The sequence below is a fragment of the Mustela nigripes genome, chromosome 2, assembly GCF_022355385.1.
Source record: "Mustela nigripes isolate SB6536 chromosome 2, MUSNIG.SB6536, whole genome shotgun sequence".
Taxonomy (NCBI): domain Eukaryota; kingdom Metazoa; phylum Chordata; class Mammalia; order Carnivora; family Mustelidae; genus Mustela; species Mustela nigripes.
In genome coordinates this window covers 159,322,467-159,383,414 of record NC_081558.1, presented here as the reverse complement: position 1 = coordinate 159,383,414, position 60,948 = coordinate 159,322,467, and the positions used below count along the sequence as shown (strand labels likewise).

Here is a 60,948-nt window from a genome sequence, read left to right as displayed (position 1 = left end):
AACTTTGGGTTTATCATTTCCTTAATTTGTGATTTTTCTCGTATCTGTAGGCATCCCTGAGCAATAAATTGTTTGATTTATAGGCATTTAATCTTATGTCACTTTATGCTGTTCAAACTCCCCTGCAACTAGTTTTTCCCTTCAAACTTCAGGCTTGTAAGCAGGCAGGTCTGCTTGTCCCTCTCCTGCTCCTTCTCCTCTCTTCCTCCTCCTGCTCCCATGAGCTCTCTCTCTAATAAATAAAATCTTCAAAAAAACATGTAACCAAGCTGATGTGGGTAGCTGTAATGAAAGACCCATTTTTTGTTCCAAAGTTCTGTGCCTCAGTTTCCTCCACTATAAATACACGAGGAGGAGCTTAGCTTCATCATCTGTCAGTACTCTTCCAGATCTGAAAGTCCTGTTTTACTTTTAACAGTAGGTACAGACGTGTATAGTTTGCCCTAACAGTATGGTGCTGGTCATAATTAATAATAATTTACAAATAAATTATTATTTGAGGTTGACTCTTTGATCAGGAATACGGTTCCCATGAGAAATGTGTCATGGTATCATTTTCAGACATTTCAGCAAAATTGGAAGATTACTTTAGTAGAAAACTTTGGTATGCAAGACAAGTCATTTTAATACCAGGTTTGATGCAGCACATGCAATGGTCAGAAAAGACAGAATTCACAATGCAAAAATGCAAAGTTTATTTTCTTAAATAAAATACTATATTCATATCTATACAAATAATTATTACAACCATTAAAATGTTACATTTACCAATAAAAATTTCAAAACTTTAAACAAGAGCATGGTTCAGAATATTCACACCCTAATACAATGCATTTGTAAAAAGATGTCAAAATAAACAGGACCTATTCTTATTTACAACTGTAGGACAATCCTGATCGTATTATACATATCTTCTCTGGATTCCATTACAAAACAAATTAGTTCCCATTAGAATTATAAACCAGGTGATTTACAGTAATAGGACACAGTACACAGCAGACATTGCTGGCATGGGAATAGATACAAATATTACACTATTGAAAAACTACAGTTAGGTTTTTTTTTCTGGTGACTGCCCTACAGTAAGCCTCTCACCCAGTGTATCTTTAAATAATTTGTGAAGGTAATTATGTTCTCAGATTTTTCCATCTATTTTACCAAAATGTGTGTGCATGTGTGTGTGTGCATGTATGTGTGTGTGGGTGTGTGTATATGGCCTGCTGAACATGGAAGTGAATCTTTTCTTCACAGTAACACAACTGCAGCATTTTAAGCAACACTGTCTGGTCCCTTTCTTCTTGGAAGATCAACAGTTCAACTCCCTTAAAGGTTACCAATATAGTCAAGTCCAGTGGCCTCGATGACCCCACAAATGAGAATGGTTTTAAGACTTAAGGGATGGGGATAAAGAGATCCAGAGAAGTGAGGAAGAAGTGAGATGGAGGAAACTCTTAAGTTTCTGTAACAGAGTATGGTGTAGAGCTGTACACACAACTGAGCCAAAAAAAAAAAAAAAAAAAAGCCCAAAAGCAAAAACCCCACAACTTATGATCATCATTTTTAAAAGTGTTAAATTACAAGATATTCTATGTCTCATGAGATCTCCGGTGACAGATGATGCAGACTATCATCCAAAATAACACCAATTTGAATATTTTATCCAATACTTTCAACCCAAGTTGGCTCGTGTTTATGAAGCATCTGAAAGCATGCCTGCACCCAAGCCATACAGTTGATAGGGTTTGTGCCGATATGGAAATAATGGTGTTGAATGACCACCACCTACAAGCTCAGACTTTAAAAAGAGTTTTGCTTCTAAATAGTGTATTTTTTACAAGATCGGCATCAAAGATGGCTCAGAGAATGATAAGGCAACAGTGAGAAACAGCTGTTCTTGTCTTCTGGGTGTTTGATTACACAGCACGTACCATTCTGGATGGTCCTTTGCTATGTAGCAGAGGAGTGGGTGAGTAGTATGTTCCAATGGCTGGTCTTTGGACCAGAGGCACAGTTTCAAGTAAAGTGCAGTACCAGGATAGAGGCATGTGGGCAGAACTAGAAGCTCCATGTCCAAGAAGGTCCTCATGCTGGACTGCCTCCCTCTAAACTCGGTGCTCCCCCACAGACTCTGGTAAAAACACTGTCTGGCTCATATAGGAAGGGTAGAATGCAGAGAGAATACGGTTAAGCCAAAAAAAAAAAAAGAGAGAGAGAGAGAGAGAGACCTTTTTCTGTTGGGAGCATTTAGCCCAAAATGTACTTCAAGAAGAAATGAATTTCTGGCCTTTAATTTGCATATAGGTATCATAAAATCATCACTCACAGATTAACTTCATACTAGTTTATTTGGCTATTATTATTGCCCTCTGGATGTATACAACCATAAGCAACGATCTCTGGACAAAGGGAGAATTTATACAGACAACAGTACTATGACTTCCAGATTCCTAAAGATATCAATCCAATGCCATCTGATCTTAGTTTCAGAAAGTGCAAAGGTGGTACTTTGCGCTTTCTGAAACTCCTCCATGGGAAGAAAGGAAATTCATCAAAACAAGGAACAGAACTGTATGGTTTATTCAAAATTTTAAATTAATTCTAATTTTGTTTCAAGAAATTCTTGTTGCCTCTTGATAGAACAGGAGATACAGTGGTTCCTGAAGCCAGGAATTGGGAATCAGGTATAGGAGCACGACTCATTATATCAAACAATGATCCAAGAGATGGATGGGCACAATAAACCTTTCAAGGCAGAGGAGTAATCATCCTAAGGAAATAAACAGGCTCCCTGCCATCTGTCTGACACGGAGCAGATGGAAGACAAAAGGAGTATAGGTACCTACAGATCAGAGGAAGGGTAAAGCCACGAAGAGGCTGGTTAGTAAGTCTTTACTTTTTCTCAAATTTTAAAAACTTTACTCCCATTAAAATGTGTTCGCACATTTTTTTTTTTTGGAATATAAATTTTAGCCTTTCCATGACATGGATAATGTTAGAAGGCAAGAGCAAGGCAAATAAATTTTCTTTAAAGCATTTAAATAATTTTATATTTTAAGAAGGCTGATTAGGAAAACAAACCCCAAAAAAGGCTGATTTTTAAAAATTGATCTTTATTGCAGTTCACCCTGATATGTAACTGGAAATTGCTGCAAAGGAATATTCCCTCCTCATTCTTCTCCTTCCACAGTTCTATTATGTTAAATTTTAAAAAGCATGATCACTATGGAATATCACTCCTTACTTAGAAAAAAGGTACCATCCCTGGTCCCTCCGAAAGGACTTCCAATATAAACAAAAATAAACTTCCTTAAATGGTATAAAATATCCCCCAAACAACCGGTATGTACCAAAAAAAAAAAAAAAAAAAAAAAAGACATCAAACTTGCTTTTATCCATAATTGACACATCAGAAATTTATACATGAGAAATCTGAAATTTTTCACCTCATTAGAAGTTACTATGTTAAATCTTTAGAGAAATCACTTTCTCTAATTGATTTATATGATCAACAACACTAAAAAAGATAGAAATAATTTAATTAATGATTCTCACTTTGATTTATACGTTTGTGTATTTAAGAAATCAAAAATTATGGAAATTGTTTTTACATTCTATAGACCCAGTTCTATATTAGCAAGCCAAGCCAAAAATAACGATAAATTTACTATAACCAAAATGGACTGTTTTCCTGTCACGCTTTTGCCAAAAATTATATCCAGAGACTGCTAGATATTAAATAAAGAATTTCCTCCCCAAAATCATGTAGCTCTGATTACCAAATACTTAATATACAGCTGGTAAATCTCATACACTCATGATTTTCAATCAAATAAGATTACTATGCTCTGAACACTTTCAGAATTGATATACGATGATCTCTTACATACACATGCACATCTGTAAGATAACTAGAGCTACACGGAAGCAGAGGCCAAACCATTTGCAGATGGTCACATCTTTCTTTGGACGGTCAAATAAGCTTTCCTGAAGGGCAGAGGCTGATTTGGGATCAAAGTATTATGTGCTTGGAATGAAAGCTCTGAAAAACGGAAATGCTATCTCTGAACTGGGCTGAGCGGAAAAAGAAAATCAATCCAACAGAGGGCAGCTGACAGTACCAGCCTTTCAGGCCTTTCTACTGCGAAGTTCAAATTGATCTTCTCCTTAGCCTGTTACTGTTGTTCTAATTACATCGAACAGTGCCCAGTTCTTCAGAACTCAACAGCCGCCATGCTGTGCGTGTGTGCACGTGTATGTGTCTGTGAAAGGCAGAGAGAGTGACAGGGGGAGGGAGGGAGGAGGAAGAGCCCGACAGAGTGAACACTACCCTTCTTGAAATTGGCAGGTTGGACCTTTCAAGTACAGAGAAAAACCCAAATGTCATAACTTAAAACTCAGTTAAGGTAATTAGTTTAAAAACAAGCCACGAATCTCACTTTTTTCCCAATGACAAGTTCTAACTACTGTGTTTATCTGCTGTCTTATTTAAGTAACTCCTATTCTTCACCATGACCATTTTGAAAGTGAAAAGTGAAAATACAGCTTTTCTTGTTTACAACTCTTTTTTTTTCTTTTTTTGCCCCCAGGAGGCTGCTTCAGTGGGCAGCAGGAAGAGAGAGGAAGGTTTGGTAAATATAGTTCAAGAGGCACACATGACCCTTTTACTGAGTCTTCACTAGAGGTATTCGCCAGAGTTAACTGCTCTGACCCAGCCTGAGGAGGCATTTTTAAGGAGGAAAAAAATAAAATAAAATGCTGGTCCTTGGGTTGCCTTTATTAACAGAGCAGACGGAACCATTTATACGTCTCTCTCCCACTCCATCCCCTATTTGGCAGAATATAACAACAACAACAACAAATAATAGGTTTGAGAATATGAGTATTTATGGTTGTTTTCATAGGCTTTAAGTTTTCTAAATTCAATATATTAGTGTGCGCGCGCGCGCGTGTGTGTGTGTGCACACGCACATGTGTGTACAAAATTAACTTCTAAGGGGCTTTTAAAAACCCTGACATCAAGTTTTCCAATACTTCAGCAAGTCTTAGGTCACAATTTCCATTTCCAGATGGCAGGACAATTTTTGAAGGACCAGCTTATACTTTAAAATCTATGTCTGTGCACACACACGCACACACACACATGCACATACATACACACACCTGGACATATACAAAGACAATTTTCTGAAGCACCATTTCACATCTGCCATCAGGAAAAATAATGAACAAATTCATCTTTTCATTATAAGTCTACTATGAAGGGTAATAATGTAACATACAACGCCATATTTTAAATATAAATATCAGTAAGTGAAAATACTGACAGAGCTTAAGACTCTGCTCAGAAATATTTAAAAAGTAAGGCTCAAATAATCGTGTAGATTCCAAACACTATTTACTGAGCAGTCCCCAATGATTAAACAAATATAAAAGAAATTACTTCAGGATCAAATGAACAGAATGAATAGAGAATACTGAAACAAAATTTAACTGATGAAACAACAATCTTTTACTGAACACAAACAAAACTCCGCAATACAACTGCTTTTACCGTTATGACCTGATGCAAAATGCAAGCGCAAAATGGAGAATGTCTATGTACTTTGCTTTTTAGATTGCTATTTTTAAGGCTAAGTAAGGAAGACCTTTGTGTTCTAGGATCTTGGCACATTAAAAGATAAAATGGCTCTCTAATGTGAAGAAAAGACATTAAATTCAGATAACTGATGAATTGTTATAATTAAGAAGGAAGCCTCTACCTAAACCAGACCTTGGGAGTAAAGGCTGATTAAACAACTCATTTACCTGCTAACTGCTTGACTTTAACCATGGACATTCATTCCATAGTAATTCAACATCTGCCATGGGTAAGAAACTGTTCTAGATGCGGATATCAGCCAAGCATTTGGTGATGTACCACTGCATTGCATCGAAGTGTCTGGATTTTTGGAAAGCAATTCAATTATCTCAAGTACCTATTTTACAATTGATCAACAATCAAGTTTAAAATCTGGGTTCTTTCCTACTACTCAGCACATGCCAAGAGGATCTCCTCCAACTTCCAGCTGATTAGCATTTAGGGAATATAAGATTCCAGATCAAACTTGAAAATCTAACTCCGTTCAGAAAATTTAAAAAGCACACCGTGCAGTTAAAAATGAAAAGATAATTTGTTTTTGACAACCCATGATTCGCATCATTTCTGACGTGACTTCCCTACATTCAGAAGGTAACGGGAAATTGATCATACAAACACAGATACACACACACACACACACGATCTCCCTCTCCATGTGTATTAAGTGTGCACACGCACACAAACACATCTGTAGTCTCAGCCGATACACGTACATTTAGTCTATCAATATTCAGACAGCTGAACTGCAGTCATGACCTAAAATATGGCTTATGTTGTGGGCAGGTCTGTTTGAGGACTGCTTGGAAGAGTCGGAGGCAGAGGAGTTCGCTATGGTTAGCAAAGGTGACATTGCCGAGCCATCCGGAAGAGCTGTAGCTATTTCTGGAAACAAAGATGTCATGTTAAAGTTGGACAAGTGAGAGTTGGTCATGTGCATTGGCGGCATATCAGGGAGCAGAGGAAAACTTGGTTGAGCAAAACCAACAGGTCTGGGAGGAGACAGAATTGATCCAAATCGGTTATTTAGGCTTCCACTGTTGACTTTCTCAGTGCTAGGATTTGAAAACATCTGATTGGAAAAATACGGGATGGAAATATCATTGGACAGTGTAGGATGAGCAGGAGAGTATGGGGGATAGAAGGAGGGTAGAGTATTCTGGGGGTCTACAGGGATGAGAGCTGGCGTTCGAGTGGCACTAGGCTGAGTTACCTGTGGAATGAAAGAAGTATTAGCATTTATTGGTGGATTCATGCCACCCTCAGGAATAAAAGGAAAACCGAAATTTTGTGATAGTGTATGCTGGTCAGGTGCCGAATTATCGTTAGGTATTTGTGGGCTATCGGGCATGAAACGAACAATACTTCCTCTCTTCTCTGTAGTGGGCTGCTGGCGTCCAAGAATCATACTGCCACTAGTAGAGAGAGGAAGATGGGGAAGACTCGGATCAAAGACATTACTGTGTCTTTGGTTTCCAGAACGATTCCTTTCAGGCTGACGGATTTTGGAACCACTGCTGTCTTGCAAGGGATGCCTTGATCGCTGGGGAACTGAAGAGTTAGTTGGACGTACAGGAGGCCCTTGCTCAGCATTTCCATGAGACACAGACGGATGGGGTAGAGCTGGCCTTGCAACCCCATGCATGTTGGTTGTGACTGGAGGGTTCATGTGGCCCTTGGTCCCATGACTGTCAGTTATCCTCATGGGATTAGACTTCTGCACAGAAACATTGGGACTTGTGTTTCGACCTTGAATATCTCCTGAAGAAGAAGAACTGGAGAAAGGAATATTCAAGGTGCTGTTCCTGGTGTTAATTGCACCTAGGGACATGTCACAGCTTTCCCTGTTCTGACTCTCACTCTCTCTTCTAATATGTACACTTTCATGAGCTGGGGGACAATTATATTCAATGGCAGAGGATGGACCACACTGTGTGTTCCTCTGATGTTCCGAGAGTGGTCTCTGCGTTCCAAGGACCTGATCACCAAGGTGAGGGGCAAGTAAGCTCTGCATGAAACTCTGGTGGCATGTGTTTTCACTGTCCCTTGGTGGGATAGCATTTCCTGCTGGGATACTCTGAACTGGTGGATAAGGTAATCTCTTTTGGCGGTCGACTGGTGGTGGACCAGGGTTTTGACTGATTCGAAAAGCCTGGGACTGCATAGTCCTCAGGGATGATACAGGGTTACCTATTTCATTATTTCTTGAGGACTGTACTTCAAAATTACTCGGGGGCTGTTGACTGGCTCCACTTGGTTTAAACGTCTGACAGTCAGAAAGGCGGATCTCCGGGGCAACAGGATGGTCCACGCGACCCTGCATATTGTGAAGGGCCAAGCTCTTATTCCTGGGAACATCAAGATAGCTTCTCATTTCAAGCTGATCTGAAACTCTGGAACCCTGAATTGATATGCCCATTCTCTGCTCGGAATTAGAAGACGTCTTTCCAATGAGTGCCTCAGCAGAATAACTTGAAACCCTATTTCTCTCTGGCCTGTGTGGAGCACAGGTCATGTCTGAAGGTCTCGTCACAATACTTGGCTGGGACACCATTTGCTGCTCCATGCCTCTTGATGTCAGAAGCCTCTGCATTGGGTTATGCCCGGATACGTGTTCCGAAGAAACCCCTGAACCTTGCTGCCTGCTCCCAACATCCGGCTGCTGGTGCAGAAGATCTTGACTGAGATGGCTCTGGGGATGGCTATGGTGGTTCCGGCTGGCCGAAGGGTTTTCACAACTCTTCTCTGGCTGCGAACTTCCGAAGTGCTGCTGCATCTGTTGCTGCATCTGCTGATGGTGGGGGTGTGGCTGACCGCTCTTGGGCCGGGGCTGATCAGTTCCAGGGTGCTTTGGTTGCAAGGCAAGCTGAGAGGCCTGAGTGCCCTGAACAAGATTCCGCTTTTTCTGCATCTGAACTTCCTGCTGTAGAGTCCTCTGTTGGTGGACGTTATGGGGCTGAGAGTGGACAGAGCTCTCTGCATGAGGTATGTGATGCTGCAGCTGATACAGGTGATGCCTCTCTCGCACCGCTTGCTGCTGCTGCTGCTGCTGCTGTTGCTGCTGCTGCTGCTGCTTTAAGTAGAGGTGGTTACTGTGCAGGTGGGACACCCCCTGGGCCGGAACATGCTGCTGCAGGGCCTGGAGATGTTGACTTGCCTGGGTCTGCTGCTGCTCGGCGACCGAGTTCTGAGAGCTGCACTGCACTTCCGTTTGTCTCAATGCGGGAGCCACAAAATTGTTACTAGGTGGAAACAGTCGGGTGAGGCCGTCCCCGTGTGCTGGGTTGCTGATGGGCACCACGGAGTTCGCAGAGTTGGGAGGGAGCTGACTGACCATCATCTGAGCCTGATCAGAAATGCTGTCTGGAGTTCGGCTCATCAGGGACATTGCCTCAAGCCTCAGCGGGGCTGGCTGGCAATGCTTCTGACGTTTAGCCGAAGACAATAAAAGGTCATCTTGGACAGCACGCTTAGCAGAGTCTTTGCGGCTTTCCTGGCTTGTCTTTAAGAGGGGCTCTTGGATCTGTGGATTTGGTATGGTGCCAGTTATGGTGCTGAGCTGTTCCTGGGGATATTCGGTCATCAGAGCTGGTCCAGGAGGCTGACTGGTGTAGGAGCTAGATGCCACCGTCAGAGTAACCGTTGCAGGAACAGTTGTTTGCTCTGAAGTTTGGGACAAACCAGCACAGCTGACCAGAGGATGGCTGCTGCTGCTCTGGTGGATAAGATTATTCACACTCAAACTGGTGATGCTTGGTGGCTGAGAGGTTGAAACCTGTAAAGAGGCACTGGATGTTTTCATTCCCACAGAACAACTTGGTTTCCCAAGAGGCTGATCCACTGTGGCTTCAATCGAATCCTGAGAAGTAAATTCATTTGGTGTTGCTTCTGCCTGTCCAGCACCACTCTCTTTAGATACCTGTGTTTTGAAAGGCTGGTCCCCCTCTAGAGGCGATGCTTCGGCAGGCTTCGAAGTGACGTCCCTCACGTCAGCCTGACTGCCAGCTCTTCCCTTCTCAAGGCTGTCCTGGTCAAAAATAGCTCTTGCCGCAAGAGCGACGATGTCAGTTTGCTCTACAAAGGTACAGCTGTCACACGTGTTGGTCGTTGTACTGCTGCTGACATCCTCTCTAGTCGTTTCAGGAAGCATGGACGCTACTGAGAAACTACGGCTGCTGCCAGAGCTGGTTGACATGGGAGAGTCCGCCTGTCTGCTGACCAGCAAGGAGCCACCGATGCCCTCCGGATCAGGGACGCACGAGTGAGGCGGCCCCGGGTCTCTATCGTCACTGCTCATCAGTAAGAGCTCCTGTTTGGGATGTAAATCGACACCTGCATCAACCAGTTTAGAGTTTTCTGAAGAAAAGTCAGGATGGTCCACCTGGACTGAGAGAGAGAGTTTCTGAGGGTCTTTCTCTTTCTCGAGACCACAAAGCAGTGCAGTCAAACCAGGCCCTTTTAAGAGACCCGTCGCTTGCAACGTATCAGGTGAATCTTGCTCTACCCTGCAAGGTTCCACAGTGACCTCTACCTCGGAAACACAGTCCGTACCGGCAGTGCTGGCGGTAGATGACAGACTAGAAACCTGAGAAACCAAAACGTGGGGATCATTTGTAGATGGAATCAACACATTAGCCGAAGCGCAGGATTTGGCAGCATCCGACAACGCCAAACTAGTTGGTGGCTTATCCTGAGGGGTCTCTCGTTGCAAAATGGGGGCAGAATCTTTGGATTTTGCTGGAGTCATGACAAAATGTTCACTCGGTACAGATTCTTGGGAGGGCGAACTAGTTTCTTCTGCTGACTTAGATTTGGGTAGAGATTCAGGTATCACTGACTCGGAATTCAGAATGTCCACAGAATGTGCACCAGAAACTCTTACACTGTTTGCCTGGGACCCGGCGACAGACGGTAACCCAACAGGGAGGCTTTCCAGCAGTCCGTCATTATTACATGATGGTTCCGCTGTGGCGTCAGTGCTGGCACAGTCAAACTTGCCCGCGTCTCTGACTGGATTCAGGGGGCACGCCGACTTGTTAGCTGCTAAGTGTTTCTTGGCACCTGGCTTCTTATTCAACCTTTTCGACTTCATGTTAGGTAAACAAGCTACAGCGTTCACTGAGGGCGTAGTTACTAGACTGTAAGCACTGGGTAGTGTGGCCGAATTATCAGTTGTCACAGGAGATGCTACAGTTGTTGTTAACGAAACACAGTTAACTGGGGTGGTCTGACTATTTGCAGCGGTCGGAGGATTGGCAGGCTGGCTAATAGACAACTGTACACAGCTTTGCCCAGCCATCTGCGATATGCTTTGATTGAGGCTGGCCAAAGCTCCAAACGTATTCAGGGCAACGTTGGTATTTGGATCTTCGCTGGTGGTGGGTTGGATAATTTGCATAGGGGTTTGATTTGTAGTTCCTGATGAGGACATCACAGGCTGCAAAGCAAAGAGCTGTCCATTTAAAGAAATGGTTTGAGGCTGCTGTTGGTTTGACATGGTAACAGAAAAAGTTTGTGTTGAACTAGATGTTGCTAAAGATGAAGGTCTTGGTAAAATATGGACGAGATGCTTTCCTCCAAAAGTCTGTGGGGTCGAAACATTCTGCACTGAATTATTAGACCCTATTAGAGCACTGGCTCCATTGACAGGGAGTCGAACAGAACCAGGAGGTGGAGCCGAGAGGAGCGGCAAGGGGTTCTGATTAGCTGCCTGTATGATTACTATCTGTTGACCCACGGTTTGGTTGGGAACCTCTGCTCTCATCACCGCTGGGCAAGGGGTCGTGCTGGGAGGCTGGAGAATGATAACGTTTTGATTACCTGGAGCTGTGTTAACAGCCGACCCAACAGGCTGAGCCATCTGAATAACCTGCATTGCTGAATTCAAAGGAAGGATATTTTTTGGAGGCTGAGATTTAACTTGTGGTTGGGCAATCAGCGGCTGCATAGGTAAAGATGGGCAAGAAGGCAATGTTACAACCACTTGCTCAATTGCCTGCCCATCTGCTGGAAAGGAATTACTCAAGTTAACACCTGTAGCGACGGGTCTCCCGTGGTTGGCTGTGGTAGGGCTGGGACCAGACTCATTTACTACTGGAGTCACAGCAGAAGACGGTGTCTGGCTCAAGGGTTGAATAGTGTTTCCCGCCAGTTGCAGAGTAGTCCACGTTGTCTGTGTGTTTCCAGCGGAGGAGATTCGAGTAAGGCTATTCATGTTTTTTAAATCTGAAGCGCTAACACTTGAAGAAGGCAAAGAACAAGAAAGTGTCCAACTACTGTCCAAAGGGCTTGCAGAGAGAGTACTTACGGGAGTGGCGGTCTTCCCTCCTCCGGGGGCAGAGGGGGCCACCACCGCGGTAACAGCTGCAGAGTCTGCGCCCTTGCTAATGCTCACTGGACAGGAATCACCTGCAGACCTGGGGGGCTGGGAGCAGACTGTGGTGGTAACTGAAACGACGAAGGTGGTTTGAAAATCATTTCTGAAATCCTGTATGCTCAGGCAGGACTTGCTTCCATGGTGCACTTTCGCAGCAGTCGCCGAGGAAGTGGTAGAGATGCTTGTGGCACAAGGGACTGTTTTCCTCACTAATTTGGGGCTCTCTTGCCCATTCTTATTTTCAGGAGAATTCCGATCATTCAGACATGTGTGCAAGGGACGATGTTGGTGGGCTTCAGGCCCAATGGGAACAGCGATCAGTGAGCCACTGGTGGCACCAAGCACACTCGATTCACTTTCAGAGGTGGAAAGCTCGACAATGTTTTGAGCAGAAATGGTAGCAGGAAGACAAAGAGGAACAGGCTGGTTGGCAGCCAATGCAGAAACTGTGGTCTGATGCCATGGCTTGTTTTCAGGAGGGTAAACTCCAGAAATAGACACAGGAGTCACCAGATTGCAAGCCCTCTGTACCGGCGCCACATTGGCGGTCTGCTTTTGTAAATTATGACCAACATTAAAGGTTATCCCCTGAACAGCTGTTCCCTGGCTATTTCCACCAGGCTGACTCCCACTGGAATAAACAATGATATTTTTTTGAACCTGATCACTGGGAATAACAACAGAGACCTTTGAGTTTTTAAGATTTCCTTTCCAGTGGATTGTGGGGTCATCATATAGGCATATGTCATTTGCTTTCAGTAATTCGATATATCGGCCATTTTCTTTTTGAATTTCTTCCAGTTGTTTACGTAGCTTTTTAATTTCTTCAGCTACAATATTAAAAATAAAAATGAAACAATTACCTGTTAATGCCAGTATTTACGGTAACGTAAGAAAAAGCTGTGTGCCAACTACTCAGTTCTAATTCTAGTCTTTCTAAATAGCTTAACTGAGAAGCTTCAGTCCTCTTCTAAAGCAAATTCTTTCTCCTTTTTACAGTGGTATATCAAGCCTCCATTCTATCCTTTTTAAAAAAATGTATCGTTGAGGGTCAACGACCCAAAGGTCCAAAATTACTCATAATGTAGAAATCTCAAAATTCCCAATTCAAAAATTCCCAATAGGGCAGCTCCAAAGGCAAAAGGAGGAAAGATATACTGTTATCATGGTAATGTGCCAGGAAAATAGCACTGAGTATCAATATGATAGGCTGCAACAGCAAACATTATTTGTGGTAGTAGTGGGGAGTCCCCTTTATAAATGGCTTTAAACTCCTATTTCACTCGGAAACAACAGAGCCCAAGTGAAACGCGTCAAAGTCAAGTAGTAGAGTACCAACGAGAGCATCAATAATGGAACTTGAATTTTCCTTGGGAGCGCCAAGATACATACACTGCTGTCACAACCCACTCTTTCCAAGGGGGAAGAACTTCCCCCACATCCTAGGACTGGGGCAGCCTTGGCTGCTGGTGTTTCTGCTCTGTGACCCCACACATCCCACCTGTCTTGCCACTCTCCCTCCACCAAGGGCGGCCAATCTTCAAAGCCAATGCCCTCTGAGGGGGCCTGAAATAAAAAGTTCCATTATGATGAGGATAAGCTGCGACTAGCAGATTATTCTTCTCAGACTTTTAAACTAAGAGACAAAGAAGAAAGATGCCAGTGTGCCATGGACATCAGAAACAACTGGACAATTATGATGGACCAAATAATAATGATGACGGTTCTCACTTACTACACACTTACTATAAGCACTTTTCATTCATCGCCTCGTTTAATAACAATAATAACAATGACCACAGCAATGGGTAACATTTACTATATGCCAGCTTGACTCTAAGTACTATACCTGCATTATCTCTTTTAATCCTCATAACAACCATGAGATGGGAACGACCTATTGTCATCAATATTTTGAGATGTGAGAAACAGACTCAGGGTAATCACATAAATTTGTCTAAAAATCAACCACATACATGCTAGGATTATCTTCATTTTAAGAAAAGGAAACGGAGACTGGGAGAGGCGAAGTAATAAGCACAGGTACTGAGTGCGTAAGTGAAGAGGAGACTCAGCCCAGGTGGGCCTGACGCCCAGGGCCGCAGCTCAGACCACTGCGCAGCCTGTCATGTGGGCAGTGAGCATGTGGGGAAGCTGCTGGGGGAAGAAAAGAGAAAAGAGCAGAGGCACCAAAAAGAACCAAAGAAAGGGTGGTGACTTAAGCTGCCTCAAGCCAGGGCCAACCTGTTCAGTGTTTCCTGAGCCCCAGGCAACTTGTATTCTTCCAACAGGCTCCCTTTTCCCTGAGTTATCTTTACAGCCTCAGCCTCTAGGCTGTGAAACCAAAGGAGCTCTCCTGAGAAAAGTCCACACAGCATTCTGGCCTTGACAACCCTTCTGTGGGGTGCCTCAGAACGGTTACCAAATGAGTATTATGAAACTACCTACCAGCATCATAAAACAAGGCCTGAGTTGTAAAAGACAGCTGACGTGGGGTGGGGGTGGGTAAGTGGACAACTAACTTAAAGTAAGCAATGAGAATTCAGAAGGCTGACCTTCTGAACACAGCCCAACGCTGCCCCCACCTCAGCAAATTCTACCTTTGTTCCTCTCCTTTTAAGGTGACCTACTGAATTGTCACAGGAAATTCTTTCTCTGCTCTAGTCAGAGCCATAAATAAAGGACAATTCAAACTGCCTACCGCTCTGAGCTTTACCCTTGCTTGGGATATTTTTCTTTTCAGCTGTTATAAAAAACTGAAAATTTTTTAACAATGTGATTATCTAAAAAATAATGACTAATAAAAACCAAATTCCATTAAATGATCAGGTAGTCTGAAACACACATTACATGCAATATAAACAATTATGAATGGAATGTTTTGACCTTTTGAGTTAATTCACAGCTAAGTCTTGGCCCGAGCGTATCTTTATTTTATTTTTAAGTTACACTGAGCAGGACTCTCCCCTACATCCCCTAGCTGGAAGATCCAAGCGGAATAAAAGAGATCCACCATTATTTGTCTCATGAGTTAAGCAAACAAAAAGTACACAGAAGAGTCCAAAATCAAAATTCTGTATGGCTGAAAGATTAGAGTTGTTCAAGGAGCGGGTGGGTAGGTAAACTACAATGAATTTATTTTACAACACTATTCTCTCAGACCCACTGAAGATACAATCTTAACAATGTTTCTGGTCAAAAAAAGCCTTCTGTATCCACTATAAGTTGCCCTATGACACAAAGACCTGAACACTGAACAAAAAGAATCTTCAAATCTTTACCTTGTTCATTGTTTCCTCCATTAAGCAGGAGTTCATCATTTTGCCTTTTCAATTCTGTTATATATTTAAAGGCTTGGTCCAGGATCATATTCTTGCTCTGCCAAAGAGAATTAACCATTTAAAAGTTTCACTGAAGAGTAAGAACTTGCCAGAAGAAACTTAGAGCTTTGGTTTTATCACATATATGTGATATGCATCTTTTCAAAATTAAACAGGCACCATATTCAAATGCTTCTACTGTTCATTTTTCATTTACTAAGTATTTATTGCACATCTACTATGTGTCAGGTTCTGTTCTAAGCACTGGGGATATAATAAACAAAACAGACAAAATTCCTGACCTGCAGGAATATACAAGTTTTATATATATATTTATACACACACACACACACATATATTTATATCTTTATATATCTGTATATTTATATAAAATCAGGTAGTGCCAAGTGCTATGAAGAAAAAATAAAGCAGGGTAAAGAGGAGGCCAGAGATGGCAGAGGTCACTCTGTCCTATGGATTGAATGTTTATGTCCCCCTGTAACTCATGTTGAAACCCTGATCCCTGATATGATGGTATCTGCAGGTGGGCCTTTGGGAGGTAGTTAGGTCATGAGGGTAGATCCCTCATGAATGAGATCAGTGCCCTTAGAAGAAAAGACATGAGAGAGGTGATCGCACTCTTTGTCATGCGAGGACATAGCCAGGAAAAGAGCGTACACCAGGAACTGATGTATGCTTACACTTCACAGCCTCCAGAACTGTGAGAAGTAAATTTCTGTTGTGTAAACCACCCAGGCTATGTTATTTTTCTTATAAAAGCCCAAACTAAGATACTGTACTATAATCTATTTTGCATGGATAGGCCGGAGAAGGCCTCTCTTGTAAGACAAAGCAAAAACCTGAAGGAAGTACCAGGAAGTATGCCCCATGGATACCTGGAGGAAAAGACTCCAGGTATTAGGATCAACAAGGACAAAGGCCCCAAAGCAGGGCTGTGTTCACACACTGGAGGAATCATGGTGAAGTGAGAGGAACTAGAGTGAAGTATATAGGGGAAGAGAGGTAGGAGGAAGAGGCCAGAGAGGCCATTCAAATGTGAAGATTTTAGACTTCCTTACTCTATGAACAATTATTAAAAATAAAACATAATAAATGACATTCCTTTTGGTTTTAGTTCTCTAGACCTTATTCCAGAGGCAACTGCCATAAAGTTACTTATATATCCTTCCAGAAACATTCTATGCTGATACATGGATTTTTTATCTATCAAAACAAAACAAAACAAAACAAAACAAAACCAACAACAACACAGAACAGATAAACAGTATGCTACATTGTTCTTTTTTATTTAAAAATATATCTTGGAGGGGTACCTGGGTGTCTCAGTGGGTTAAAGCCTCTGCTCAGGTCATGATCCCAGGGTCTTGGGATCGAGCCCCACATCGGGCTCTCTGCTCAGTGGGGAGCCTGCTTCCCCCTCTCTCTCTGCCTGCCTCTCTGCCTACTTGTGATCTCTGTCAAATAAATAAATAAAATTTAAAAATAAAAATAAGGGGCGCCTGGGTGGCTCAGTGGGTTAAGCCACTGCCTTCGGCTCAGGTCATGATCTCAGGGTCCTGGGATCGAGTCCCGCATCGGGCTCTCTGCTCAGCAGGGAGTCTGCTTCCTCCTCTCTCTCTCTCTGCCTGCCTCTCTGCCTACTTGTGATCTTTCTCTGTCAAATAAATAAATAAAATCTTTAAAAAATAAAAATAAAAAATAAAAATATATCTTGGAGATATTTCATTGTAGAGTTTAGATATCTATGTTATACTTTCTAAAGGCTGAATTTATTTTATTTTTGAGTCCATTACTGACAACTATTTAATCTGTATAAGAGGCATTTTGTTTTTTTATTATTCAGCTATTAAAAATGTTGCAGTGAATGTTTAATTTCTATTCCAGTATGTATATTATTAAATATCCCCAGTACTTTCTCAGATAGCTCTTTTCAGGTGGAATCGGTGATTCAGGGCTTTGGTTCACAAAGTTACAATTCTGGGTTTCTTAGATTGAGTCCCAACAGAGATCCAATATAATCTAGGAAATATTTTACTCTAGAGAGAAAAGATAGATAAAAATTATCCTTTCTTAAAGCAAGAGTTGAGACAAAGGCAGAACATGATAATGCCCATCTATTTGCCTCTCTACTGAAGACGGGGCTGAGGACGTGTAGCAACAGTGAAGAAAATCTTAATCTACTTGGCTTCTGGGAGCCAAACACTGACTTCCATTGCACATTCTAGGACAGCAAGGAAGTTGAATGACTATGGTTTCCTTTCAGAGAAACTTGTAGGAATGAAAACCAAGAGCAGGAAAATAAGATATTACTGGGAAAACACCAAAATTTCCTGAGAAACTCCTGTACATTGACATGTGGAGAAAGAAAAACAATCAGAAGACAGTTCCTGCCCTTAAATTTGCTATCATGTTAAGGAAGCTCAAAGTACATTAAACACACACACACACAAATAAAAAAATACACGTATGCAAGACTAAGTACAACCCTGTAGAAGAGAATGAAAAGAAAGTGAAGTATAAGACCTTGCCAAGGGAGATGGTGTTGAGAAGCAAGCAAATTGATCTGGCCCTCTGAAAGCCTGAGGAGGTACAGGATGGACTGGGAAGCTCCAGCTACCACAAAAGTTGTGGTGACGTATGGGGTTAAACTGAAGAGAGTGGTGGAAAGACTCTTCTTATGCAGTAATAAAAACCCCCTCTCTCCCACACACACATCCTACGCAGCTGTACCAATGCAGGAGACAAGTTCTGTAAAATCTGAACTAGAGAATTCTGGCCTCAGGGATGGTTGGCACAGAAGTGGACAAGATGAGGCAACTCAATGAAGACAGGAGAGTAAAGTAAAATTCTGCCTCCTAAAGCATGAGACTCTCCAGCACCCTTTCCCCAACCAGCTCCCAGAATGTGGCAACCAGCCTTATACTCTTCTTCCCACCCTTCCCCCTCCTAGATAGGGTGCTGAAGGATTCTTCTCTGGAAAATAAAAGTTATAGCTAGTCCCAAAAGTAAACAAGCTACCAATATTGATATTTTTTAGTGCCACAAAAACAATACTAGCTTACCACTTAATCACTCCACAGTTAAGAGCACCAAAAGTCAAGCCTATTCAATCAGCTTTTTAATGCCTCATTCTCAAATATGAGAAAACAGCTAAGTATCCCTAAAATTTAAGCAAAGTCCCCAAAATGAAAGACAAAACAACGAAACAAAGGGGAAAAAAAGAACATTAGAAGAAACAAAAACAAGAAAAAAATTTTAAAAACCTATATAACATTCTCAGAGATGATATAATGTTGTATTCATGAACCAAACATACAATATGAAAAAAAAAAAAAAACAAAGAGAATAAGAAAAAGACTCTTGAAAGTATTAAATTAAAATTAAAAGTATGAGAGCTGAAATTTAAAAACAGAAGAGTTGGAAAAGACCAGTTGAGACTGAAGAGCGGCAGAAGGTTCTAGAAGTAAAGTCTCAAAGGAAAAAGAGAAAACAAATTATGTGATACACTTGACTATGCAGTAACCCTAAAGAGACAGTTGGAAGTGTGGAAAGAATTAAAGAGAGGTATAGAGAGAGGTGCCTAAGAGGCTCAGTTAGTAGAGCATGGGACCCTTGATCTCAGGGTTGTGAGTTCAAGCCCCACATTGGGTATAGAGCTTACTTAAAAATAAAAAATAAAATTTTAAAAATTTAAATAAATAAATATCAAGATTGGCATATAAACAGGTAAGCAAATGAAAAGTGAGGCAATTATTAACCCCCCAAAACACAAAAGTTACATACAAGACAAAACATAGTAATAGTATTCCCTCCTACAATTAACCATATTTTCAGTCTAAAAAACAAAAAACTGAATACCAATTTAACCAAAAGTTTGAGTAGAATTATATTGGGAGGATTAGACAAGGTGAAGCCAAAGGAAAAGAATAAGAAGACAATAGATAAAATCTAAAATAGAAATATTAAGATATAGTAATATAAGCTTATTATTTCAAAATATAAAGGTTATTTCAGAAGAAAGAGTTGAGAATGGATGCCTTTAAGTTGTTGTACTAGACTTGGGAAGCAAGAAGTCCAGAGGCTCATATTGTTGTTGTAAGGTTTTTAGTGCTATTTGTTATGTTTATATATTAATTTTCACATATATTAATTTAATTAAAAACTAACCAAAAGGCTAAGACAAATTATGAAATCCCATTATAATGAAACACTACATAACCATGAAAAAGAAAGGAGATCATATGAGGAAGGGTATCTGTAACTAAAAGTCTAGTATATACCAGTGAATGAAAATGACAAGGCAGGTTATAAAGCAGCACTTGGTGTCTAGATATAGATACAGATATATAAAATCATGAAGCAATGTGTAGCAGCATGTGTAAGATGTATAACAACAATAGTTATAATAATATAATAGTCATAATAGTAGCTATAACTTGGAAGTAGCATGTCAATTTATTTTTCAAACTTTTTTATGCCTTCCATATTGTTTCCATTTTGTTTTATTTTGTTTTGTTTTCAGTAAGTACATTTTATCCTCGTTATCACAGGAAACAAAAAGCTTTATTCATGAAGGAATACTGTCCTGTTTAAAAGCTGAGATTTATGTACCACTGGATGTTGATAGGGCACAGAGAATAAAATAGAGATCTTTGGAAGATTCTAGGTAAGAATTTAAGACAAAAAATATGATTGACAGAAAATAAAAGAAATGCCTGGTAAATACAATAGCACATAAATAAAGGTAATCATAGGACTGAATAATTCAAGATCTTAAAGATCTAAAAATTATGTGGTCCATCTGACTATGCAGAATGCTCTGCTATAAGACTGCTATAAGTATGGGGAAATTAAAGATAGGTATATAGAAAATTAAGCAAATGAAAAACAATGAGGCAAGTAACTATATACCATAAACAACAGGAAACAAAAATAATCATTCTGAGCAAAGAAACAACTTAGAGAATTATATCTTCACAAGTAAGGAATGAAAATATGAGTGGACTTCTTACCTGCTTCAGGGCAGGGGAACACGGGATCAGCTCTCCTATTCTATTTATTCCGGCATTGATTTTCTTCTTTCTATGCCTCTCCACTAGACAGGGAGGAAAATCCATTTATCAAACCTTATGGTACCAATGCCAAAGTTTGTTATTCTCCCTGGGTAAAGAAATTTTAGGTAAAGAAATCCCTAACAAAATTTTATCAAACAGTATCTATTGGAGACAAATAACTACAATTAGATTTCTAAGAATGTCATATTTTAAGTCTAGTATTATAGGAACTGATAAAAGTAATACTTCTATTAACATTTTAAAATGTGATCTATAATAATTAAATTCAAATTATAAACAGAAGTTGCTAACTATGTTTCAAGTAATTACTAGAGATTTTAGTGATAACTGAAATTTAAGAACCTACAAACAAGCTAAGTTACTAAACAGCTGCATTTTCATATGGGCAAAGGAGACCTACTTAGATTATAGAACCTTAAAACACCTTTTACAATGACTAGAAGGCTGTAGCCCCTGAAAAATAAAGTGTTATAAAATGTACCAAATTGTAAAAGTACATACAATTACTTCTATAAATGTTTATCTGGCTTTGGCCTAGAATTTTGATATTTTGAGATAAAATCAAATATGTATTTTCTATATTTCTCTGTAATTGAGGACTCCATAACTTCATTAAGACTCTTCACATTTCTAGGACCTTTAAGGTCTACAGCCTGCTGCTCATCTCTCCCCTACTCCTGTAGGCAGCCAGCCCCCTCTAGAATTTCTGCAAAGACACATACTCTTTATTCCATTTGGCAGAGGTAGAGCTGGACCTCCTCAGTGAGTGAAACCACTTAAACCTCTAGTTCCAGGGATACATATTAATCCTTAAATTATTTAAATTGACAATGAATCAGCAGATAAACAAACCACCTTCGTGAGCCTGGGGGCTTTTTGTCAATTAAACAATAAAGAAATAAAAAAGTAAGGAACAGGGGCACCTGGGTGGTTTAATCAGCTGAGCATCTGCCTTCAGCATGATCTTGGGGTCCTGGGATGGAGCCCCATTTAGGGCTCCCTGCTCAGAAGGGAGTCTGCTTCTCCCTCTGACCCTCCTCCTCACTCATGCTTTCTCTCTCAAAGAAATAAATAAAATCTTAAAAAAAAAAAAAAAAAAGTAAGGGACATTTCCCCAAAACATAATGAATAATGATGCTATGCTTACAACACAAAAACTTAAAATCAACTACAGTATAATTTCATTTTGAATGTAAAAAGTGCTAACAAATATAATTGAAATTGTTGTTTCTACCTGCGTTGTGTGTCTCCCGGTTTTTCTTTCTGAAACAAAAAGATAAAAGGAACATGAAAATAATGGGAAAACATTTTTAACACTTTATATTTTGAGAACTGTAAGAATAAATTTTATGAATTTGTATTTGTTGTATCAACAGGAAACCACCCAAAGAAACATTTTCTTAATAAATATTATGGTATGGAAAACATTTAACTGTAGGTACGTCAATGTAAATTTAGAATCCACGATTTCTAGAAGTAACTACAATTCTCTATTCTTCCATACCCAGAAGTCACTGGTTGGGAAGTAAATTAATCACTGAAAAAACCTTAACTATTTGAAAAATGTAATTAAAGAGCTAGTCAACTCTCAGAGAGATATCCCAAGTAGGTGACCTCTGATGTTTGCCCTGGTGGCGGGGAAGGGGTGCTGTGAATGTGTAAGGGATACAAGAACAGGAGGAAACTTCTAATCACAGGGAGAAAAAAGGCAGCCAACAGCACCCAGGCACAGATTACTGGCATTTGAGCCATGTTTTGCATTTGTGTACCTAAAAGCTAATTTCCTAAAACCACTGATTTTCCCTTTTATGTACAAACATTAGCATTCCCTAATAGCTATTTGGTAAAGAAAGAGAATGGGGATTTTAATATTAATGAAAGCACCAGGCATGCAATTCTAAGCAGAAACACTGCCCCAAATGCTGGAAATTCAGAAAGGGGCTTATACAAAGAACCAGAAGTAATATACTGCTGTGCATATTGTAATGTTAGAAAATTATAATGTCAGAAAATTGTAATGTCACAAAACGTCTATTTAAATTGACTTCAGTCTAAATGAATTTATGATTTATAAAGACTATAATACTGTGTGCAAGTAAAATTTTCAGGAGAAGGTAAACATTTAACACAGATTTGGTATTATACAATTTTAATTACTTCCTACCATTCTTACTTGTTACAGTGTTAATAAAATGAGGAGGACAGGTAAATTTTAACTCTATACTCCTTTTGGTACATCTGTATTTATTTATCCACACATATTCTGAAGAGCAATGGTTTTCCAGGCACCCAAATGAAAGTTCCCTGAGGACTGCCTTTTTAGCAAAGTAGGGACTAATTCTGCTTTTTATCTGCCCAAACTATATGTTATTTTTGGACCGGGGCTACGTACCTGTGCTGCTTTTTTGTAGGAGTCTCATTCTCTGTCATTTCTGGCATGATTACAGTGATAGGAAACTACAAGGCAAAGAAAGACACACCAGAAAGTTTAAAGTCAGTATGTCAGAGAAATTGATTAATAGCAATTTGGTTTGAATACCAAAATGCTAAAAAAACAAAAGTGATGTCATGAAAAAAGCGCTAGCTTAGCTGTCGTGGATAGAGAAAGGTATAAGAAAACAGGACAAAAAACATCGTGACTAGCAAATGGAGGGCATGGTGAATGTCAAATGGGAGACACAGCCAGGAAGCGCTTGAGAAGACTGGAATAGAGAAAGATCATCATGGGCTTGAAAATCTAGAAAGGCTTAATGGTGGTGTGGATTTGAGCAAGACCTAGAACAACAGGTAAAACGTATTTGATTTGGGAGAGTATGTTATTTGTTCACGGTACTGTTTAAAGTGTTCTACAAAATTTAAACTAAAACAATAGTCCTCCCCTCTGAACACAGAAAATCAAAAGCGACAAGTGCACAGACACATAATATTCCATACACGGAATCAACTCATTCACTTATTTGCTAGCCTTCTCTCAAACTGCTAGAAGTCTTACGTTATCACTCGAGTCATGAAAATCTAGGAGTATGGAAATTCTACTTATACTTAAAATATCAGATACTAAAGAATATACATACTATAAGGAAATATATTCATATGCCCCAAAAAGCCTGAAAGCAAATACATGAAGATACTAGTTAATTGTAGTTATGTAAGGCCAGCCATATTATAGGTGTTTTCTCTCCCTTCTCTGATTTTCAAAAATTTCATAATGAAAACCTTAATGCTTTTAAGTCTCAGGGACTGACGGCCTTTCAAAAGCGGTCTGTCCAGCTGGGATACTTGTTCCTGCACACTGAAGGAGGTGCAAGGGCAGTTTCCCATTTTCTGAGTTTGGAATTAGAAGTCAGAAAGCAGGAGTTCAGGAGTGCCTGGGTGGTTAAAGTGTCCAACTCTTGATTTTAGCTCAGGCTATGATCCCAGAGTCGTGAGATGGAGCCTGAGTGGGCCCCAAGGTAGGCAAGGAGCCTGCTTGGGATTCTCGCTCTCCCTCTCTCTCTTCCCTCCCCCCCTACCGTGTATGTCTGTACATGCAAGTGCTCTAAGAGAAGGAAGGTAGGGAAGAAGGAAGAAAGGAAGTAAAGAGGGAGAGAGGGAAGGAAGAGAAAGCAAGCAAGCATGAGTTTAAAATCTGGTTCTACCATTCCCTAGCCATAAGGTCCTGGGCAAGCTAGATTAGCCTTTTGGAACCTCAGGTGCTTCGTCTTCAAAATGGACAATAATCAAAGCATCTAGACCCTTATTTTGAGAAAGAAATAAAAAATGCACAGCAGCAGGGTGCGCAGCAAAAAATAATTCAACCAATGTTAGCCATGAATAATAATGAAGGTATTTCAGGTTCCACTCTAGCCCTGGAAAGGTGGAAGAAGGGTCCAGGGAAATAAGTAGAAGTGAATGCTGACAAGGTCATGACAGGAAGTATTGGCCGAAGCAGCCTATGAAGAAATGTGCACTCAAGACCCATTTCCAGCAGCTGATTCCACCCTCTCCCTAATATCATTGATGGCACACATCAGCCTAAAAGCAACACACTCACATTAGATAGCCACGTAACAACAATGTGAGGTGTGTGAGTAAATAAATAAATCCCTGTCACCTTTCTCACCCAAGGGCTTGCAGAATTTCTTCACTTTTGATTCCTGGCTTCCAACGCCTCCCGTTTCTGATCCAAATCTATCATCTTCTGCCAGAAGATGGTCTATAGGTTATGTCTTCTTCTTACTACACAAGAGAAAAATCAATGTATGTTTATAGTTGCTGGGTTTCCATTAACAGCATGTAAAATGACTGGCAACCCGTGGCATGTAGACAAATTTTTAGTGGCATACAGAATTACCCTGAATTCTCCCCACCACTTGAAAGCTAATGAACGTAGTTGCTTTAAAAAGTCACTCTCCAGTGGGTTGCCATGTCCCCCGGCCCTCCCCTACCAAAAAATGGTAGCAAGGACTACAGCCATTGGATGGTTCCCAGGAGATTCTTTCCTTCCTCTCAGACAAGCTCACTGTCCTTCAAGTTCTTACCTTCCTCCACCTAGGTCTTACGCTAAGATCTGCCCTCAATCATAAATTATCTTCCCTCAGTCTCCTACTTTCCTCTCCTCTCTCTTGACAGTGACAGAACTGACTCAGGGTGTGGCAGTGACACGAGAAGACGGCCTCTCACCATATATGCTCTAAAACATGTCGATTTGGGGGCTTCTTCCCAAAGAAGTGTTGGAATTTGTATTTTCAACAAGGTACTAGTTAAAAACTACAAAATTGTCAGCCCATCTCTGACCCACTGAATCAGTCTCTCAGGGAGGAATTCCAATCTTTAAGGGAGGAGCCTGAAATTTAATAATGCCCCCAGAGGATTCTTATCAGGAAATTTTAGAGAGGCAGGCAGGTATCTTTAGTTGGTAGAATTTCAGGCATCTGACTGATCACCCATTATAAGAGAGATTATTTGGGATACAGCAAGACAACTGAACATAAAATTTCACCTACAAACCCATAAGATCAGATTTCCCCTGTATCCATGAGTCACCATTTGGTCATTAGTGTCAGAGTTCCCATTGTTCCTCTGGAGACTTCTGAAAGTTTGCAGATTCATGTTCCAATTAAGATACATGAAGTAAAAGTTCCAATCTTCTAAACATTTAGAATCTTAAAGTAAATGATGCTAGAGGCCTATCAAATAAGTAAACATATTCATTGCATGGGGGTGGGGGTGAGAGGCAGGGGTTTAACTGAAAGAGGTTTATCATCCGCTTTCCCAAATGTCTCTATAAATATCCATCTCAAACCACATTTTAACCAATTCAACTATGTTTATCAATGCATAACTGTTTCCAGATGCTACTCCTGATATTAAAATTGCATCCCTCACATTAGAAAAGAATACTTACTGAAAAAAATAAACTATATAATACTGTCTTAAGTCCTTGTCCACCAATTCATTAACCTACTAATAAGGAAATGTTACTTTTAAAAATATACCTTTTAAAATATTTAAAGTGCCACGAATTTTTAAGGCAAAATTTCTAAATGTTATATTAGTAACCCATGAATTATTATTTTTCATAGTAAGAGAGAATTATTTCTGAAATTAATCAAATACAATGGTTCTTAAAGTGCGGTTTTGAGATCACTTGCATCAAAATCACAACTTTTTTTTTTTTTAATTTATTTATTTGACAAAGAAAGAGATCACAAGTAGGCAGAGAGGCAGGCAGAGAAAGAGGAGGAAGCAGGCTCCCCACTGAGCAGAGAGCCCGATGTGGGACTCGATCCCAGGACCCTGAGATCATGACCTGAGCCGAAGGCAGTGGCTTAACCCACTGAGCCACCCAGGTGCCCCAAAATCACAACTTTTAAACTATTTTTGATCCTCACAGCAAAACTTACATTGAGTGAAACGCACAAATCTTAAGTACTCTGACCAAGGCACACACTAGTTTGACCCAACCCGTAGCAAGGTGCAGAACATGATTATGACTAGAGAAAGTTCTCATGATCTTTTCTAATCAAGACCTCCCCCTACTCCCACAGAGGCAACTGGTGTTCTCATTTTTTTCACCATTGAGCTTTATATGCCTTAACTGAGAATTCCGTTGTGTCAAGCTTTCACTCGGCTTAACGCTTCTGAAATTCATCCAGTAGTTTGTTCCTTTTTATTGCTGAGTACCACTGTGTAACTGTGTGGGAGTTTATAGTTCAATTTATTCATTTTTGTGTTGATGAACACCTGGCCTATTCCTGTGTTTTGGCTACTAAGAATAAAGCTGCTGTCCATGAACATTTCTGTGTAACATTTTTTGTGGATATCATCTTTCTTTCTGCTGAGTAAATATCTAGGAGTAGAAATGCTTCTTATACACCCTGCAGTTTTACTCCTAAGTATCCACCCAAGATACACTACCTATAAAAGGATATCCACAAAAAGACTTCTATAAAAACATTTGTCACACTTTCCCCAGAGTGACAATACCATTCTGCACTCCCACACAAAATGTAAGAGTTCTGGTTGCTCCAAATCCTTCCAACATTGGGTTTTGCTTACTTAATCATTTCAACCATTCTGGTATTTATATAGTGGAGTCTCATTTTCGTTTAATTTTCATTTCCTAGATGACTGATAATATTGAGTACTTTTTCCTGTGCATGCATGTTTAGACATTTGTAGATCTTATTTTGTCTGCTCATAACTTTTTGCCAGTTTTTTAATTGGATTATTTATCCTTTTATTGTTGACTTACAGAAAATCTTCATATATTCTGAGTTTTTACATCTTCTGGATACCTGTCCTTAATCTGAAATGTATTCTGCAATATTTTCTCTCATTCTGTGGTCTACCTATGCATTTTCCTAATTGTGTCTTTTGGTAAGCAAAAGGTCTTGATGAAGAAAAACTTACCAACTTTTAATTTATGATGATTCCTTTTATGGCCTGTCCAAGAAACCTTTACTCATCCCCAAGATATTCTCTTATGATCGCTCCTACAAGGATTATGATACTGTCATATTTAGATCAGTGATCCATATTACATAAGACAGGAGATAGGGGTTAAAGTTCATTTTTTCTTCCGTATTGATAGTTAGTTGTTCCGACATCATGTGTTGAAAAGATTTCCTTTCCTCAAATGGTACCTTTGTTAAAAATCGAATGTCCATATTAGTGCAGTTCCATTTCTAGGCTCTCTCTTAAGTATCCTTATGCTACTACCACACAGTACTGATAAAGCATATGTTTAAAATATAGATTCTTATACCCCACCCCAGACCTACTTTCTGGACAGTCCAGAAATATGAAGTTCTAACAAGCTTCCTAGTTGATTTTTCTGCACCGTAAAGTTTGAGAAGTGTATTATTTTGATATTGCTTCTCTAAAACTGAGACAAATCAATGAATTCACAAAGTAATGAGTCCACATGGGAAGAACAGTGAACCTGGAATTAGGAAAATAAGTTCTCATTCAAGATGTGATACTCAAAAGTGAGGTATCGTTTTATTTATCACAACTTAGGGCCCACAATTCTTCACATGTAAAACAAGAGGGTAGGACCAGACCCAACCATTCAGGTATGGAGTGAGTGCCCACACTGCCTAGGAATTACAGATATAAAGATGAAAAAGGCAAGTCTTTCCTCAAGAACACAGTCTAGAACAGGGTTATTAAAGAATTTTGTGCAGTCATCACATGTGGGTATTAAATGCTTGAAATGTGGCTAGTGAGACCATAGAATTAACTTTTAATTTTACATAATTTTGAATAATTTAAATTAAATAGTTACATGTGGCTAATGGTTAACATATTGGGCAGCAAAGGGAATTTTAAAAATAATTTTTAAAAAGATGAATTTACAAATTAGTTAATGAATATCAACTTCCTAGTTTTGATATTGTCCTACAGCTATACGTCACTACTAGGGGAAGGTAATCAGTAGTACATGGATTCAGTAGTACATAGTATTTTTGTAACTTTCCTTGAGTCTATAATTATTTGAAAATAAGAAGTTTTTTTTTTAAATTAACTTATTTGACAGAGATCACAAGCAGGCAGAGAGGCAGGCAGAGAGAGGAAGGGAAGCAGGCTCCCCACTAAGCAGAGAGCCCGATGCAGGGCTATCCCAGGACCCTGGGTTCATGACTCAAGCCAAAGACAGAGGCTTTAACCCACTGAGCCACCCAGGCGCCCCTGAAAATAAAAAGTTTTTAAAAACAAATTTAAAAAATCGGTAAATGCCACATACATAAAGAAAGTTTTGTGAGTCTGAGAACTCCAAGAATAAACAAAATATGGGAGGAAGGGAAGGTATAGGAGGTGCAGAGAGAAAGGAAACTTGGACTAGACTGTAACGGAATTTTCTGTGTCTAATAAGTATATTTAGCTTTTATCTCAAGATCAGTGGTTGTCAGATCAGTGATGGTCTGAAAAAGAGCCTCCCTGGTCTATAGTAAAATGAAGAAAGGTACAATGAAGTAAGGATTTTTTTTTTTTATTGACACGTCACTTACATACAATAAGTCATTAATTTAAGTCCATTGCTCAATGAATTTATATATGTGAATACACCCATGTAGACACCACTAAGATGAAGATATAGAACATTACCTCAACAGGCTCTCTCAAGGTCCCTGCCTCTTAATCCCTTGGAATTTCTTTCAAAAATATATATTCAAAGAAGAATATACATTTCCAAGGAAGACATACAAATGACCAACAAGTACATAAAAAGGTGTTCAACATCATTAATCATCAGGGAAATGCAAATCAAACCCATAATGAGATCTCACCTCACACCTATTAGAATAACTATTACCAAAAAGGCAAAAGATAACGAGGGTTAGTAAAGATATAGAGAAAAAGGAACCCTTGTACACAATAAATGAGAATGTAAATTGGTACAGCCATTATGGAAAACATTATGGAGGTTCCTCAAAAATTAAAAAGAGAAGTGAGGGGGCGCCTGTGTGGCTCAGTCCTTAAGCATCTGCCTTCGGCTCAGGTCATGATCCCAGGGTACCAGGATCAAGCCCCACATCCGGCTCCCTGCTTGGCAGGAAGCCTGCTTCTCCCTCTCCCTCTGCTGCTTCCCTACTTGTGTTCCTTCTCTAACTGTGTTTCTCTCTGTCAAATAAATAAAATCTTTAAAAATATAAATTTTTAAATAAATAAATAAAAAGAGAAGTACCAAAGGATCCAACAATCCCACTTCTGGATACTTATCTGAAGGAAATGAAAACACTATCTGCAATCCTGTGTTCACAACAGCCAAGACATGCAAACAACCTAAGTGTTCGTCAACAGGTGAATGGTTAAGGAAAATGTGACACACATACGTATATATGCAATGAAATATATATATTTACATATACATACATATACACAGGTATATATTTATACACATATATACGTACATAATGGAATATTATTCAGCCTTTAAAAAAGAAGGAAATCCTGATATTTGTGACATGAATCAACCTGGAGAACATTATGTTAAGTGGAATAAGCCAGATACAGAAAGACAAATAATGTATAATCACACCCACATGTAGAAACTAAAAAAGTTGAACTCATGATAATAGAGTGTAGAAAGGTAGCCGCCAGTGGCTAGGAGATAGGGGAAATGGGACATGCTCATCAGGGGTACAGACATTCAGTTTTAAGATGAAAAAGTTCTGGAGACTTGATATACAGTATGATGACTGTAGTTAATAATAATTTGTTGTATACTTGCAATTTGCTAAGAGAGAACATCTTAAAATCTTTTGTTCTTGCCACAAAAAGTAACTATGTGAGGGGATGGATATGTACATTAGGTTGGCCACAGTAATAATTTCACATTGTATACATATTGAAACAATTTACTGTATACCATAAATACATATAATATTTATTCATCAATCATACCTCAATAAGGCTGGAAAAATATACGTTTATATAGATTTAATATATATTTTATATATTAAATGTTTTTATATATTATGTATATATATAAAATACATGTTGATAGTGAAAACTATGCTATTACCTCACATATTGCTGGTGGGAATGTAAAATTGTACAGTCCCTTTGGAAAACAGTTTGGCAGCTCCTCAAATAGTCAAAACACAGAGTCCCTCCATGATCCAGCAATGCCACCTAGGTATATACCCAAAAGAACTGAAAACACATGTTCACACAAAAACATGTACATGGATGTTTGTTGCGGCAATACTCATAATAGCCAGTGAGTCAAAACAAGCCAAATGTCCATGTGAATGATGAATGGGTAAGTAAAATGAGCTTGTCCACACAAGGGAATATTATTCAGCAATACAAAGATATGAAGTACTAATACCTGCCATAGCCTGGGTAACACTTGAAAACCTTGAAACCTGACCCAAAAGGTCACATATTGTACAATTCTACTTATATGAAATGTCAAGAAGCAAATCCATAGAGACAGAAAGTAGATCAGTGGTTGCCAGGAGTGGGGAGAAGGAATGAAGTGTGATGGCTCATGGGTACGAGTTTTTGGGGGGGTGATGCTCTTGAATTAGATTTTGGAGATGATTGCACAACTTTGTAAATATGCTAAAAAGCAATGAATTAAACACTTTAAAAGGGTGTTTTGTGACATATAAATTATATCTTAATAAAAAATACAAATAAAAAATGAAAGGGAAAGCAAAAAATTATGCTATCAATGTAAAATGTTTGACATCTGCAGATTTAATCAATGCTCTGTTGGCAAACACTTTTTAAAAAATTATTTTAAAATAATTATAGAACCATTTATACACATTATATAACTATTTTATACATATAGCCCCATCTAATACTCACTAAATTATAAAGTAATTGGTATTAAAATAATTTAGTAATTTGTCCATAGTCACAAAGTTAAGAAGTAGTGAGGCAGGATTCTAACTTAATATAATCAAAATCCAGAGTCCAGGTCCTTAACTATTTTCATATAGTGCTTTTCTACCTCCCCCCTCCCTTGCAGAAAAAAAAGAAAGAAGAAAGAAAGAAAGGAAGGAAGGAAGAAAGAAAGAAGAAAAGAAAACACAGTATGGTGCATTTGTACCATATATGGTACATTTTAGCAAAACTATGTCTTCAACTACAATTCTGTTTCAATTTATATCTTATTGTCCTGGACATATGTAGGTGATAATATCTAGCCCAGAAAACTTATTTTCTCCTAAGGCCGCTGTTCACAGAAGACAAAAACATCAATCAGAAGCCATATGCAAATAAAAAGAAACTTGATTTATAGTTTTCTCATAAAACAAAATATTCAAATAATCTGCTTTAAACACGTGTTAAATGTTTGAGGTAGAATCCTACTGCTAGGGATTGTTTAGAAAGACTCAAAAGAAAAAAGAGGGCTCACAATTAAAAAAATTACCACAGAGCTAGAGTAACCACGATAGTGTGGTATTGGCATAAAGACAGACATGGAGATCAATGGAATCAAACTAAGAGCCAGAAATAAACCCTTACATTTGTGACCAACTGGTTTTCAACAAGGATGCCAAAACCATTCAGTGGGGGAAAGAACAGTTTTTCCAACAAATGATGCTGAGGCAATGGGATAGTAACATTCAAGAGAATGAAGTTAAACCCCTACCTTGTAACACATACAAAAATTAACTCAGAAAGAACCATATCCTAGCTCAACATAATAGCTAACACTTTAAAACTCTTAGATATGAAATCAAAAGCACAAGTGACAAAATAAAAATATATTCAATTTCAAAATTAAAAATATTTGTGCTCAGAGGGCACCATCAAGAAAAAGAAAAAATGGGGTGCCTGGGTGGCTCAGTGGGTTAAGCGTCTGCCTTCAGCTCAGGTCATGATCCCAAGGTTCTGGGATGGAGCCCCCCGTTGAGCTTCCTGCTCAGCGGGGAATCTGCTTCTCCCTCTCCCACTCTTACATCCCCCTGCCTGTACTTTATCTCATACTCTGTCAAATAAATAAGATCTTTCAAATAAAAAATAAACCATGTGAGACATGACCTCATATCTGTCAGGATGGCTAAAATAAAAATGACAGTCAATAACAAGTGTTGGTGAGGAGGTGGAGAAACTGGAGCTCTCATATACTGCTGGTGGGATTAAAAAATGGTACCATCCCTTTGGAACAATTTGGCAGTTCCTTAAAATGTTACATATAGGGACGCCTGGGTGGCTCAGTTGGTTAAGCAGCTGCCTTCGGCTCGGGTCATGATCCCAGAGTCCTGGGATGGAGTCGCGCATCGGGCTCCTTGCTCGGCAGGGAGCCTGCTTCTCCCTCTGCCTCTGCCTGCCATTCTGTCTGCCTGTGCTTGCTCTCTCACCCTCTCTCTGATAAATAAATAAAATCTTTTAAAAAAAAAAGAGTTACACATAGAGTTATCATATGACCAAGCATTTCTACTACATATACTCAAGATAACTAAAAACAACTGTTCGCATACAAAAACTTGTATGTCAATGTTCATAGCAGGAATATTTATAATATCCAAAAAGGGGAAGAACCCAAATGTATACCAGCTGATGAAGGGATAAATTAATTGAGGTATATTCACACAACAGAATATAACTCAGCAATGAAAAGGAATGAAATACTGATACAGGATGGATGAAACTTGAAAACATTATACAGTGTGAGAGAAGCCAATCACAGAAGACAGCATATTGTATGATTCCCATCTACTTTAAATTCTGGAACATGAAAATTTAGAGAGACTGAAAGTAAATTAGCAGTTGCCAGGGGTGAGGAAGATGAGGAATGTCTGCTAATGGCCATGGGGGGGGGGCGCAAGCAGGGGAGGTATTTGTTCTTTCAGGGGTGATGAGATGTTCTGAGATTAGACTATGGTGATAGTTGCACAACTCTGCAAATATACTAAAACCACTGAATTTCACTTTAACCTTTACGGTATATGAATTGTATCGCAATTGCCCCGTTTAAAGGAAAAAAAAAAAGGAAAGAAATATTTGATGGAAGTCTCTTTGGGTAATTTGAAATTCTCTACCCATTCATCTTTTCCATCAGTTTATATGTCTGTTTGTTTTCAACATAAAATTCTTTTTTTTTTTTTGGTTACCAATCATCCTCAATTTTCCTATTACAGAAAATATGTGAAGCTACCAAGAATAAGTACAAGCATTTTTTTTTTAAAGTAGGTCTAGGGGCACCCGGATGGCTCAGGGGTTAAAGTCTCTGTCTTTGGCTCAGGTCGTGATACCAGGGTCCTGGGATTGAGCCCTGCATCAGGCACTCCGCTCCGTAGGGAGCCTGCTTCCGTTCCTCTTTCTCTCTCTCTCTCTCTCCCTCTCTCTGCGTTCCTCTCTGCCTACTTGTGATCTCTATCAAATAAATAAATAAATAAATAAATCTTAAATAAATAAATAAATAAATAAATAAATAAATAAATAAATAGAGTAGGTCTGACTGTTCAGGAGCAAATTGTGTTTTCTTTCCACCAAGAAGCAAATTAGTGATAAAGATTAATTTAAATTGTATCTTTAGATACAATGAAGAGAGGCACCTGGGTGGATTAATTGTGAGGTATCTGCCTTCCGCTCAGATCGTGATCCCTGGGATGGAGCCTGCATCTAGCTCCCTGCTCAGTGGGAAGCCTGCTTCTCCCTCTCGCACTCCCCCTGCTTGTGTCTCTCTCGCTGTCAAATAAATAAACAAAATCTTAAAAACAAACAAACAAAAAAGATACAATGAAGAGAAAACCTAACACTTATCAATCAAAATTTCAAATTAGAATTAAAATGTCTTCGTGAGGGACCCTTGGGTGGCTCAGTCAGTTGAGCATCTACCTTTGGCTCAGGTCATGATCCCAAGGTCCTGGGATGGAGACCCGCATCATCAGGCTCCTTGCTCAGAGGGAAGCCTGCTTCTCCCTCTCCCTCTGCCTGCTGCTCCCCTTGTTCCTTCCTACTCTGTGTCTCTCTGACAAATAATAAATAAAAAATCTTTATAAATAAATAAATAAAATATTTTAGTTGAAAACCCTTTATGGTACATTGCTTAAACATAATTTGTCCATGGTTTGTGGAAAATCTTTTCAACCCAATACTTAATTCTGTTTTGCTGCTGCTTAATGTATTCTTAAGTATTTTACAATTATTTAAAATGTTTTATGGAACAGCTACATAGGCAGTTTTTAAATGTGTTCTATTTCTTTATCTGAGATATCTAGTAAATCCTTAGCTTTCTCCAATCAAAATGACTTAACCCACTGAACTAGAGGAGGATCCACAGAAATGATAACACAACTAAGCTTAAATCTCTGGTCCAGGTCACAGCCATTTTTATCCCTAGCATAATTATAACAAATGCAACTTTATCCTCCTTAATGGCTTATTTAACAGTTTTTAACAGGTTTTCCTTGTAACAAAAATAATTTATCCCTAGAAATATATACCTAGGGGCTCCTAGGTGGCTCAGTGGGTTAAAGCCTCTGCCTTCGGCTCAGGTCATGATCCCAGGGTTCTGGGATCAAGCCCCACATCGGGCTCTCTGCTCAGTGGGGAGCCTGCTTCCTCCTCTCTCTCTGCCTGCCTCTCTGCCTACTTGCGATCTCTATCTGTCAAATCAATAAATAAAATCTTTAAAAAAAAAAAATAAATATATACCTAGAAATCCAGACACAAAGAAAAAAATGAAACTACTCTCAATCATTTCTTGACCAGAATTCACAAAAATCACTGTTGACATTCTTACAGATTTCTTATGGACTTTTTTTTCTGCACACACCTGAGTTTTAACAAATGTTAGACCATAAGCAATTCTGTATTCTGCATTTTATGTAAGGTGAGCATTTCTCCATCATTAAATATACAAAATCGTGATTATAGCTTGTATGTTTGACATCATGAATGTGTATGCTCTATCATCTTATTTAATGCGTTAGGCATCTTTGCCCTCTGTATTTTGCTATATGAGTTATTATTTGTATTTATTATCTCCAGCATATTTTAGGTTAATAATCCTCTACCTATAATGTCCTATTACTTGGTCTACCTGTTCAACTCATTAAATCATGAAGTCTGGCACATCTGTATTACATACTTCGGGAAAACACAGGGGTGCTTTTCATAGCCCCAAGAATCCTTCCTCTATGTGTTTGGTTTCAGCAGCTGCTTTCCATCTTGGTGGGCACTTGGGGACTTATTTATGAGCATGCTGGGCTGTGTTCTGCTTTGTGTAACTGCTATCTAAAGTCCTCATTTCTAAAAAATAAAATTAAGTTAAATTAAATAAATAAAGTCCTCATTTTTTTTTGCCATTACGGAAATGTTACATGCTTTAGCAACATCTGTTGGCTGCTTCCTGTCAATTGCATCGCCACCAAGCTTGCTGCTCTCAGTCAGGGTGTTTCCTAAATGCCAACCCGGAGATACTATAACATATATAAGAAACAGAAATTAATAAAGTCCCGCCACAGAGCTTTCACTGTGAAGTTGAGTCAAATGGTGCCTCAAGAAGAAGAAATAAGCCAAAGGTTTTAAATGTTTATTTACAAACTACACAGGTAACCAATCTATATAAAAATTATTTTCAAAGAGTACAGAAATACATAAAGTTGGGGCGCCTGGGTGGCTCAGTGGGTTAAGGCCTCTGCCTTCTGCTCAGGTCATGATTCCAGGGTCCTGGGATCGAGCCCCGCATCGGGCTCTCTGCTTGGCAGGGAGCCTGCTTTCTCCTCTCTCTCTCTGCCTGCCTCTCTGCCTACTTGTGATTTCTGTCTGTGAAATAAATAAATAAAAATCTTAAAAAAAAAAAAAAAGAAAGAAAGAAATACATAAAGTTAAATGGAAAAATTACTCAGCTCTACAATCATGCTTTCTAGGAATACTCACTGTAAACAGTCTGGAATTTGTTAGACCCTTTTCTTGCTCCTGTTCATACAAACTACAAACACTCCTAGCTAAGAAATTATAATGAAATTCCACACATTAAGTTTTTAAAAGTTTGGGGTGCTTGGGTGGCTCAGTCAGTGAAGTGTCTAACTCTTGATTTTGGCTCAGGTCATGATCTCAGGGTTGTGGGACAGAGCCCCATGTAAGTCTCCGTACTCAGCAGAAGAGTCTGCTTGAGATTCTTTTTCTCCCTCTGCCTCTGTTCCTCTCCTACTTCTCCCCTAAATAAATAAATAAATAAATAAATCTTTAAAGAAATTCAATTGCATAAGTAATCCCTGCTCTTTGCAAAAATTTTAAACAGCACAGAGGTATATGAAGTACCAATGACCCCTCTGCTTTTAACAGTCTGGTGATATCAATTCCAGACATTTTCCCTATATAAGTCCAAGCAATTACTTATGGACATATTAGTAACTGCTACACTAAAAGAACAGGACATAAAATACAAATACTATAAAATACCTTCCATGGTCAGTTCAAATCTCTGTAGCATGATCCTGCTCCTTAGATAAAATTTAGGGTGGATGCCATGACTTTACTGATAACAAATATCCAAAAGAAATCCTCTACTCATTTTTAGTCACCAACAATCATTGAGAATATCTCAGTATGGTTCCTTTGATGCAGGTAATGCCTCTCCCCATACTGCCTCTTATATTCTCTCCCCTACCCCTAGTCTTTGTCTGTTCTTAAGGCTTCCAGTTCCTTTATTTCTGCTGAGGTAGCCCTGCCCCTGATGGGAGGCCTGTGGCAGAGTGTCCAGTGCTCCTCCTGACATACTGTGGACCCATGTCTGGTCCACAGAAACACATACCTCTCAATTAGAAATTTATCATACAAGTCATATTCACATACGTGCAAAAGGACATTTATTCAAGGATATTCTTTACAAAATTGTTTCAAGTAGCAAAGGACAACGAAACACCCCAAAGGCTCACCAAATGAATGATTTTTTTCTTTTTTAAAGGAGAATGACTGGGGCACTTGGGTGACAGTCAGTTAAGTGTCTGACTCTTGGCTTTGGCTCATAGTGTAATCTCCGGGTATTGAGATCAAGCCTGTCCTGGGCTCCATGCTCAGCAGGGAGTCTGCTTGGGACTCTGTCTCCCTCTCCCTCTACCCCTTCCCCCACTCTAAAATAAATAAATAGGGGTGCATGGCTGGCTCAGTTGACTGAGTGTCCAACTCTTGGTTTCAGCTTGGGTCATGATCTCAGGGTCATGGGATCGAGCCCCTGCGCTGGGCTCTGCTGAGCACAGTCTGCTTGAGATTCTCTCCCTCTGCTCCTCCCCTCAACATGCTCTTTCTCTCTCTCAAATAAATATATAAAATCTTTTTAAAAATAATAATGCAATGGGGCGTGGGTGGCTCAGTGGCTTAAGCCGCTGCCTTTGGCTCGGGTCATGATCTCAGGGTCCTGGGATCGAGCCCCGCATCGGGCTCTCTGCTCAGCAGGGAGCCTGCTTCCCTCTCTCTCTCTCTGCCTGCCTCTCCGTCTACTTGTGATAGCTCTCTGTCAAATAAATAAATAAAATCTTAAAAAAAAAAATAATAATGCAATAAATAAATATCTTAAAAGAATGACTAAATATGTCACAGTATTATTTTGAATCATCTGAAATTGCCCACATTTGACATTTTCTGCTTCTAGAAACTATAATTTCAGATGGTTCAATCTAAAACAGACTGAATCATAGTATCTAAATATTCAATCTAAATATATGTATACATTTATATATGTGTCTAATACAAATGTATGTATATAACATATATGTATGTGTGTATATAGATATATCTATAATTACAAAATGGGCTGTATTGTGTTTTCCTCAATTCACTGTTTAAGTCCTAAACCTTAGTACTCTGGAATGTGACTGTATTTGGAAATAGGGCCTTTTTTTTTTTTTTTTAAGATTTTATTTTATTTATTTGACAGAGAGACAGAAAGAGAGGGAACACAAGCAGGGGGAGTGGGAGAGGGTGAGGCAGGCTTCCCCCTGAGCAGGAACCTGATGTGAGGCTCAATCCCAGGACCCTGGGATCATGATCTGAGCCTAAGGCAGATGCTTTACAACTGAGCCACCCAGGTGCCCCAGAAATAGGGTCTTTAAAGTGGTAATTAAGTTAAAATGGGTCTTAGGGTGGGCTCTAATCTAGCATGACTGGTGTCCTTACAAGAAAAGGAGATTAAGGGGTGCCTGGGTGGCTCAGTCAGCTAAATTAAAAAAAAATTTTTTTTAAATACTATACTGAAAAACAAAAAAGTAAATATTACTCCTAACTACATCCTTTTATTGTGGGGAGGAGAATTAAAGAACCCACTACCACCTATTCCATTTTACTCTCTCCCAGTTGGGAATCAATTCGGTACCAATTTTCTTGATCTTTCTTCAGCGTTATCTATATATTTGTATTATTATCCCATGCACATAAACTTTTTATACAAATGAAATCATGCTTTATAGGTCACTCTGTAACATGCTTTATTTTTCCTTAGAAATATAAACACCGTTCCAGGTAAGTTCATATCAATTTACCTTATTCTTTCTAATACCTACACAGTGCTATGAAACACAAAGCCATAATTTATTCAGCTGTTCCCCATTGACCAAACTCATTTTTTTCCTTCTTCCCCTCTTATTATTTTTGCTACTAAAAACAATTCTGAAAAAAAAAGACTGCAATCAACAGCTTTTAAGCTTTTCTCAGTCTAAAAGTCAACAAAATTTATCTTATTGCTTAACTTGCATCTCACTGATGACTGGTGAGGCTAAATACCCTTTCACATGGTATGAATCATTTATATTTTTTCTGTGATTTGCTTTTTATGATCTTGACTTTTTCTTCCTTGTAATTTCAACTCTTACACCCTCTTCAACCTGAGCTGAAATAAAGAGTTTTCCAAGTAGCTTTGGCTCCCCTTTTGTTAATTTATATGCATATATATCAACTGTTTCCTTGTATTATGATTGGCGATAAGTAGTATCTAATTTTTAGAGATGCCTGGCTAGAGAGTTGGTAGAGAGTATGGCTCTTGAGCTCCAGGATACGAGTTTGACCCCAACACTGGGTGTAGAGATTACTTAAACAAATAAACTTTTTAAAAAAGTAGCTGATTTTTAGAATTTGAGGTTTTCCTTTAGGCCTCTTACATGATATATTTTTGTTAACGGTTATATGAGTGTTTGAGAAGAGTGTGTATTTTTAGCTCCTTAGGTATAAAGTCATAGTAAATATTTTTAAAAGTTAATGTTTGCTCTTTGAAATAAACATTGATAACAAATTACTGTTCATTTTCTTCTACTTAACATTTGCTCAGGGTATGCATATGTGTATTTGATTTTTAAGCTTTCTGCATTATTTTCTTTTATATTTGTCTGAAGTAACCAAATTTGGTTTTATACAATCTAAGGGCCTTTTTTTAAAAAAGAAGAAAAAAGAGAGAATTTATTCCAGTCATATTTATTGTAAACATTGTCACATATGCTCATAGTTTGTTCTCTCTCTCCTCCCACCCTGACTTTTCTACTTTTCCTTGCCTGATTTTTTGTTTGTTTTCCTCAATACCTGTTTTCCTTTTCTACCTGTTTGATTTATGAATTTCCCTAACAATTTTAAGAAACATACTACAGTGGACATTTGATATTTTCTCTCCACTTCATGAAATTCCCCAGTTTTCACTTAGGTATATACCTCTAAATCAGCCCTTGTGTTTCACTGATAGTTTATGGCAGGTCTTGGGAAGTGATTTCTTTTTTCTGGCCACAATAACTGGTCTCAGATTGGTCCACACATAGGAAACCTCAGGATTTTTCTTTGATGGTGTGGGCAGCTATGCTCTTTCCCTTTCCAATTTAAAGAGAAAGCATAAAATTTCAAATACAGACATCCTGCAAAAGAAAGAAGCCAGTTTGAGGATGAACGTGTACACAAAGAAAAGCAAAGCTGGGAGGATAAAACAGAGAGTAAAGGAATTGCTTATCAATAATTAAAGTATCTTAATATTAAAATTTAAGTCTGTTTTCTTCCTATTAAAAACAGTATCTATGGTCTCCTCTGCTCCCACCACAAAAGTTTTAACAGACTCTATGTTACCCACCAACTGCCCACCGCCCATCTCCCATCCCAAGCACTTATTGCAACTATGTAGAATTTTAGCTCTAGAATGGTTAGTTCTCCTCCAAGATCTATTTTGCATGTCCAACAGCTCATAAGCTTCTTCTTTGTCCTTTTGTATGTTATTTAAGAACTCTTTGGTTTGATTATCTAGTCCTTTAATTTAATCATCAAGTGCAACCATGAAGCTATTCGATCTGCTATTAAAGTTTTTATTTCAGAAAACATGTTTCTAATTTCCCAAAATTTTCTTATTCTCATTTCTTTTTCATAGCACCCACTGCTGTTTTATGGAAATTACATGCTCTCACATTTTTTAGGATATTTTTGGACAAAAATGTTATCTTTGTCCACTACATTCAGTTTGTTTTCTCAAAGATCAATTCCTCTTTATGTTCAGCTTGATGTTACTCTTTCATCCTAATGGTTTTCCTTAAATATTTAGTGAGAATCAGTTAACTGAATTGACAGATGAAGTTGGTTTCCTAACTCAGTGATTCTTAATTTGGGATGCACTACAGAAATCATCTTTTTAAAGAAAGCTCTCTCCTTGATTTTAATGTGCATCCACCACTAAGAACCAATACTTTAACACATGTAAAAATCACTCTTCTCCCTGCCATGAATGTACATGCTGACTGTAAGAGTTCTGGCTGTCGAAACTATCACACATTGGTGAAGAAGGTTAACAATAAGATGGGTGCCTTCCGAAGGAAGGAGCTCCACATGCACAGTGACAAGTGGAAATTCTCTAAAGTATAACCCTGATTCTCCCTCTGGCCCTAAAGCCCATGATGGAAATACCCTCAGTTTACAGAAAAATGTTCTAGTAGCTTAGCCCTGTGAGTAAACATTGTAATTAGGTATCCTAATTGGTCCTGCTATGATTGTTCTGAAGTCTGCTAATTCATTACTTTTGACCACTGCTATGATCTGAATGTTTCTTTCCCACCTCAAAATTCGTACACTGAAATCCTAAAACTCAAGGTATTATGAGGTAGGGCCTTTGGGAAATGTTTGGGTCATGGGAGCAAAGTCCTCATAAATGGGATTAGCACCCTTATGAAAGAGAGCTCAGGGAGCTTGCTTGCCCCTTCCACCATGTGGGGGTACATCATGAAGTACACAATCTACAACCTGGAAGAAGGCCTTCACCAGAATCCAACCATGCTGGCACTATGATTTGGACTCCCAGCCTCCAGAACTGTGAGAAATAAATATCTGTTGTTTAAAAGCCACTCAATCTATGATATTTTGTTACAGCAGCCTGAATGGACTAGGATAACCAACCTCTACCCCCTCCTACTTTTCAAAGGCTCGGAGTGTTGGCATCTTCCAGAATTGCAGTGGGAAGACTTACTTTCCTACTTATTCACCTTTAAGTCTATATTGGGTTGCAGATTTCTCCACACTGTATGGTTCTGCCATCAACATGATCCCACATACTTAACATTTTTCATAAATTCTTCCATTTTTTGATCTTTAAACACCCTGCCCAGCTTTTGAACAGTAATAAGGATGTGTCCTTATTTTCCTATTTTTAAATCTTTTTGTTACTTACCTAGATTTTTGTTAAGATTACTTATTTTAGAGGAAGGGAGGGGCAGAGGGAAAAGGACGGAGTCTTAAGCAGATTCCGTGATGACCACAGAGCCTGACGCAGGGCTCAATCTCATGACCCTGAGATCATGACCTGAGCAGAAACCAGGAGTCGTCATTCAACCGACCCTGGCACCCAGGCACCCCTAGATTTTTTTATTATACAAATAAAATAACCTTATATTAAATGAATCAGATCATACTGAAGAATTTAAGTTATAAAAGATGTAGTCTCTCACACCAATTTTTCCCTCCCGAAATTTCCTATTAACATGACTCAAGTAATTACTGCTATATTACTATTTTTCCCTTTCCATATTCTATTCTCTGGAAGTGGGTACTAAGTCTAGCCCATTCAATGAGAGGGGAACTAATCTCCATCTCTTTGAGAAGGGAGTATCTAAATATATTTTTGTAATTATTCTGCAAAGGATATTTGTCTCTTCTACTCCAATTTATGCATTCAATCATTTATTTATATCAGTATGGACTCAAGGAAATATTTATTTTATCCTTTCAGTCAAAATAGAATGCTACAGTTATTTCATTGTTGAAATTGTTCAAGCTTTGGCCATTGTGCATTCTTTCAGGCTGGCTCCCGTGTCCTTTTCACAAGTCCTCCCCTCTCTCCCACCCCCATTTTTTTAGTACTTCCTTACTTTTTGGCACCATTTGATGCTCGGGGCTCATCTTGTGGTATATATCATATTGGTTCTGTTTCTCTGGAGAACCCTAAAATAGTAGATAATCAATACGCATATTGGTGAAGGAATGAATGGGGCAAGTTACAGTAATTTTTTAAGGCTCCATAAGCAATTCTGAGGCATAGCCACTATAATCAGTAATACCCCACATACCCACTACCTCAAATTAATGAATGAATGGTATAGGTGAATAAGAATAGTCTTGATACAGACCTAGAATCAAATCTTAAAGCTGGCATTCACTAGCTATTTGGTTTTAAAGTAAGTATTCCTTGGGGTGCCTGGCTGGATCAGTCCATGAAGTATGCGACTCTTGATCTCAGAGTTACAGGTTCAAGCCCCACGGTGAGTGTAGAGATTAGTTTAAAAAATCATAACTTTTTTTAAAGTTCCTCCATAAAATAATTAAATAAATATTCATTATAGTCTTGATGTCTTCACATTTAAGACCAAGAGACTATCACCATCCTCACGGAGGACTGTTATGATTTACATGATAATAGATTCAGTGGATCAAGCAAAATGTCTGGTACAAAGCAAGCACTCAATACACAAAAGTTGCTTTTTTCCATTTTCCCCCTAATTCACTGGGAAGACGGAGATCACCCGGTACCAGTTCCTTAACTGTATTCTACATATAACATAACAGACTTCTGCCCATGCATCTGTCCTTTCAGCCTACCAGAACATCCTAAAGCTAACTTATCCATCTATGAAGAGGAACTCTATACTTGATTCCTTTCTCTCCTTAACCATTTCTCTTCTGCTTCCAAAATATGGAGCTTATTAAATAAGAATTCACTGCCTTTCCTGTCTCTCTCTCCATTCCTCGCCTACTTCTCCTCTAAAACTTCTCTTTCCTTCACTGACCAATCCCACCTAATCCATGGCAGTCTTCTGATTGTTCCTGCCAACCAAAATGGCTTTCTTAGAGGTCGGAACTATTGTTCCCCACATCAGAGGCGGAGAGTCTTTTTCTGCCTTCCCTCTCCTCTCTGCAGGTCTGGAGGCTGCTGCTGTCTCCCCTTCCTCCACACTTCCTCTCCTAAATTGTCTTCCCCCTCCCCAATTACACATCATCTTTCTCTCATATGAATGCTTGTATCTCACATTGATTTCCAAGGCTCAATGCTGTTTGCTTTCCTATTAGCTTTTTTCCTACAAAGTTTCAAACTATTTCTGTGTAAAAGGCATTACCTTTTTATAATAAAGTTCCAAATCTTCGGTTAGACAAGTTCAGTTCAGAACATTTCATTTCAAAACCAATTAACAGTCTTTGCAACATGTTGAATTGCCCTGCCTCTTCAGAGACTTTCTTCCAATTTCTCCATTTTACCAATGACACCAGAACTTTAACCTGTCTCTAAACCCAAATATAATCTGCAAATTTTCTCACCAAATCCTATCAATTCTTTTCATAATGTTCATCTCCTCCTGTTTATTCCTACCACCTCAGATTAGGCCCTGTTTTACACATGTCTGGCTCCTAATATTCTTTTTGGCTCCCAATCTTTCCTTTATTCTTCAATGGTTTCATATTCCAATGTCTCAGTAATCTTTTCAATTCACAGTACTCAGCATGTCCCTCCCTGCTCTAGAACTACAGTACTATTTTCCACAATCTACTGGATCAAATCCAAACTCTTGGGTCCTAGCTTTCATGATCCTACCTAACACCACCTTCTTCACTGGCCAGTCTCACTCTCCACTTAAACACTTACTACACCACACACAGGAGCAGAGCTATCAAGCTAATCATGCCATCTACCCTTCCCTTCTCTCCAGTCCAGACACGTTCTTCCCTGTGCTCCTTATCAGCTGTTCATTTTTTGCTAAATCTTTGCTACTTGCCCACTGAAATGACCTTTCCACTACGCTGTTTTTTTTCAAATACAATTAACCCCCCCCTTTTTTTTTTTTTAAAGATTTTATTTATTTGTCAGAGAGAGAGACTGAGCAAGCAAGGGGAGCTGTGGCAGGGGGAGAAGCAGGCTCCCTGTCAAGCAAGAAGCCCCATGGGGGACTGGATCCTGGGATCAAGACCTGAGCCACCCAGGTGTCCCTGCTATTAACCCTTTGAGGACCAGTGCAAGTCTGTCCTCCTCTCTAAAACCTCCCAGAATATTTCTATATTATTTCTATATTCTATTATATTTCTAAACCCACTACCTTTGTTCTGGATACTATCATTCTCACTTCTTAGTAATCTTGTTACATAATATCTCTTCTCTCTCATATATTATTAATCTCTCCTTCTCTGTTAGTGTTTTTCCATTAAAATGTATCCTCATTCAATTTTTTTTTTTTTTTTAATTTTAAAAGGCAGGGCGCCTGGGTGGTTCAGTGGGTTAAGCCACTGCCTTTGGCTCAGGTCATGATCTCAGGGTCCTGGAATCGAGTCCTGCATCGGGCTCTCTGCTCAGCGGGGAGCCTGCTTCCCTCTCTCTCTCTGCCTGCCTCTCTGTCTACTTGTGATCTCTCTCTGTCAAAAAAATAAATAAAATCTTTAAAAAAAAAAGATTTAAATGGCAAAAAAAATTTTTTTCTGACCTTGCAACTCCTTCTATGTGTTCCCATTCTTTCTCCCTCCCAACCATCAGACTTCTTGAACAAGTAATTTATACTCATTGTCCCTTCTCCTCAAGTCCCATCCACTCTTCTCACCATTACCTGGTTTTTACTCATAAAATTGCTTGCAGAAGAATTCCAGAGTATCAAATCCAATGAACTCTGTAGGAAATATCTTGCTTTGGTGTTATGGCAACAATACCTCACTTTTCCTTTAAAGAACTTCTCTGCCTGACTTCTGAGGTCTGATATGCCTATCAAAAATGGGCTTGGGGCACCTGGGTGGCTCATGGGTTAAGGCCTCTGCCTTCGGCTTGGGTCATGATCCCAAGGTCCTGGGATCAAGCCCCGAATTGGGCTCTCTGCTCAGCGGGGAGCCTGCTAACCCCTCTCTCTCTCTCTGCCTCCCTCTCTGCCTACTTGTGATCTCCGTCAAATAAATAAACAAAATCTTTAAAAAAGGGAGGGGCTTATCTCTGGGGTGGGCACACGGCTGAACCAAAGGACCACACAAGGCAGAAAGGTGGCTAGGGCTGAGTTAGCCCCATGCGCCCATGTGATCTTAGAAGTTGCTGTCCCCAGGCCTTCCCAAGGCTTGATTATTCTGGCTTCCTTCACTTCTGTGAGCTTACCCAATATCTATCCATAAATCTAACCATAACTTTTCTGCTTAAGTTAGCTGAAGGCAATTTCTATTGCTCATAACCAATGAGAAATCAGAGTAGAGGTTAGAGTGGTACCTCTAATGGTTACACAACAACTTTCTTCTCCCTGTCTCCTTTACTGTGGCTTCTGTTGTTTAAGAAATTATAGTAGCTTGCATAGAGCACTGGGTGTGGTGCATAAACAATGAATTCTGGAACACTGGAAAGAAATTTTTTAAAAAAGATAAAAAAAAAAAAAAAGAAATTATAGTAGCTAAGGTGACAATGCTTTCACCAGGGTACCCAATAATGGCTTCATTAATTGTGAGGTGAGGCTATGTGGGGCTCCACATGCAGCCAGGCGATAGTTAAAAGCGAAGGTATGGGAGCATAGATGGAAACTGGAGGAATCCTGGGGTACCTCTTTGTATTACCACTAGCAGTGAAGTTACCAGTAGAATACTGCTACCCTACACAGGGAAGACCTACAAGGGCTCAAAGCAATCAGAAATAAAAGTATGTCTGACTCCAAAGTCCACACTCTTTAGCATTCACTGATAGCTTTCTATTGCTATCAGTTACCTGCAGCTCCTTAATCAAGAAATGATCCCTCTCACTTCCATGCCTTTGTACCTGTTAGTTTGTCTGGGATGTTACTATCAACATTCCAGCTGAAAACTTCTCACTATCCTCTTTGAAATTTTCTCTGGTCCCTAGAGATTAGTCCCAAACATCCTGACCTAATACTCCACAATGTCTTAACATGTGTCTTAACAATGTCTTAGCTCTACATGCTTGCTGGGTTTTCCCACTAGCCTGTAAAGTTTCTAAATGATAGAAACATCTTTTCTGTTTGTATCCTCAACAATTAGTACTCAGTATATGTGAGTAATAAATATCTATTTAAAGAATATCTGGCTTTTTTCTTTAAGATTTTATGTATTTATTTGTTGGGGGGGGGGGGACACAAACAGGGACAGTGGCAGGCAGATGGAGAAGCACAAGTCCTAATGAGCAAGAAGCTCGATGAGGGACTCAATCTCAGGACCCTATGATCATGACCTGAGCCGAAGGCAGACATTTAACCAACAGAGCTAGCCAGGCATCCCAATATCTGGTCGTTCTTCATTTTCCATAGTATTAACCACTGTATCTGAGATTTGGGGTACTTATATTTAAATTAGCATCTAATGAATACTGTATTCAGTTCCTTAATTATTTGATATAGTGTTCCCCAATCGTTCCTCTAAGTCTAAGGACTTCTAAGAGCTGAGTTCCAAGAGTTTACTATTTCTGTACTCTTTAGCACCTACGGGCATTAGGCACATGGTAAGCACTCAATACATACTTGAAGAACTGAATTTAAAACACAGTATTAGCACATTAATAGGAGCAACTTATCATGCTCCATAATCTAATTAAAAAATCTGGCCTTCTGAAATAGTACAATTGTACTCTATGGAAAATTTAATGAGAAAAAGAAAAATTATCCAATTGGACAGTTGAGAGCTCTTCTCTTAGTGAGAGTTCCACAAATATTTTACAGATAACAAGAGTCAACCTCTAGAGCTGAGAGTAAAAGACTCAAGCTATATATCCCCATGCATATTGGAAATAGATTACAAGTTTAAGGGGTCTGCCACAACCACAACTACCTAAATTCCACTAACCCTTAACAAATTCATAACAGAAGACATAAAAATATTTAATAACAAATCAATCAATGTCAAATCAACATATGCTAAAGATGTATAGGGTTAATTCTGCACGATATATAACATGGTAGTCATTTACTCATTCAACAAACATGTATTAAGTCCCTATGAATGACAAGTGTTACGTTAGGTCCTATAATCACAAAGACAGGGGCACCTGGCTGGCTCAATCTGTACAGCATGCAACTCTTGATCTCAGGGTTGTAAGTTCAAAACCCACGTTGGGTATAGAGATTACTTAAAAATAAAATCTTTTTAAAAAAATAAATAAATAAAATTACAAAGATGAAGAGAACACAGTTCCCATATTGGGGGTTGCATCTTTGCCGTCCTGCAATGGTATTTAAAAATACAATGTGATGGATGTGGAGTCTACTTTTAAAAAAATAGAGAAAAACAGAATACAATGTGAAACATACTGCCTGGAGTTGCTCAACGTGGAGGCTCTTGGTGGCAGTCTGGTACAAAAGGTGGATAAACACATACCTTTGGCAATGTGATTAGCCTTAACCCAGAAATAAGTACAAGATGTTATGAGGTTGACATCCATACATGAGTTCAAAGCAAGCCAAGGTGTGAGAAAGCTACCACAACAGAAACACCTGAGACAGAATCAAACCTGAAACTCGGTTGCAAGCAGGGTCAGAAGGATTCCAAAGCAAACCAATCCAACTCATAGAAAACCACTGTAGAAGAGCCAAAAAGTAAAATACTCCTTGCTGTTAAGCTTGAGAGTAATAATACAAATATACAAAAGAAATTATGATATAAGTATAAAGGGAGTCTTTTAAACAACAGATGGCATAAAAGTTCAAAGGAAGCCAGTCACTAAGAGCTAGGGCTCTTAGGAAAACCTTCATAAAAGCGGATTTAGAACTACCATTGGTGGGGAAAGGAGCACGGGGAGGGCTGTCTACGTGGTGGGAAAGACCAATGTCATTAACAAAAGCAGAGATCTGAACTACATAGTTGTGGGACCATGAGGAGGTCCAGAGGTTTAGAAGAACTGGGTAAAAACTGGACACACGGGGCGCCTAGGTGGCTCAGTGGGTTAAAGCCTCTGCCTTTGGCCCAGGGTCCTGGGATCAAGCCCCACATCAAACTCTCTGCTCAGCAGGGAGCCTGCTTCTCCCTCTTTCTCTGCCTGCCTCTCTGCCTACTTGTGATCTGTGTCTGTCAAATAAATAAATAAAATCTTAAAAAAAAAAAAAAAAAACTGGACACATGAATGAAGGCCTGATTTAGCAGAGCCTGGAACACAAGCCTAGCAGCTGCTCTAGACTCAGTAGCTGTCAACCATGACTGCTAAATAGAAACATGGAGAACTTTAAAAAATTATACCTCTGGCTAGGGCTCACCTCATATCAAAAGTAAGAGAATCTCTGAGGGGAGTGGTGAGGACATTAAAATGTAAAAGTATACAAGGTGACTCGACTCTACAGTCGAGTCAGAATCCACTGGGCTTGGGGATAGAAAAGGCACGACAGATGTGGTTAAGACCTAAGGTTGATTTCAGTCCCTGTTTATAAGTAACAATTCTGAACTGACTGCCTGTTGAAGATTATCTTCTAACCTAAGTTAAACATTCTGTTTTCTTAGTGTTTCTTTTCCCTTGTTGACAGTGCTAAGCTCTGAAAATCAGAAAATAACCCATCAATTTCTCTCACATGACAGGTTTATTGACTGCACAGTCTGAAACACAGAATGTTATTTCCATGATGTCCTACAGACAACTTAGAAAATAAATATTTCAATCCTATGTTGCCCTTATACCCCTGCAGTGAAGTGCTTTCATATTAAGGAATGTTCTAGGCTGCATCCATGTTTGGATTTTACAAAATTTCTCTTTTAAATTTAGAAAGAGGCGTACTACTTAGGCCAGAGCAAAATGTGAGATACTAAGTATTCATTCTTGTAGTAGTACCTGGAGACATTATACTATTCCTGGTTTCAGATGTGCAATGATTACAAAGTACTTCGCTTATTTTGTAACAAATAACTGTCGGAATACTTCACAAATGAAGGGAAACAAAAGAATGTATCCTATACAACAACTCTGTGCTACATTAAACAACCGTTTGTGGAAGGAAAACATCACCAAGATGATTAAAGAGTATGACAGCCTGTTGATCCTTCAAAAAGCAGGGTGGTGTGTTTGCTCACTTATATTCAAAGAAAAAGCAAAGATACCAATATGCTTCAGGGTGCATGTTACTCACCAAAGTGTCTATTCAAGAAATCTATTCTTGGCTTATAGGTCAGGAACTGTTTTCTTTATGCGAAATTAAGTTAGCCACAACTATCTTATTTTCCATGGTGTTAGGTCACGGTATGTACTTAAATGGTAAAATGGTGTGAGAACTTAAGTTGGAAGCCCATAGCACACACATAGGTCGGTTTATGCAGTCTCTTATTCCCACGTAAAGTTAATAAACTCGAAGGACCATATCCCAACGTAACCATGGGGGCGGGGAAAGGGCAGTGAGTAAAGGAAAACCCAAATGTAAAACATGAAAAGGAAATATGGAGCCAGATTTCAAGAGTTGGCTATTCTCTTGAACTGATTCTACTAAGAAGGAAAAAGAAAGGCTTCTTAAAAGAAAAGGCAACCCTAACTCTCTGACTATAGGAGTGAGACTTAAAAAGCAAGTCGCAGGAGTCTGACCAGCGGGTCCGAGGAAAATTCAGAGAGCAAAGAAATAAAAGCGGATGAAGGAGACAGGAAAAGGTGAAGGAGGCAGGCAAAGGCCATCCGGTGTGAACCAGGATGCCCGGGTCTTTATGCACCCAGGGCGGCGTGGAAGCTCTCGCGCCCCGCACGTTCCTGGGGGCCGGGCCGCAGCGCGAGTCCCCCACCAGCCTGGCACCAGGGGGCGCGGGGCGCCAGAGGTCGGGGAGAAGAGGGGCAGGCGCAGCGCCCACGCTCTCACCCCACGGGGCTCCGCACTCAGGGGTCCCCAGGAAGGAGACACACTCTGCGGAGCCCTCGTCTCCGGGACCGGGAGGGGGTGGGTGGAGCAGAGCCCGGAGCCGCCCCCCGGAGCCGCCCCCGCAGCCCTGGCCCCCGCCCCCCGCCCCGGCTGTCAGCGGCCCCCTCCCGCAGTCACTCACCCGCGGGCTGCGCGGTCTCGGCCGCGGCGGCAGCGGCGGCGGCGACCCCCGCCTGGGTCATGATCCCAGGCGGGTATGGCAGGGGTGTCCGACCGCCGGGGCGAATCTCTCCGTCCGCGGCCGCCGCCTGCTCCTCTGGGGCTGGGGGAGCGCGGGCCCAGGCCCTCCTCTCCCCCCGCCCCCGCCGCCTCTTCTTGCGGCCACCGCCGCCGCTGCGAGCCCGAGCCCTCAAGGCCGGAGACCCGGCAGCAGCGCGGCCTCAACTTTCCCAGCCCCCCTCCCCCCGCCCCTCCCCGCCCCTCCCGCGGCCGCCGCTCGGCAGGCGAACAGCCTACCCTGAGTGCGCCGCGCTCCCGCCCCTGCCACTCAGCCCACCAATCGGGCCCCGGGGAGGCTGCCGAGGTAGCCAATCAGAGCCGGGACGCTGGTGCGCTAGGCTGGAGGGCGGGAGGAGACGGAGGGAAAACCGAGGAGTGAACGGGCCTCGGGCGGCCCAATGAGGAGGGCCGGGGGGCGGAGGTGTGCAAGTTGGGTTGAAGGAACAGGAAATATTCTTAAAGGTAGAGTGATGGGCAGCAAGGAAAGCCAGTAGGTGACTGAGAGAGAGGTGGGCCTGGTTCATTAAAGGGGACGCCTTGAGAACCTAGAAAAGGAGGTGCTTTATAAAACTACTTTGTATCTTGTTCTCTGTGCTGCTTGTCACCTCTTCCAAGTTTGAAAGTGGAAAAACTGAAAAGGAAGAGGTCATGGGAGGCTTTTAGGAACGATTAGAGAACTCTTCATAGCTTAGAGGGTAGGAAGGAGAATGATGCCTCCGTCACAAGAAGTGGGCAAGAAAAGAGAATCCAGACGTCTCCTACTGACTGCTCTTTTCCTTGGAAGATCGTTGCCGACCTGACGGTGCTTGAATTTGTGGGATGTGGTAATCTGTCATCCTTCATTGGCAACAAAGCACAGATTCCTTTGAACTGGAGATGACCGTGTTCAGAAATGCCCTGGGAGCCACCCAATTGGGGGGAAACAGTATGGGGCATTGGGGGATGGGGTTTGGAACCTCGGTCTTGTGTTCCTAGAGACCTACATCTGAAAGGTGTAGAGCAGCCGGTAATGAATGGAGACCTAAAGGTCCCCTAACTCCCAACTGGGATTGGAGCTCTGGAAACGTGGTCATAACTCCCTTTTCCTCGTTTCGCTTCCTATTTCATAACTCTTCCCCTCCTGAAACAGGTGTCCTCCACCTAGTGGTAGTGAAAGATTTCCAAGCGCTTCCACAACCGGGTTTGGGAATGTCCCAGGTATTAGACATCCAGGGGCCAGACGAGGTAACTTTCAGAAGGTGCACACATGGCATGGCACAATGGGAATTACTTGAGCCTGTGTACAGAAGATGGTGACCTTGTACTGGGAAAAGTGCAAAGTTAAAGTAACTGCATCTTAATGTTTGTACAGCAGTTTAAAGGGTATGATAAACCAGAAAGCCTTTAAAATTGCTTCTAAACTGTGGAACTTTTACACTTTTTTCCTTTAGCATTTTCATCCATCTCGGCATATGTAGTTCTAATTAGCCTCTGAATTGATTTAGCACAACCCAATCAAAGCTGCAGATTAGAAAGACCTTACAATTCAGAATGTAATAGTAATGCTAATAGCATCTACATGAAATTATATAGAATTAATGTCTTTCTTAAAAAACTTGGGGCGCCTGGGTGGCTCAGCGGGTTAAAGCCTCTGCTCAGGTCATGATCCCAGGGCCCTGGGATTGAGTCCCACATCGGGCTCTCTCCTCGGCAGGGAGCCTGCTTCCTCCTCTCTCTCTGCCTGCCTCTCTGCCTACTTGTGATCTCTCTGTCTGTCAAATAAATAAATAAAATCTTAATAAATAAATAAATTTTTAAAAAGCTATTCTGCTTAATAAATATATCTGGGGTGTGTATGATTTTCTAAACTATAGTTTATCGAGTCTAAAGTAAAATAACACAGTTTTGAGTTTTGACGGTACAAGAAAACAGAATTTAAGAGTTTCTTTGGACTGCTGTTAAAAACACATTAACACCTTTCTAACACAACTTAGAAGTGTTAAATAAGAGGAATTTCTGCTGGATAAGATGTTAGCTTTTTAGTTTATCCGCATTCCTAACTGAAGCGGAAATCCTCATCATAGATCTTCCTATTGGCTTTGTGCATTCAGCATTGGTTTACTGCACTAGATATGAGAGGATGACATCAAGTAATCACACCAGTCCAGTTTTCCTGCTAGCAGGCATGTGTTTGCAGTGCATAGAGTGGTGATAAAATATGGTGGCCGAGTGAAACTGGTCTCCCTGCTTCCAGGCCAAGTCCATCTTTCACACAGTCCAGCTGAATCTGGTTTTCACTCACATACTTAAGACCCTTCAGTGGCTCTGAAAGAGAGCGTGAGGTACAAGCCCCTTGCTTGCATCTTCGATTTCATTTCTTAACAACTCTTTCTCTATTGCTGGGGATGTTCGGCTAGGAAAGGGGGCACTGACAGCAGGCGGGGGGCCCTGTTTCCGGGGGGTTGCGGCTCCGCAGGGCTGCTCTCAGCTTTGCTCTATCCACCCGCTTCGTGTCCTCAGAAGCAGGGACTGAGCAATGTGCCTCCTTCGTGGGAACCGGAGTGCGGGATCTGGTGGGGCCCAGTGGGGCCCTAACACCAGCCGAGTGCTGTCCTCTTCTCCGCGACCTCTGGGCGCCCTGCGCCCCCTACCACCAGGTTCGTGGGGTCACGCTCCGAGCCCCAAACGCTGATCTGGACGCTGGCATTTTCTTTTCAGGTTTCAGAAATAAATGGCAGAGAGGCAAGAGAATAGTTGTCTCTTGAAATCCATTTCCGTTATTTCCTGTGGAAACTGACCAATTGTATTCCAGAGTGATTGCAAGATTTCGCATTTTCAACAGCTCCGTCAAGAGAGTCCACATCATCACCAACCCTGGATGTTGTCAGTCTTTTTTTTTTTTTTTTTTAAATTTCATTTATTTATTTGGCAGAGAGACATAGCGAAAGAGGTAACACAAGTGAGGACAGGAAGGGGGGAGGGGGCGAGGTGGAAGAGGGAGAAGCAGGCTTCCTTGCTGAGCAGGTAGCCCTATGTGGGGCTTGATCCCAGGACCCTGGGAGCATGACCTGATCTGAAGACAGACGCTGAACCACTGAGCCACCTAGAAACCCCTGTTGTCAGTCTTTTAAATTCTAGTCATTATAGTGGGAATGACATGGTTCCTCGTGATTTTAATTTGCATTTCTCTAATTATTAGTGATGTTGAGAATATTTTTGCCTGTTTATCAGTTGCATCTTTGGTAAAGTGTTCAAAAAAATTTTTTTTAAGATTTTATTTATTGGGGCGCCTGGGTGGCTCAGTGGGTTAAGCCTCGGCCTTCACTTCGGGTCATGGTCTCAGGGTGCTGGGATCGAGCCCTGCATCTGGCTCTCTGCTCAGCATGGAGCCTGCTTCCCCTCCCCCTCCGCCTTCTGCCTGACTCTGCCTACTTGTGATCTCTGTCTGACAAATAAATAAATAAAATCTAAAAAAAAAAAAAAAAGATTTTATTTATTTATTTTTAAAAAGGGTTGGAAAGGGGCGCCTGAGTGGCTCAGTGGGTTAAGCCTCTGCCTTCGGCTCAGGTCACGATCTCAGGGTCCTGGGATCCAGCCCCACATCAGGCTCTCTGCTCGGCAGGGAGCCTGCTTCCTCCTCTCTCTCTCTGCCTGCCTCTCTGCCTACTGGTGATCTCTATCAAATGAATAAATAAAATCTTTAAAAATAAATAAATAAAATAAAAGGGGCTGGAAAGAGTGCAAGTAAGGGGAGGGGCTGAGGGAGAGGGAGAAGCAGACTCCCAGCTGAGCAAGGAGCCCCGTGCAGGGCTGCATCTCAAGACCCTGAGATCATGACCTGAGCACAAGGCAGTTGCTTAACCAACTGAGCCACCTGGGCGCCCCAAGTGTTCAAATCTAGCCCACTCTTAAATCAGGATGCTTGTCTTACTGAGTTGTGAAAGTTTTTTGTGAAAGTTTTTTGTGCGTTCTGCATGAAAGTCCTTTCTCTGATACGTGTTGTGCAAAACACCTTCAACCATCTGTGACTTTACAAAGTAAAAACAAAATAGCTTTACTGAAGTATGACTGACCAACAACAAATAGAACATACTCAAAATGTTCAAGGTGGGGCCCCTGTTTGGCTCAGTTTGTAGAACATGGAACTCTTGATCTGGGATCCTGTGTTCAAGTCCTGAGTTGGGTGTAGAGCTTGCAATAAAAATAAATACACAAATACATAAATAAAATGTACAACAGTTATAAGTTTGACATATGTACACACCTTTTATTTTTTTTTTTAAGATTTTTTATTTATTTATTTGACAGACAGAGATCACAAGTAGATGGAGAGGCAGGCAGAGAGAGAGAGAGAGGGAAGCGGGCTCCCTGCTGAGCAGAGACCCCGATGCGGGACTTGATCCCAGGACCCTGAGATCATGACCTGAGCCGAAGGCAGCGGCCTAACCCACTGAGCCACCCAGGCGCCCTGTACACACCTTTTAAACCATCTCCACAAACAAAAATAATATATCCATCCTGTCCTCAAATTTTCTCATGCTCCATATTAATTCCTACCTCTTGTTCTCATCCTGCTCTTCAGGCAACAATTAAACTGCTTTTTGTTGCTATAATTTGTTTACATTTTCTAAAATTTTATGTAAATGGAATCATTCATTGTATGCTCTTTTGTCTATCTTCTTTCATTCAGCATATCATTTTTTTGAGATTCATCCACTTTGTTATGTGTATCAATAATTTACTAGGTTTTGTTGCTAAGTAGTATTCAGTTGTATGAGGTTGGAGAAGAGTTGGACTGTTTGAAATTTTTGACTATTACTAATAAAGATGCTAGAACATTTGTGCACAGATCTTTTTAGGGATATTTGCTTTCATTTTCCTTAGTTAATACTTGGGTAAGTATCCAGTGGAATGGCTGAGACATATGGTAAGTGTATCATTTTTTTTAACTGCCAAAATTAGTCATAAAAAAAAAAAATGAGATCTTGCTATTTGCAACAACATGCGTGGACCTATAGGGTATTATGTTAAGTAAAATAAGTCAGACAGAGAAAGACAAATATCACATGATTGCACTCACATGTGGAATCTGAAAAACAAATAAAATGAACAAACTACTGGTGGTTGTCAGAGGGAGAGGTAGGTGGGTGAATGGGAAATAGGAGAAGGGGATTAGGGGCCCCTCGGAGGCTCAGTGGGTTGGGCCTCTGCCTTTGGCTCAGATCATGGTCTCAGGGTCCTGGCATCAAGCCCCCCTCTCTGTCTACTTGTGACCTCTCTCTGTCAAATAAATAAATAAAATCTTTTTTTTTTTTAAGATTTTATTTATTTATTTGTCAGAGAGAGAGCAAGCGAGAGCGAGCACAGGCAGACAGATTGGAAGGCAGAGTCAGAGGGAGAAGCAGGCTCCCTGCGGAGCAAGGAGCCCGATGTGGGACTCGATCCCAGGACGCTGGGATCATGACCTGAGCCGAAGGCAGCTGCTTAACCAACTGAGCCACCCAGGCGTCCCAATAAATAAAATCTTAAAAAAAAAATTGGAGAAGGGAAATTAAAAAGTACACATTTCCAGTTATAAATGTCAAAGAGATGAAAAGTACCACATAGGGAATATAGTCAATGGAACAGTAATAACTTTACGGTGACAGGTCGTATTACACTTATTGTGGTGAACATTTCTTAATGTATATAAATGTCAAATCACTAAGTTGTTCACCGGAAATTATTGTAATATTATAAGTCACCTATACTTCAATTGAAAATAATACAACAGGAGGCCTGTGTGGCTTAGTCTGTTAAGCAGCTACCTTTGGCTTACGTTGTGATCCCAGAGTCCAGACCCACATCGGGCTCCCTGCTCAGTGGCGAGCCTGCTTCTCCTTCTCCCTCCGCTCCTCCCTCCTACTCAGGCTCATTCTCTCTCTCAAATAAATTTTTAAAAAAATCTAAAAATATAATACGTACATACAGACATACTGCCAAACTGTTTTTCCAAAGTAGTGACATTTTTTTTTTTTTTTAATATTTTATTTATTTATTTGACAGAAATCACAAGTAGACAGAGAGGCAGGCAGAGAGAGAGAGGGAAGCAGGCTCTCTGCTGAGCAGAGAGCCCGATGTGGGACTCGATCCCAGGACCCTGAGATCATGACCTGAGCCGAAGGCAGCGGCTTAACCCACTGAGCCACCCAGGCGTCCCACCAAAGTAGTGACATTTTATCATCTCACCAAGAGAGTATGAAATTTGAATTGTACCATATCCTTGCAACACTTACTATGGTGATTCTTTTCTTCTTTTTTATTTTTATTTATTTATTTTTTAAAAGATTTTATTTATTTATTTGACAGAGAGAGAGATCACAAATAGACAGAGAGGCAGGCAGAGAGAGAGAGGGAAGCAGGCTCCCCGCTGAGCAGAGAGCCCAATGTGGGGTTCGATCCCAGGACCCCGATATCATGACCTGAGCAGAAGGCAGCGGCTTTAACCCACTGAGCCACCAAAGCGCCCATAGCTTTATGTTTTATATTTAGATCCAGAGTGTATTTTAAATTAATTGTATACTGTGAAAGTATGGATCAAAGTTTATGTTTTTGCATTGGGAAATCCAGTTTTTCTAGAACCAATTATAAAGACCATCATTCCTCTTTCGAGTTGTCATTCTACCTTAGACAAAAATCTATTGATGATATATGTATACTTTTTTCCTTGACTCTTTTCTGTTCCACTAATCTATATGTCAATCTTAACACCAATATCACACTATTTGATCACTGAAACTTTATAAGCCTTGAAGTCAAATAGTATAAGTCCTCCAATTTTCTTGTTCCTTTTGAATTTTGGAACACACACACACACATACAAAATTAAATTAAATTTTAAAAAATAATAATAAATAAATTGCTTTAACTGTCCTAGATCCTTTGCATTTCCATATAGACTAAAGTTTGTCAAGTTAAAAAAAAAAAAACCTGCTAAAACTTTGATGGGGGTGATGTATAATTCAATTTGGGAAGAAGTTATAACTTAATATTGAGTCTTTGGATTCATATGTTCTCTCTCTCCATTTATTTGGATCTTTTACAATTTTTTCAGCAATGTTTTATATAGCATTCTGTATCCAGGTCTTGCCTATATTTTGTTAAATTTATCCCCAAATATCTCATATTTTATGCTACTATAAATGTTACCTTATATTTATTTTCTTAATGTTATCTTCTAAATTCCAATTTCTAATTGTTATAGTTAAAAATACAACTGGTATTTGTATCCTGTGACCTTGTTGTATTCACTTATTAGTTCTAGTAGTTTTTTAAAAAAATATTTATTTATTTGAGAGAGAGAGAGAGAGAGCATGAGCAGGGGAAAAGGGCAAATGGAGAGGGAGAAGAGGACACACCGCCCCCACCCCCCCAATTAGGGAGCCTGATGCAGGGCTCAATCCCAAGACCCTGAAATCATGACCTGAGTGAAGCGAGATGCTTAACTGAGCCACTCTAGTGCCCCTGTTCTAATAGCTTAAAAAAAAAAAGTTATAGCATTTCTACTTCATCATGTCATGTGCACATAAAGACCATTTTCTTTCTTTGTATCCAATTCGCACACTCGTTATTTCTTTTTCTTGTTTTACTGGACTGACTAGAGCTTCCACTGCCTTATTGTAGAAGGGTTACAACAGTCATCCTGCTTTCTTCCCAAAGGTACAAAATCCAGTTTTTTACTGGATTAAGTATGATAGTAGCTGTAGGCTTCTTGAAGTTTTTATCATGAATGAGTGTTGAATTTTGTCAAAAATTTTTTCTGCACCTTATTGAGATAATCATATTTTTCCTTTAAATTTGCTAATATGATGAATTACACCAAAATGATTTTCAATTGTTAAATTAACCTTTTAATCCTGGGTCTAATCCTATTTGATCAGGATATAACCTTTTAATAAATTGCTGTATTTAATTTGTTAATTTTTAAAAAGGGTTTTCCTGTCTTCATGAGGAATCTTAGCCTATAGTTTTCTTGTAATGTTTTACAAGTTTCTTGTAATGGTATACTGGTACCAATAATTGGTATAATGCTGCCCTCATAAAATGAGTTAGGCAACATTCTTTCCTCTACCGTTTTCGTGCAAAGTATATTATTTCCTCCTTAGATATTTGATAGAATTCACAAGGCAAGTCATCTTAGCCTGAAATATTCTTTGTGGGAAGGATTTTTTTTTTAAGATTTTATTTATTTATTTGACACAGAGAGAGAGCACACACTTGCGGGGGGAGGGCAGAGGGAGACACAGGCTCCCTGATGAGCTCAGAAGGCCGACACTTAATTCACTGGGGCACCCCCATGGGAAAGATTTAAGCTACACTTTCTTTCAGACATATGAGGCTATTCAAGTTACTTATTAAAAAAATATCATATATGTATATATGATATTTTATATATATATAAAATATATATATATGGCAGCTTATTGAGTTATAATTCACATACCATACAATTTACCCACAGTGGCTGAATAATATTCCATTGTATGGATATGGAACATTTTGTTTATTAATTCATCAGTTAGTGGCCATTTGGGTTGCTTCCACTCCTTAGCTACTATGAATAATACTGCTGTAAACATTCATGTTCAAGTTTTTGTGTGAATATGTTTTCATTTCTCTTAAGTATATAGTAGGACTGGAATTGCTGAGTCATAGGATAACTTTTAACCTTTTGTAGAACTGCAAAACTACTTCTTGAGTGACCTGAGTGATTTGTGTCTTTCAAAAATTTTGTCCATTTCATCTAAGTTGTTGAATTTATTGAATAAAGTTGATTGCAATATTCCTTTATTACCCTTTTATTGTCAGTGAGCTCTCTAGTGATGTGCCCTCTCTTTTTATTTATTTATCTATCTATCTATCTATCTATCTATCTATTTATTTATTTATTTATTTGACAGAGAGAAATCACAAGTAGATGGAGAGGCAGGCAGAGAGAGAGGAAAGCAGGCTCCCTGCTGAGCAGAGAGCCCGATGCGGGACTCTGTCCCAGGACCCTGAGATCATGACCTGAGCCGAAGGCAGCGGCTTAACCCACTGAGCCACCCAGGCGCCCCGATGTGCCCTCTCTTTAATCATAATGTTGGTAATTTGTTTCTTCCCTGTGTCTGTCTGGGGGGCAGTTTTAGTCAATATGGCTAGAAGAAAGGTTTATATATTTTTTCAAAGAAGTGACTTTTGGTTTTATTTTTTAAAGATTTTATTTTTTAATTTTCTAAAGGTAAACTATATGCCCAATGTGGAGCTCGAACTTATGACCCAGAGAGCAAGGGTCACATGCTGTACTGACTGAGCTAGCCAGGTGTCCCGTACTTTTTTAATGGTTTTTTTTGGTTGTTTTCAATTTTATTAGTTTCTACTTTTTATTATGTCCTTCCTTCAGCTCATGTTAGCTTTAACTGGCTCTTCTTTTTCTAGTTTCTTAAGGTGGAAGCTTATTTTCTTAAGTTAAGATCTTTAATATTTTAATACATTGGTAAGTTAATATTTATAATATTTAATAATTAATACATTTAATACTATAAATGATCCTTTAGGCACTTTGTTAATTAAATCCCACATTTCTGATAAATTGTTTTCATTTTTCTTCTGTTCAAATTTTTTCTAACTTCTCTGCAATTTTTTCTTAAGAGTTATTCAGAAGCATGTTGTTTAATTTCCAAATACTTGGGGGATTTTCCAGATAGATTTGTTATTGTTAATTTAGCTATTGATTTGGTCTGGGGTGGTTAAAGAACATGGTTTGCAAGGTATTAATTCTCTTAAAGAGATTGTGACATATTTTATGGCCCAAGATATGGTCCATTTGGGAGAATAATCTTTATATACTTGTAAAGAATGTATATTCTGATGTTGATGGTGAAATATTCTATACATGTTAATAGGTCATTGGTTAAAACTGTTATTCACATCTTTTTTTTTTTTTTAAGATTTTATTTATTTATTTGACAGAGAGAGATCACAGTAGGAGAGAGGAAGGGAAGAGATCACAGAGAGAGAGGAAGGGAAGCAGGCCCCCCGCTGAGCAGAGAGCCCGATGTGGGACTCG

General features: G+C 39.8%; 1 protein-coding gene across 3 annotated transcripts; it reads right to left on the bottom strand.

Moving 5' to 3' along the window:
* Window positions 1-671: 671 nt before the first annotated feature.
* USF3 (upstream transcription factor family member 3) lies at window positions 672-51,063 on the bottom strand. Of its 3 annotated transcripts, none has more exons than XM_059391953.1 (7): window positions 50,785-51,063; window positions 24,521-24,645; window positions 22,820-22,884; window positions 21,662-21,690; window positions 20,365-20,447; window positions 15,293-15,389; window positions 672-12,841 (listed from the first exon to the last, which is right to left on the bottom strand). In XM_059391953.1, exons 3-7 carry the CDS (start codon window positions 22,864-22,866, stop codon window positions 6,369-6,371), a joined length of 6,729 nt encoding a protein of 2,242 aa, XP_059247936.1. In that variant the 5' UTR covers window positions 22,867-22,884; window positions 24,521-24,645; window positions 50,785-51,063; the 3' UTR covers window positions 672-6,368. The 3 variants fall into 3 exon arrangements, with proteins under 3 accessions (XP_059247936.1, XP_059247935.1, XP_059247937.1); XM_059391952.1 differs by having other exon boundaries at window positions 24,530-24,645; XM_059391954.1 differs by lacking the exons at window positions 22,820-22,884; window positions 24,521-24,645; window positions 50,785-51,063 and having other exon boundaries at window positions 20,365-20,512; window positions 21,662-21,693.
* Between the last annotated feature and the right edge of the window lie 9,885 nt (window positions 51,064-60,948).

Excerpts from the sequence above, each read along its gene's own strand:
- USF3 (XM_059391953.1), bottom strand. The coding sequence starts at position 22,866 with ATGCCAGAAATGACAGAGAATGAGACTCCTACAAAAAAGCAGCACAG. Across the intron at positions 20,448-21,661 it reads CCGGGAGACACACAACGCAG|TGGAGAGGCATAGAAAGAAG; the intron begins GTAGAAACAACA and ends CTCCCTGTCTAG. Across the intron at positions 15,390-20,364 it reads GTTCCCCTGCCCTGAAGCAG|AGCAAGAATATGATCCTGGA; the intron begins GTAAGAAGTCCA and ends TCTCTTTGGCAG.